The sequence below is a fragment of the Cannabis sativa genome, chromosome 2 (assembly GCF_029168945.1).
Source record: "Cannabis sativa cultivar Pink pepper isolate KNU-18-1 chromosome 2, ASM2916894v1, whole genome shotgun sequence".
Taxonomy (NCBI): Eukaryota; Viridiplantae; Streptophyta; class Magnoliopsida; order Rosales; family Cannabaceae; genus Cannabis; species Cannabis sativa.
This window is the reverse complement of record NC_083602.1, coordinates 42,683,764-42,755,852: the sequence shown is the minus strand read 5'-3', so window position 1 is coordinate 42,755,852 and position 72,089 is coordinate 42,683,764. Positions and strand designations below refer to the sequence as shown.

The 72,089-nt window shown below is 37.2% G+C and overlaps 2 protein-coding genes across 2 annotated transcripts; one reads left to right on the top strand and one right to left on the bottom strand.

Annotated features, from left to right (window-relative positions):
* The first annotated feature begins 45,104 nt into the window (after nucleotides 1-45,104).
* On the top strand, nucleotides 45,105-49,480 carry LOC115718972 (probable protein phosphatase 2C 33). Its single transcript, XM_030647806.2, has 6 exons — nucleotides 45,105-45,693; nucleotides 46,368-46,680; nucleotides 47,315-47,707; nucleotides 47,860-47,977; nucleotides 48,299-48,522; nucleotides 48,618-49,480. The coding sequence occupies exons 2-6, from the start codon at nucleotides 46,426-46,428 to the stop codon at nucleotides 49,062-49,064; spliced, it is 1,437 nt and encodes a 478-aa protein (XP_030503666.1). The 5' UTR covers nucleotides 45,105-45,693; nucleotides 46,368-46,425; the 3' UTR covers nucleotides 49,065-49,480.
* Nucleotides 49,481-50,176: 696 nt separating this feature from the next.
* LOC115718473 (serine carboxypeptidase-like 20) lies at nucleotides 50,177-55,795 on the bottom strand. Its single transcript, XM_030647258.2, has 14 exons — nucleotides 55,071-55,795; nucleotides 54,821-54,969; nucleotides 54,055-54,131; nucleotides 53,834-53,956; nucleotides 53,629-53,731; nucleotides 53,510-53,547; nucleotides 53,314-53,415; nucleotides 52,854-52,937; nucleotides 52,483-52,746; nucleotides 51,355-51,420; nucleotides 51,137-51,258; nucleotides 50,898-51,011; nucleotides 50,656-50,701; nucleotides 50,177-50,523 (listed from the first exon to the last, which is right to left on the bottom strand). The coding sequence occupies exons 1-14, from the start codon at nucleotides 55,217-55,219 to the stop codon at nucleotides 50,440-50,442; spliced, it is 1,521 nt and encodes a 506-aa protein (XP_030503118.2). The 5' UTR covers nucleotides 55,220-55,795; the 3' UTR covers nucleotides 50,177-50,439.
* Nucleotides 55,796-72,089: the final 16,294 nt, after the last annotated feature.

The following is a 72,089-nucleotide window of genomic DNA, read 5'->3' as shown; positions in this document are numbered from 1 at the left end:
TAGTACAATTGAGTGGGAGCGCTAATCATAGATATGGAATCTATAGCTTCTATCTGGACATAGAAGTGAAACGATGATCTTCTTTGAGCGTGGCTGAATAGAGATAAATGATTGTGGCCTCATTTCAATAATTATATTAGTTTACTGAAGTATCATTTATAGGTAGCTAAATGTTTTAAGGATAAAATACATGGATGGGTAGAACAGTAAATTTGTCTCTATTTAGTGTAGATCATCTATAGAGGATCCTTGACTATGAAGATTTAACAATGGATAATCATCATATATCTATATCGTGGTACATATAGAGCGTTCTATATAACTGAGAGTGTATTCAATTCCAAGTTCTATAGTGGTTCAATGAGGAATTAATAAGTTGAGAATTTACTTGGTGAATTTTAGATCTACTTATTGAAAGCTTGGTTATATAGGCCCGTCATGGTCCCCTCACTAGTTGAGATAATACTGCTTGCAGACTCAGTTAATTGATTTTAATGAATCAATTATAATTCTAAAATTAGACTATGTCTTATTTATGAATTTTTACTAAGCAATGACTTAATTGTGAAGAAAAGAGGTATTGGAGTCAATATGTTAATTAAGAGACTTTGTATGGTCTAATTAATAAATTACATAAATGACAATTTTATTTAGTAATTAATTATAATTATTAAATAAATAGTTTGGCATTTATAGGATTGAATTGAAAAATATGTTATTATTGAAAAGAAGAATAAGTGGTTCAAATAAAGTGGTAAAATTATAACTAAAGATTGGCTTACGTTAAGTGTACGGCCATAGTTGTTTTTTTGCCCAATTTTTTATTCTTTTTTAATCCATATAATTCAACCCTAAGCCCTAGTTGAAACTATAAAAGGAACATGATGCTCTCATCTCATCCACTTGACTTGACACTTTCCTAAACTTGATGACTTCAATCAAATGATCAAACCTAGTTTTTTATGTGAGACAACTAGTTGATGAGAGAGTTCCTTCTGTAGAGATTTCAAACCTCCTTCATTGCCCTTCACCTATTCGAACCCTTAGTGAATGAGTGTCATGCCCACACATAGCAAGTCAAGTACTCAATAATAGTGAGTAAGACGGTGGTAACCAAACCCGAAGGAGAGAAAGAGATCCAGGTTCAGATCTTGATTATGCTCTACTATAGAAAGGAATCAAGGGCTAGAGATCTTGAACAGAAGGAGTCATTATATTCTGCTGCAATCAATGTAAGGTTTTTTTAAACCCTTATGTGTTTGTTTCATTATTTTAGAGAATTCATATTTAGGATGTTAATCAATATACTTGTTAGTAAATCTAGATCCTGGTAAAATATTCCCAACATCACCCACAAAAATTGGCTAAGTCACGTATTGGTAGGAAAGTGCATCCCAGGGAGTGAGTCCCCGGAGAGGAGCGTGAAGCATGCCTTGACTCTCCGGGAACTAGAAATATAACAACGCATCTCAGGGAGGAGAAGGGCCCTTTCAAACAGTCATTTCACATTTAATGCGACATGGGGGAAATGTATCAGAACCCCCATAAAAGGATTTGACAAATGGCGTAAGCCTCTTTTACGACGATTACACGATAATTAACAAATCCAGTGACTACTCCATTATGAAGAATCACATCAATCAAGGAAGGATAAAGATTACTTTCACCTAATCCCTAAGATACCTACGACATAGGTCATGTATGTCCTATTTTATATCTGCTAGGAATTTGTGCCCCTAAGGGGCTGACACTTAAACACAAGTGAACCCTTTCTAGTGATCCTCCCAAAACTCTATAAATACCTAAAAAAAAAACAGAATGAAAAGGGGGATCACTGGAAGAATTATTGAATCAAAGATAGTAAATAAGAGAGAGAGAGAGAGAGAGAGAGAGAGAGAGATTCACCTACAACATTCTCTGTATAAGAACTCTCATAAATAACAAAGACTCGTGGACTACAACTCATTAATGCCTGAACCACGTAAAAACTACTTCCATTAATGCTTTCGTAGCTCTCCTTATTATATCATTTAATTGGTTGCCAAAAATTTTGGTCAACAGTTTCCACTATGATGACATCACTGTAATTGTGAATTACTATATGTTCTGCATTTATTAGAAAATGTATATTAAACAACAATCATGAAAATAATATTTTAAATTAAATGAGTTCTAATCTTCTATTGATAGCAAATAAGATTATATTGAAATGGGTTTTATTTAGGGCATAAAATCCCAATAGGCGGTGCATCATTTGGGACTGCCCTTGCAGCAGTAGCATCACGTTGCAATTCACTGTTCCTTCAGTTTGACTCTGCTAGTCTCTGTCAAAGTTGACGGTTATCCAGTTCTACATTTGGTATGTATCTAGTGGGGTCATAAGCATCAGAGTTTGTTCTCTCTGGTTTTTCTTCCCCATCTACATTTCCCATTCAGTAGGGCTTCTTCTTACATTATAGCCTTCTTGGGTTGAGTTCCCTGTGGTTCTTTCCCATGGCGATGCACTGTCTCCTCCTTTCTAACATTGTTATTCTGCGAATTATTTTTCGTGGTGGGAAAATGTTGAAGCTTTTTTTCTTTTGGGGAGTTGCATTTTTTTTTTAGAGTTTAATTTTCAAAAAAGAGCTCTCAATGAAAGTACCAAACTGTTAACTGAGATTTTTGTTAACAACAAATGATGCCTTTTTATGTATTAAATAAATAATGAATAAACAAAATATTAAATTAAAAAGTATATATATTAGCAAAGGATATTTTTACAAGATTTTGTAGTTAAATATGCATAGTTCATGAGTCACTCTTATTTATGAGTTTTCAGATTACAAGATACAACTTAGCATAAATTCTCTCCATCATGAAAGAATCGATAACAATAACTGTCTAAATTTGATTGACTCAAATAACCATCACTTTTGATCTCATCTTTCAGCAGTTATTTATCAAACCATCTTTTTGCTCGATATTTATCCTTCTCGCAAATAACGTAGATGATTTAGCGTACATCATTAGGATGCTTCTCACAATTAGAGTGATTCATTTAGCATTCTTCTCAACAACAATTGTCTTAAATGGAGTTTTAGATAATTTTTGTATAATTCTTATAGGCACACTTCTTCAAATTATATCTCTTGTGCTTCTTGTGATGAAAGCATTTCATCTTTCAACTAGCATAACCTTCTTCTTTCTCGTTGAACTTATTTTTATTAATACACTTCTCCATTTATCATGCTCTGTACGTGGATGCAGAAATCTGGACACATATATTTGGCCACACATGCTCGCTAGATTTGCGAGAACGTATCATGAGGTAAGCATAAATAAGATAGACACAACCGTTTATAGTAGTTCACTCTTTGTATCATGCTAGTAATGGAGCTACATCTACTTCGAGTTTTATTTCTAATAGGATGGGTTACAGAAAAATAGCTAAGTGTAGATGCTCTAATTTCTAGAGAGATCAACTAGAGAGAGATGCTTTGACTTTATGGGTACTTTTTCAAACTTGAAAAATAGCTAGTGGAGCTCTCCTTTTATAGGAAAGGAGGTACTATTAACATAATAATAAAATATTCCAAAAAATTTTGAAAATTATATTTAGGCTATTTTTGATTATAGATGACGATCTAACGATAAAAATGACTCCAAAGGTCAGTCGTCAATTTTGGGAGCTTGATTTATGTCTGTGGGACTCACTTTGGGTACGTTGTAGTTACAGTTTATAACTCTCTTGAGGACAAAATTCAGACTTGATATCTTCAGTTTGTGTTTGGAGTGTGAGACATGACATGACTCAATAGAACATTAGAATAACTTCAAAATTCAAGTTGAATTGAGTCAATCTGATCAATATTGAGTGAGTTATGGCTATTTTACTAAAGGTTGCTCTGCTCCCAGTGCGCAGGTTGACGTCGAGTGCCAAGTTAACATTCTAGAACCCAAGTTGACATGTGATGTCAACCTGGATGCTAGGCCAAGAAAAAATAGTGTTTGCAATGTACATTTTGAAGCCTAAGTGATATTTTGACATCACTTAGTCAGTTTCTATATTCTAGTGAAGTTGGTCACCAGTTTTCAGAGATGTTGCTGTTTTGTAGAAACAAGAGACTCAAAACTACCTGGTTTCTGAGTAAATCACTTTGCTGGAAAAGTAAAAATATGAAGTTGTGAATTTGACTATTCTGACTTCATAGCTCTCAGTTACTATGAAAAACTAGATGGATGGTCAAGACGGAATCAGAATTGGATAAACAGAACCCATCACACCAGGCCATATGTCAACCTGGACGATGGGTGCTCTTTTTGGAGCTTTGGGAATGTCATTTTGATACATTCCAGGTTCTAGAAATTGAATACGAGGTCTTCTTCCCTATTTTTGACAATTTTGGAGAGAATACTTAGAGCAGAATTTGCATTTGGGTGATCAAAACAAGCGCATTAAGTTAATTTTCATCTTGGGCGTTGGGCTCAATTTTGATGCCCCTGTGATTGTCATTTTCCCCCCAAGTTAGCTTGCATCTCTGTTATTTCTAATGATCGAAAAAAATGCCTATAACACTTTTTTGGAAACAAGATTGGAAACAACCCAAGTTGGTAATATGTCAACTTGGGCGCTGGGTCCAGTTTTAGCCTCTTAGATAGTTCTATTTTCTCCTTAAATATACTTGAATCTTAATCTTTGACAAAAACATAGAATATGCCTGGAAAACTTTTTAGAAAAACTCCTTAGAATTGGCCTAGGTTGACAAAATGTCAACTTCGGCACTGGGCTAGCACTAAGTGTCAACCTTTGCGCTAGTGCCTTTTTTCAGCCTCTAGGTTAGTCTGTTTCTTCCCCAAAATACTTGTTTCCCCATTTTGATGAAGACAAAAAAGATACTTGAGACAGATTTTTAGTATGATGCTTGGAAGTTGCCCAGGTTGACAAAATGTCAACCTGGGCGCTGGGTGCCTGGGGCACCTAGTACTCCGAGTGCCCAAAAATTAAAGTTCTTCGAATCTGATCTTGATGCCTCAAATATGTTCGTGACATGTCTAGTTTATGTCTTAGTACAAAGTTTGACCCATTAGCACTAAGAAGGTCTCAAAAATTGAAACCCTAGTTGGGTTGTCAACCTAGGCGTTTGGTGAAACCCTAGGCACCTGGATTGATTTTCATGGTGTTCTTTCATGTATTTTTCAGCTTCTGGGCCTTGGGACTTGAATGCTCCATAACTTTATAGTACAAAGTACTGAAAGATAATTAGTTGGAAATAACTTGGCGGGATCCAAATATCCATTCCAAAGCTCTTGAAGTCAATCTAGGCGCAGGACTAGGGGCCCCTCTCAAGTTGACTACTATGACTCGGGACTATTGAACTTCGAAATATTTTTTTTCTCGCCACGGGTCAAACATTGATGTCTATGTTACCAGGATAAGTTTTCAGGTTAACAATATGTACTGTGTTTCCTGAGTGAGACTTTGTTGTAGGTTTTTTGTCTTGTTCGCATATTACTTCATGATCAGTAAATTTGACCTACACTTTTGGTACAAGACGAGACTTATAAATTCTGAGTCATAAGAGTATTATCTGAGACATAATAAACATCTTGTTAATTCTTTTAATACGCAAGCTTACTAAACTTCGGGTTCCAGTACACGTGTCACGATTATATTTATTGCTCAAAATATAGGCATAACGATTTCTTACTAGGCTTTCATTTTTAAAGTTTTAATGAGGTCAATTTTTTATTTATTTTTTTTTAAAAAAGAAAAACTTAAAATTAAAACTAAATCTTTTTTTTTTAAAGCAAATTAAAAGTAGATCTAATTGCATATATGGTGGCAATTTTATTTAAAAGTATATGTATATATGATTATTAAAATTTCACATGTTCACACATTGATCACAATTACTATAGTATTATATATAGACCATCAAAGTCTTTTTTTGGTGGTGTGAAGTAGTAGCTCTATTATGTAACTTAATTATTACTTTTTTTTTTTTGGAAGTAGTAATTGTAACAGCTTGAAGACAAAAAGGAGGGGACAAAGGTACAATTACAACTTGAAACAAGAGAGTCAACAAACCCTCTTGACACGATCCTTATCATAGCGTAGAGCATCCCGAGCTTCGTTATGCGCCAACGTGTTCAAGGTCCTTGGAACATAATGAAGGGATGTACTAGAAAAGACAGATAAGGAATTGATGATGCCATTGATAATGCCTGAAAGGGTTGACCAGTCTGCACTGAAGTGGTTAACCTTTGTGACAAGTTAAAGACAATTTGATGCAATGTGTTTCATAGAGAGTCTTATCATAGAACACCAGGTGAGACAATAAAGTAGAGCTTGACCTTCAACAAAAATGGCAGATGAAGCTCCCGTCCTCGAAGAAGAGAGAGTTGCTACCAGCTTGCCAGTCCAATCTCGGATCATGTAACTTGTTAGTTATTATAATTTAATTGCATGGTAAATATTTTATGTACATATTTGACGATATTATAATTATGTGTTTTAGTTATTTATTTATTTGATTTGTTTTTTATAAAATCATTATTTAGTATTTATTCTTTATTAAAATTCTATCACATGCTTAAAGTTTGGTAGTTAAATATAATATAAATATTACATATTATTTACAAATAAAAAATGTGAAACAAACACATAATTTTCTTTTAATAAAATCACATCAAATATAATATTTATCCCATTATTAAAGCTTTATCATGAGTTAAAAGCTTGAGAATTAATATGTATTTATTATTAAGGGTTTTTTTTTTTTTACATTTTAAATCAATTTTTTTTTTTTTTTTTGTATTTTTACATAATTCTACATAAGAACTCCTATAACAACAAACAAAACTAAATTACAACTAATATCTACATAACAATTCACATAGAAACTATCGAAAAAATTACTGAAACAACCCAAACCATAAATTTAAAAAACAATAAAAAATAATATATAAAATAATTTCCCCTCTTATTATTCAACATAATCTAATGAGGCTATGATTTAGAGCATTGCTATTAGGCACCAGTGGTGCCTAGCACCTTCTCGACATGTCGCGTTACGATTGGTTAGCGATACTCTCTACAAGCTATTAGATTAAATTATATAGGACCCGATACTTAGTTGGACCAATAGTGATATTGACTAGTAAGAGAGTGCTAAGCACTACTGGTGTCTTTTAGCATTTCTTTAGAATTTATTAATAGGAGATGCATGCTAGCGCAGAGTTAATTCTCATGCACCAAATAAGAGCTTAACAGCTGTGTGAATTGTGAAAGGTGCTGTCCAACTGATAAGATATCATTTAATTCTATTTTTATTATTAAATACTACTATACATTTTAATGCAAATATATTAACTGACCAATGCGATTCATGTTTGAAAGAGACATCTACAGTTTTGACCGACAATTTAATTAATTATTTTATGTGATGAACTATATAATGTAATTATATAAGAGATTTTGACGTAAAAATATATTGTTATTATCAAAGACTCTTATTTTATAAAACACATGGTTAACGATTACGATACGAAAAATATAATTTTATGAAATGTCAATTACGCTCATCAATTATCGTGGGACTTGTTTTGACAATGAAACTATGCATTAGCAATGACCAAGTTTATATAAATTAGATGTGCGGTAAAATTACTAAAATTTTTACTTTACTAATAATTCATTTCTAAAATTTATTTTTTTTGGGGGAAAACTTCTAAAATTCGTGTTTTGATAATATTTTACTATTTTTATCAATCTTTTAATGTTAAGTTTCGTGTTCACGTGTACCCAGTATATTGAATTGTTCACGTGTATACAGTATGCACGCGACACAATTTTATTGGCACAGTAATTAAATAATTAATTATAAAATAAAATATAAAAAATAATAATTTAAAATAAAAAAATCCTTTTAAAAAATATTTTTTTATCTATCATTTTTGGTTAACAATTTGTGTTTGTGTTTCTTCTTCATCAAGCTTACCACCACCACCATCCACAGAAACTGCTACCCACTACAATTGGAACCACACAACCTGTCAACATTTCAAATCAAAATCCAAATACAAATAAACCTATAACTAAAACAACAAATTTATATTTGAAATATTCCACACATTTCAGATGAAAAATACCAAAAACAATAACAAAAATTCATAATCAATGTCAATCTCAACTTCTAACACAAAAAAAATAAAATTGAAAAATAATATGGGTACACTACTACAAATATCAGAATTCGCGACGTCTTAAAAATAATTTTTTTGGGGGGACCGTTGCTAAAAAAATTAAGTAACTATTTAAAACCGTCGAGAAAAATTTAGTATTCCCGACAGTTTAAAATTGTAGTAAATAAAATAGAAAATATTTTCTTAATAAAATGTGATTTTTAATGGACCCTTATAGGCGACGGTTAAACCGTCGCCTATAAGGGTCCATTAAAAATTCGTCACATACTTCTCGACATATTTCACACGTGTCCACCTATTTTTTTTTCTATTTCCCACATGCCCACCTATTTCTTCTTCATTTCCCACACCCTAAAACGAAACTCTTAACTCTCCAAAACCCCACCAATGCCTCCGCACCAACGCCCTCCTCTCTTGCCGTCTTCCTCCCTCTCTCGATCTCTCTTTCTTCTCATCTCTCTCGTCCATCGATCTCCACCCACCCCTCCTCCCGTCGGTCTCCCTCTACTCTCTATCGCATACGTCAGACCACCACCACCTCCTGTCGGTGTTCCTCTCATCTTCGTCACATATGTCGGACCACAACCACCTCCCGTCCGTCTCCCTCTCTCCGAGCTCGGTATAAATACATTTATTTATTTATATACTTTTTATTTATCATATATATTTATTTTGTTATTATATAAATTTAATGTGTTTTTAAGTTAGTTGTTGTTGTAACAAAATTAATTAGTTGTTTTATTTTAATTTAGGTAAAATTATAAAACTAATGCAAGAAAAAAATGGGGGAATTAATGGCAAAAAAATCTGTATTTTTTTTCTCTTTTTTTACATTCCCGACGGTTTAAACTGTAACCTATAACAGGATATAGGCGACGGTTTTAAACTGTCGGGAAATCCATATTAGCGACAGTTTTGAACCATCGCCTATTATGCCCGTTTGACGACGGTCGTATAGGCGACGGTTATAGAAACTGACGGGAATACTTTAAATGACTGTTTAAAAACGTCGAGAAAATCCATTTTTGTAGTAGTAACGTATATGGGGAGAGAGACTGAACGAGTAGATAAAATTGCCTCTGCCCAACTCAGCCCAGTTGTACGTCGACATTTGCGAGCCAAACATCGGCCACAAAAGACGCATATCTCGCCACAAACGGTGCATCTTTGGCCACGAACATCTTCAACTACGAAGGATGCATCTCCGACCATGAACAATACATCTTCGACCTTTCTCTGTCGCGTGCGACTGTGAAGGTCACTCAACTACTCGGCCTAGCTCTGTTTAGGCCACCGTTGGTAGGACATGACCTCACCATAAGGTTTTTGAGTTCATGGCCTTCATATTTGAGGTTTTCTAAGTTCTAAATATGTGATTTTCTCTCTTTCTTTTAGATGTGAGATTTTTCTTCTCTAGATTAGATTTGAGTCGTTATTTTTTTGTAAGATCTTAGATTAAGATCTGAGATCGTGACGAGTTGTGATGTGGTGGTGGTTTCGGTTGTGGTGGGTGGTTGTTTCTGTGGGTGGTGGTGGTGGTGATAGGCTTGAAGAAGAAGAAAGAAAGAAAAAAATGTTCAACAAAAATGAAAGGAAAAAAAGTAAAAATTGTTTGTTTAATTAATTAGTTTTATTTTAATTTCTTATTTATATTTATATTTTAAATATTTAATTATTTGGGCCAATAAAATTGTGTCACGTGTATATTATGTACACGTGGATGATCTAGCATGGCACTTAACATTAATAAATTGATGGAAATGAAAAAGTGCTAACAAAATACGAGTTTTTGGGGTTTTGCCGCTAAAAAATAAGTTTTGATGGTTAATTGCTAGTGAATTGAAAATTTTAGGAGTTTTATTGCAATTAACTCAAATTCTATATATTATCTAAGCAAGTAATTTCAGTATTCCATCGTGATAGCCGTATTTATTTATTTGATAAATATTTTGAGATATTTCGTTTCGTTTACTAGGGTGATGTTTGGTAACAGTTCAGATGTGTTGGTAATACTTTTTTAATTATTTTATTTTTTGGTTTTTTAAATTAGAAAAGTAAAAATATTTTTTAAAATCATATTCTAGAAACTTTTTTCACTTTCTAATTTTTTAATTGAGAATAAAAATTTTAAAAATAAATAAATTTTTGCTCCCTAAACTTTAACATATATCAAATCATGCCCCTGAACTTTTCTAGCCGTTAAAAATTTCCCTCGCACTATTGAGATTGTTGGATTTAAAGACTTTTGTCCAATTTCGTTCAATTTTACTTATTCAGTGATTGTCCATGTACTAATATATGCTTCCCAGACTTTGATATGTACCAAATCATATCCTTCAAACTTTGACATGTTCAAAATTATGCCCTTAAAGTTTGATTCATGTTAGACTTTTCTTACTTAAATTAAATAAAAGTCCTTAAATCCAACGATCCCAATAACTTCGGAGAAATTTACAACGACCTTAAGAGTTCAGGGGACATGATTTGGTACATGTCAAAGTTTGGGGGCAAAAATCATAATTAGCCTTTTGAAAACAAAAAAAAAAATTACTTTCAAATTTTTTTAAATAATTTTTTTAATCAATATTTTGGACTTCGACCCCAACTTAGACCTTGGAAACTGGACCCCGGACCCCAACCTAGACCTTAGAACCCAGACCTGACCTAGACCCTAGACTCTGACCCGGACCCGGACCCAAACCTTAGACCGTGACTTAGACCCCAACCCACACCCCGGACCCATAACCTAGACTCGGACCTCGGACCTCGAACACTAAATCTTAAACCCGAGCCCCAACCTCGGCCTTAGACCCAGACCCGGGCCCAGACCCAGACCCCAGCCTTGGACCCGGACTCTAGCCCCAGACCACGGACCTAGACCAGAAACTAGACCCTAAACTTGGCCTCAGACCCAGATCCCAACCTTGGCTCTGGACACAGACCCAGCCTCGACCCTTTGAACACAGACCCCGAACCCGTGTTTTTTGTTTTTTCATAGAACACAATTTTATTTTTTATTTTTCAAAAACAATTTATATTTTAAAAACAAAATTTTTACTTTTGTTTGTGTGATTAAAAATTTTAAAAATAAAAGTGTTACCAAATAGCGCTAAAACTTTAAACAAGCATATAGCAAAATACAACTATATGGATTGTACAAAATTATGAGTTAGAATATGAAAATACAACTAGCGATGAAAAACGGTGTTGTCGTGTCGTATTCGTGCCATATTTTATATGATTTATTTTTATATTTTTTGCTAGAAGTATTGGCCCTTTTTTGGCCTACGTGTAATTTTTGCAACCGTAATCTAATCTATAAAAATTATGTTATGTATGTGTTGACCCACTTTAACTTGTTTAGCCACTATTGAAGTTGGGAAAGATGTAGATTTAGAATTCTATGAAAAAAAAATTGTATATATATGCAGTGACAGAGCCACTTACGACCACAGGTAGTTGTCACCCTCCAAAAAAAATTACACAAATTTTGTATAAAGTATGTTAATGAAGTATACATTTAACTATAAATTTTTCTTTATTATTTTTCCCAAAAAATTATATTCTTACACTTTGGCCCCAACATTTCCTTTCTTTCTCTGCTGATGTATGTATATATAGTTTTTGTTTTAATTATTGATAAAAATTAGAATTTTTAAAATATTTTCATTTTCTTTATTTAAAAAGAAAAATTAAATTTAGAATATTTAACTCAAAAATTACGAAATATAAATTTTACATCCCTACCAAACATATATATTTTTACATAATTATATTATTATTAGTAATTTATGATTTCATTTTATTTAAAAAAAAAAAAGGTATCAAGTTCGGGTTAAGCGGGTTGTGTCATGTTTGATCTTTTTTTTTTTATTATTATTTTGTGTGAGTCATGTCTAACATTTGACTTGCAGCTAATTTTTGTAACCATAGGCCATAAAATTCATGTCGTATTCGTGTGATTGTGATTGTGTTGAAACCCGTTTACCATATAAAATGAAATACATGGACAAAATAATAGTTTGGAAAAATTCTTGCAATCTTAAAATAAGATTTATGGGTGCATAATTTTTCTTTTAACACATAGAAAAACGGTAATTCTAATTTTTTATTATGTGTTATTATTTATGAAATTGCAGAAGGTTTATGAAATTTTAAATAATTGAAGAGAAATTCATAAATTTATATACTTCATATTAATTAATTATATTATATGTTCATAAAGCTTTATTTAAAATTTATTATATATTTTATTAACTATGAAAACATAATCTTAATTTTATATAGAAATTATATATGGTAAAAATAAATAATAAATATATATATATTTGTTATTGGTATTCTCGGCAGGGTAACACGTGTACTTCAATTCCAAGATTTATTCTATTTTAAGGAGGTCCATTCTCAGGCCTAAATGAGTTGGTTAGCCCACTAACAGAGTCAATATGTGACTCTGTATTTAGTATCCTATTAAACTCATCCACTGTAAGGTTAGATCGCACAGATTCAAGAAGGGTTCTTGGCCAAGAGAAGGAGGCGCAATATGGCATAACTGGACACCCTCATGGAGTATTCTTGGAAGAACCGTCTAAGAGATATCCAGAAGCAAAGACTTACATGTGGATACCTTTAATATGAGATCCCACTAAACCATGGATTCACCTTGCACCATATCCTTTGACATTTATTGTATTAGCACACAATAATTGTCAATATTAAATGGACCCCACAATTGTGGATGATTGTTATCTTGTAAATTAAGACTTTTTTAATTTATACAAACTTAATATTAAATGTATTTACCCCATCAGTGGGTCTAGCTTCATAGAGAAACCCTAGTAGTCTAAACCCTAGCTTTTAATTAGGATATGGTATCTTCATGCAAAGGGTTGGAAAATAATTATTCAAACACTAACAAAAAAATTAGGATTCTTAAGCTCGAGCAAGAACCTTATCCTTGTGTAATACATCAAAACTTTTTAGCTAATAATATTTGTGGACTAAGACTCGTTAACGCCCCTATGTAAAAATCTTGGTCTTCTTCTTTTTTATATTATTTACTTCTCAAGCTCTATTTGTTTCATAATCAGTTTCCAAAAAATTCGATAAATATTTTGGTGCAATCATTGGAGCTTGAAGGAATATTTTTTTACCAAATCTGTCATTTACAACAATGGTGGCTACCAGAAAAACCACTACAAAAACTACTACTCGGAAGGGTGAAGAAGATACAGCTATGGATGATGTTAATGGGCCTTCTCCAATACACACTCATGCGGGTACTATAGGAGAAGGAGAAACGTCAAAGGTCAGAGGCTAACACGCTCATAAAGATCCACAAAATGGAAAACATATGTAGGGATCTGCTGGAACCGAGTATAGGTGGTGCCCATGCCTTCCACCATGTAATACTCGTCAACAAAATTCCCAATTTTGCTCACGGCCTTGTCCTCGGTACCTGTCAACCACTTGAAATTTGGCTGGAAAAAATATAAGTATCCCGACCTGCCTTGCTTGGGAGTAGACTTCAAGTCAAAAAACCAGCTAACCTCGTGCGGAGAAGGCATACCCCATCTTTGAGTGGCATAGAGGACGAATAGGGCAGACAGATACTTGATGCCCTTAGGAGTAAACTGGGTCGGACAGAGATGGAAGAAGTTTGCCACCTTCCTAAAGTACGGGTGCGAAGGCAGCATTGCCCTTTGTTTGGAATGAGCACCCGACCAGGCACACATCCCCTTCTTTGGGTTTGTGGCTCGGTGGTTTGAGGCAGGAACATAACATTCCAGTTCGCCCAGATAGCCAGATTGGTCCAAGTCACTTAAGTGTGCCGTAGTGACTTTGGACGGAGGGCTCACCCACCTGGCACCTAAGGCACCTTGCCTCCTGTGAGGGAATGTAGCAGTAAGCTCCTCGGTGACGTAGTCCACTCTTTCAACCAGGACATCGCTGTCTGCATCTACTGGCTCCCCAGCCTCATTGTATCCCCCAAAATTTGGAGGTGTAGCCTCCTCCTCTTCCTCCGCCTCGAAAGGGCTGCCAGGACGGACATCGTCCTGTTCCTCTATCTCCTGGACTTCATCATCCCCTTCATGATCCCCCTCCTCCTGAATGGGCAGATCCTGTTCGGTACTGGGTAAAGTGGCGTGCTGGGCCACATGAGGGTCGGACGCATTAACCTTACACATCGTTTGCTTTGTTCGAGTCATCATTCTATGCCTAGACGAAAAATTTGAAGTGGAGAGCCCGTCACTTGAAGAGGACGGACTGGCACAAAGATGAGGATAATCCTCGTAGAGGAGTTGAATCAAATCCTGGTCAATTTGGTGTTCGCTTCCTCAAAACTCACCAGGGTTCATCTACAAAAGACAACACGCGAGATGAGTGTTTGGTCGGGATATCGAACAATAAACAGGAAAATATGCCAACCAAGAGTACTCAACAGATTAAAAGAATGAAAGTGTTCAAAAATAAGTCAAAACCCAGAAGTTTGAAGTTTTTGGGTTTAGGGCCAAGTTTCAGGAAGCTTTGAACAAGCAAGGTGAAAGGCAGACAATGTGCGATAAAAGGCTAAACGTCATCAATCACGAAGCTTCACAGATCATTACAAAGAAAATCGTAAAGTTTTAAACCTAGATTTTCTACTTATCCTCTACAACAAAGTCAAGAACGCGTGTATGGAACCCATAAATTAAGCATGCAAAATAAAAGAGGAAAGAATTGAAAACTTACTCGCTGTTCGACGTTTGAGTTTGGTCCAAACGAAGCTGCTCGGATACTTTGGGTGGAAATCTCACGACAGACTTAAAACGAAAACTTCCTTTTTTGCTCTGAGATTGCTAAATAGAGAAGTTGGTAAAAGTGAATTTGTGACGGATGTACATCCCTATTTATAAGCAAAAAAATGAAAAAGGGTAATCATTTCAAACACCTTAGAGGCCTAGGTTCCCCCCAAAAGCAAATATCGAGAATCAAACATAATCAAGTGTAACCGTCAAAACATGGTCTTAAAAAACCGAGTTTCGAAGCATTAATTGCGTCAGAGCATTAATTAGCTAAAAACTGAAGAGACGCCTGGTCAGCCTCACATCGAATCGTGAATAGAAGCACCTGACACGTGTCACCCATCCAAACGCAAAGACAGCTCGAATGAAGTCTACACGTAACTTTAAAAGTCCCGTACAGACTTGGGGGGCAAATGTTATCCCAATTTTTGCACTCTGACGTGGCATTGCACGATGGTGACACGTGGAATCAACTTTATGTACCTGCTCACAAGAAATATGCCGAACAAGGCACCACATACATTCACTCGGACGAAGTCCTCTTAGTCGGGCAGGGAGCAATCCGCGCAGCACGCCAACACTTAGCAAATTCAGCTTTTGCATAGTGAGTCACTGAAGAAATCCCTATAACTTTGGGATCAGATCACAGAGATATGGCAAGCTGTTCGAATCCCACGATTAGTGTATTATGAATTTACTATGCAACCTTTCCACTTATATCAATTGTAACCAGAAGGGAAATACTTCCCTCCCAAGCTTATAGCCCTATAAATAGTGATTCATACTCATTTGGCAAAGGGTCGAAAAACTTGTCTAAGAATTTATATTCAGAGATATTATTGTAAGAGCTCTAAGAAAAGGAACCATTCTCCTTATTCTTAAGTCAATACAAACTACGAGGATTAGGCTATTACCGAACTGCTCGGGGCTGAACCTCTATAAAATTCTCATGTCTTTATTTGCTTTATTATATTACACTCGTATAATACTACTTGTCGCTTAAAAATTAGACTCATTGTCGTTGGCTAAAAGTGAGGTCAACAGAAATCAAGATAAAAAAATTATCTCCTCTACTTTGCTACTTTGTTTTCAGACTTACTCATTTTCTTAGAAAATTAGTATTTGTTGAAAAAAAAATACTTTCTTATCTTAATGACCATAGGATGGTCCACCCCTAATCACTTAGAATAGCTATTGTTGACCGAGGTTTTCGGCAACTAATAAAATATGAATATAATAATGAGCTATAAGAAAGCGAGATGAAGACTTTTTACGTGGTTGGGGCGTTAATGAGCCTTAGTCCACGAGCCACTGATATTTATGGATGTCTTTAATACAGATCTTACACTTGGGAGAATGTTTCTCTCTTTAATACAAGGAATGTTCTTGGTGAGTTTTTTCTCTGTTTGCTCTTAAGCAGCCAAGATTCTCCGACCCCATTAAATGAGCTTTGAGGGGGTATTTATAGTGTTTTAGTGGGGCAATCCCTAGAATTGTACTTACACATGTGTTTGTAAGTATCCATAAAGTTGGGCATTTCCGATGAATATACCATGGGTGATGCATGGTCAAATCCCTAGGTGCTGTAGGGTTTTTATGGAGAATGTCCTTTTTGTCTTATGATTGACGTGACTCTTCGCAGAGTAGCCGTCGCTAGACTTAAATGATCATTCTTGTGGCCCGGCTGTTGTTTGGGGGATGTGCCGACAGACTTTATTGCGTGTACAGTCCCGACACGCTTCCTCCCATGCAGCATTAAATGCGACTTGATGTCTCGGGAGAGACGACACATCCGGAGTGCCTTAGAGCTATGCTCGCTTCGGGAGTACCTTGTACTCGGGTGCATCTTCGGGACCCATGCGAATAACGCTTCCTGGTGTCATACAAAGACTTAGCGAGTTCTTCTCAAGTAATTTGATCCACGTGTCCCTTCTACGGCGGGTCCACGTATATTGGGCGATTTTAGGAGCAACATTTACCCCCCAAGCCTTGTTTACTTAGTAAAAATAAACCAAGGCTTGTCTAAGTGTCTCCAGTTGACTCCTCGTTTCCCCAGCTCGAGTCTCGAGCGCGTGGGGGGCACATTAAATGATGGTATTTAATGCGAGAATACGTTTGATCGTAGGAATGTTTCCAGCCGCCTCCTCGGCCTTATGATACGACGTGGGGCGCGTGAAGGTGTGTCTAATAATGGCATTAAATGCAGTGATTCACTTTTGCAGAGGCCGATTCGTTTCACGCCCCATGATTGATGCGGCGCATTGATGGTGTCAGGCGGATACTCAAACGTTTGCACCGCCTTAAATGGTAGATTGATCTAGCCCGTTGATCTCTTGGGAATTCGAATCGTGCGTTTCCCCAGTACGATTGGTAGGTGAAGACGCCTTTGTTCCTCATGCATTTTTGCCTATAAAAGCCACCACCTTTCCTTCATTTTGGTTACTTTCCCTTCCTTACCATTTTTGCTTGAATTTCTCAGGGAGAAAAATTCCTCAAGTAGCATGCCGTCTTAACACTTGAACATTTTACGTAATCTTCCGGTGTTCGATTTCGCCGTCTTCTCGACTCTCGCTCAACCATACCCGGTACCCCCCGGTTCAACAATCAGCGCAAGTTTTTCGCATCTTTAGACTCTAGCATGCTTACATTTATTTTGTTTGTTTTCTGGGTTCGTACTCAGAGGTTTCTGGGGTGTGAGTGTTTGAGCTCTTTGAGTTCTGCTCTTACGTTTTACTGTATTAGTTGTAGTCGTACAGTTTTGTTTGAAGAAGGCCGTGTATCCTTCGTTTAGCATTTGCTTAGGGCATAGGAAGACCTTTTCTTTTCCTTTTTGCAAAACCACTTTTCTTGTGATTTCTTTTGAGCACTTGTTCGGGGATTCTCTTTCGAGTTTCCCGGGTGACACGTGTCGGAGGGGGCCCTCTTTCCGGCGGTTAGGGGACCCCCACTCCCTTTGCAGTTTAGGGTTTGATATGGGGCCTAGCTGTTTGGGTTTTTTTCTTTTCGTTTTTCTCGGAAGCATATCATGTACGCACGGCTCAAAGTCCTCGAAGAAGAAGGGGAAGAGTATTGCCACCATTGGAGGAGGTTTCTACGGGACTGTTGCCCGGGAAGGGTACAAGTCCGCGCCCAGCGGCGGGAGGCGGCGAGCTTCGATCGACACGACACCTGCCCTCTGTTGGAGAACATCATTAACGTAGGCTGGAATCAAACCTCTACCTCGGGGACCTTCCACGGCCTCCCGTGACTCGGAGACACCCAACCTCAACTATGATGGCTTCGGGGCTTGGAGTCGGACCCATCGATGGCGGTGCTATGCTCCGCTCCGGGACTATTTTGTTGATTTTCTTGTATTTGTCGGCCTTGCGCCATACCAACTTATTCCTCGAGCATACGCTTTGCTCTCGGGCTTATTTATTTTATGCCGCACGCGGGCTGGGGGTCTCCCGGCCGGCGGAGATTTTTGTATTTTTACGAACTTGTATCGTCCCCGAAAGGGGACAAACTTAGGACGGTTTTTATGGAGTTCCGGATCCACCACGCTAACGAAGGGGTGGTTCGGTATAATAAGCGAGACTCATGTTAAGGAGTACGCCACCGATTTTCTTCTCCTCGGTTTTAGGGCCGTGGACCATCCGGAGCTGCTCACTGGAGTGGGTGCGGATCCCACCTTACCGGCGGACGCTCACCACTCGGGCGTTCCTTCGAAGGGCCCGAAGCCTTCGCCTCTTTACGACCATGCCGATCTTGACGTCGGGGGCTTGGTCACCACGGAGAATTGTAGAAAGGCCAAACTTATCCTTTCTCACCAATCCGTGGATGACTCCAACCTTTCCAAGGTTATACGCCCTAACGTGAGGCGCCGGTCGCGGAGAAGGCCTTCGGGATGAGAGCTTATTGCTACGGCGAGAGAAGAGGTACCAAGATTATCTCTACGGAAGGCCCGGGGAGAAGGCGTATTCCGGTGCCCCGGGGCGCCTGCGGGAGAGGGCTCGTGTGGGGAGCCGGTGGTGCGGAGGAGCCAAGCCATCGGCGGGAAGTCGAGGCAAAATTTTTTGACAAGATTCTTCAAGAAGAGATTGGAGGTCCTTCGCAGGGGGACACCTTCGTCTTGAAGGTTCTTCGAGAACCGAGACTTCCGGCCTCGGCCTTCGGTCCCGAACCAAACTCGGGCGCTCACTGGTGCTAGCACTTCGAGTGCTGGTGGTAAGTCTCCTTTGATAATTCAATATGTCCCTTCGAGTTGATGAATATACCGGTCGTAGGCCCATAGGGTTCGACGAGCGTCTCCGTAGGTTTAAGATGCGCGTCGACCGGTGGGGAGATCATTTGAAGGAGTTTTATTTTACAAACTTAGGAGATTACCTAGGTCGGTCCGGGATGGGCTCCCGACCCTCCGGAACCTATTCCCTTAGGTCGAGTCGGCTTACATAGCGTCCGAGTGGTTTCGGCCCTCGGACGGTTATCTTGGAGACGATGCTTGCCGACATTAAAGTTCGGGACTTTGCTAGGGCGAACTAGGGAGTCGGGTAGGAGTAGTTTATTTCTTTGCACCTCTTTGTAAGTAGTTTCTCACGGACTTTTAACACTTGCTTGTTTTATTGGAACGAGGTACCTCCATGGATGCCATCTGGAACGGTGGGCAGGGTCCATACTCGGTGGCTCCTCGAACTTTCACCACCTCTCCCCGGCCCCTTCCTTGAAGGTTTCTTCGGCGCTCCTCCAGAAACCATCGACTTGGTGGATGACGAGGAGGTGCTTCGGGAGAAGGCCGAGGGAAAGGGTGGGACTTCTCGGAGGAAGCGCGAAGGGTCTTGGAGACCCTCGAAGCTCTCCCGAGTGGTAGCGAGAGGAGGACGAGGAGGAGTACGAAGTGGCTGCGATCGCAAGCGCAAGGGCAAGATGATCACCCAGACGAGCCAGAAGAGGCCTCGGAGGGCGATACTCCGCTCATGGCCTAGACGGCGGGGTGTCTCGATGGAGGAAAATCCTGCTCCTCCTCGCATTGAGCTTACCCGTTCGGGGGATGAGGCAAGGCGGGAGCTTCGCATAGCTAAGCACGGCTACGCTATGGATGAGTACTCCGGGGATATGCGATGTGGAGGCCCATGGAGAATTGCAACGAGCGGAGGTTGAGGCGAGCATTAACCATCCGGACTATCATGATCGAGTGGAACCTCGCTGGATCCTTTGGCGGTGGTTCGGGTCCCTCCTAGGGCCCACTGCGGCTCCTTTTGCGCGGAAATGGCCAGGTGAGTTCGCTTCTCGGCTTACACGGCTGTGCGCCCGAGCGGTTTGCCACTTGCGCTTCACTGAACTCTATCTTCCAAGTCCGGGACCTCGGCCATTCCCTCACGGTGGTAAGTACTTTGCAATTTCTTGCGTTTCCTTTTGGTGTTTGTATTTTGTTTTCTTTCTTTGAGGAATTTTTCCTTACATCCCGTTATGGTTCGGCTTGCGGCGAGGTGGTCGCCTCTCCAAAGAACATCATAAGCCATGGCTTTGCTGCTGTCCGATTTTGGGGACATGAACGACGTCGAAGGTCCTCCAGAGACCTTCTTGCGGAGAGCGGATCTACCGAGGAGGCCGGCGCCGGGGAAGCGGCCGACGGGCTAAGGAAGAGGGGCCAAGGCCGGGGAGGAGGAGGCCATCCGGAGGGAGGCTCGGGCGGAGGACATGATCCGGGCGGGGCCCGGCGGAGAGAGCGGGGATGGAGGCCCATCATCGGGAGGAGTTAAGGGCTCGGCAGGGGCTGCCCAGAGAAGGCTAGGCGGGACCTTCGGGAGGCCGGGGAGGCTTTGGACGAAATGGCGCCAAGGTGAGGTCTGCAGAGGAGACTCACCGGTCGGATATTGAATCGAGGCGCTCGGCTGCGGAGTTGAAGGAGCTTCGGGACTATAAAGATCGTCCCTATTAGGAAGGCCAAGAGGGGCGAGCTCCTTTCTCCGTCTCACATTGCCGGTGCCCGAAGCGCTTTGATGATGGTGTCTACATGGCTTGGGCCACCAACGATCGAGTATCGAAGCTTTCTTTCTATCCCGAGCAGGGACATGATTGCCAAATTTCGGGAGAAGAAGAAGAGACTTGATGCGGAGCTTGAGGCACGGATCGGACCTCGTCTTCGTGCGGGCTGGCGGGCGCACTATTATTGACCCAGCTTGTACCCGTTCTTTTCATAACTCTTTTTTTTTTTTTCTTTGCACATACTTGTTGCTGCCTTAGAACAGTTTACTTACAAGCGGCAGCCTTTATTTAAAGGGGAGACAATTTAAGGCCTGTCCCCGGGCCATTTATATGTGTATGACCTAACCTTCGGGTTAGGATATTTTATTATATATATATGTGCGCTCTTTTTTTCCACACTTTATATATTTCAACCTGTCCTTTGGCTCAGGATTTCATACTTACGCCTTTTATTTTTTGCGCATGTTTTTGACCTGCCCTTTGGGTCAGGATATTTTACTTAGCTTAACTTTTGCCCTTTGGGTCGGGATGTTTTACTTAGCTTGACTGCCCTTTGGGTCGGGATATTTTACTTAGCTTGTTTTTGTTTGTCCGTGCGGTATACCCTTTAGTACTTGACGGTGGCATAGAAACTTTGTTTTTAAGGCACTCGAGTTTTATTTAATATAGAGGAGGCATACATTTGGACGGTACAAACCCTTTGAACAAAAGCTAAGTTTAATTCGCTCTTGGTAGTATTTTACGAGGTGATCGGCATTCCGGGCTCTTGGGACGGTAGTTCGAGTCCATTCTTTTCGGTTTGTAAGTGCCGGGCCCGATCTCGTCCTCGATTTCATATGGTCCTTCCCAATTTGGTCCAAGTACTCCCACTCGGGTTCTTGGGTGGGCAGGAAGACCCTTCTTAGGACCATGTCATAGATAGCGAATTTTACGTTTTTAACCTTGGAGTTAAAATATTTGGTCACCTTCTTTTGATAAGCGGCCATCCGTATTTGGGACTCATCCGGAGTTCTTCGACTTGATCCGAGCTTCTTGGAGCGGGGCACGATTGGTGGCGGATCATAAGTCGTTCTCTGTGGGATGGGAATAATGTTTCCACGGGACCATTGCTTCACAAGTATGCCATTGAGAACGGCGAGTGACGGTTGTGGTTACGGGGGTCGTCCGGTAGGCCACATACCCTTGGCAATTCTTCGGGCCGATTATTTTTACAAGCCGGCGGCTTCTTTTCAAGGTGACCTTTAGGATTTTATTTGCCTCCTTTGGCCGTTTGTTTGAGGCGGGCTACCGCGGAGAAGCTTTTCACTACTCGTGTCGGTTGCGAAGTCGGTAAATTCCTCGCAATCAAATTGCTTTCCATTGTACGAGACTATTTTGTGAGGTAAGCGAGTATCGACACACTATGTTTTTGACAACAAAGTCCAACGCCTTCTTAGCGGTTATCGTCTTCATAGGCTCGGCCTGTCCATTTGGTGAAGTAGTCTACTTTGCTACTATTGCATACTTTACTCCTCCTTTTCCGTAGGTAGAGACTAGATGAGATCTATGCCACACAGACGCGAAGGGCCGGGGGCTTGTCATCGGCGTGATCTCATTTGGAGGAGCTCTCGGTATGTTCGCGTACCTTTGGCACGAGTCACACTTTTGGACATAGTCTATACAATCTTTTTTCATTGTTGGCCCGAAGTATCCACTGCCTCAATATTTTCTTTGAGAGGTAGGTCCTCGTATGATCTCCACGAGAACCTTCGTGGACCTCCGGCATGATTTGTCTAGCTTCGGGGTCAGATACACACCTTAAATAAGGCATGCGAGTCCTCTCTCGGTAGAGAATTTGGTCCATCATTACATAACGATGAGCTTGATGTTGAATCTTTCGAGACGGTGCCCTCTCTTGGGGCAACTCACTGTGGTTATGTATTTTATGATGGGGACCATCCGGCTGGGTTCTTGCCCTAGTTTGTGTGGTCTCTTTTATTTTGATGCTTGGCTACGCAAGCGTTCCAGTACTACCCCACGGCTCTTCGATCTCAGCTTGTCCAGAGGCTAACTTAGCCGGACGACGGTCCGCATGACGTTCTTTTCTCGGGGGATTCTTTCTATTTTATAGTCGAAGTGAACTCGTGGAGCGATTCTCGGACTATTGCTACATACGCGGCCATTCTTTCGCGCGGGTTTGGTATTCTGGGATACTTGGTTTACGACCGGTGAGAATCGGCTGTAGACTTCTACCCTTTTGGCTCCTACGGCTTTAGCCAATTTTAGCCACCTGCTATTAGGGCCTCATATTCGGCTTCATTGTTCGAAGGCAGTGAAGTTGAATCGGAGTCTTTTGGAGCGACCCGATGGGTGATATCATAGCTACTCGGCTCCGGCCGTTTTCGTTTGAAGCTCCATCCACGAATACTCTCCAAGTGGGAATGGGTGGCTCGGGGTATTGGCTGTTGCCTCGGCTTCATTACATTCGGTGATGAAGTACGCAAGGCTTGGCCTTTTACGAAATCGGGGCACGTAATGTAAGTCAAGCGGCTCGGTTCCATTGCCCATTTGAGGAGTCTTGGGAGGCTTCGGGTTTACGGAGGACTTGCGGAGTGGATGATTGGTCAAAACTGCGATTGGATGGGCTTGGATGTATGGTCTCGACTTAGTGATGCCATCGGGAGGCGAGAATACTAGCTTTTCGATGACGGGTACCTTGTCTCGGCCTATCATGCGTTTACTAACATAGTACACGGGATCTTTGGATCTTTTCTTCCTCCGGACCAATGCGGCAACGACCGCATGTTCGGAGACCGCCAAGTAAAGGAACAAGTCTTCTCCAAGGACGGGCTTTGATAGGATAGGAGGTTTTGCCATATGGTCTTTTAACCTTTTGAATGCCTCCTCGCATTCGTCGAGTCCATTCGAACTTTTGGCATTTCTTCGGTATGTTGAAGAAGGGTATGCACTTGTCGAGTGGATCGTGAGATAAAACGGCTCAACGCGGCTTCTTTACCTTCGTCAAACTTTGCACGTCCTTATGTTTCTGGGGGATGGCATGTCCAAGAGAGCTTGAATTTTCTCCGGGTTCGCCTCGATCCTGCTGCGGTGACTATGAAGCCCGGGGAATTTTCCTTGGGCTTGACTCAGAAGGTACACTTCTTCGGATTGAGCTTCATGCGTATCTCGGACGACTTCGAAACATTCTTCTAAGTCGTTTGCATGGCTATTGCATGCTTTGGATTTGACGAGCATGTCGTACACATATACTTCCATGTTTCGTCCCGGGAGGCTTTTAAACATCCAGGTTAACCATTCTTTGATAGGTTGCTTTCGGCGTTTTTCGGTCGAAAGGCATGACTAGGTAACTTGATATACCCCCTTATCGGTCACGAAGCTAGTGCACTCACTGGTGCTGTAGTATGCATCTTTATTTGATTGTACCCGGCATAGGCATCCATGAAAGATAACGAGTTTAAATCGGAGGTGGCGTCCACCATACGGTCAATCTGGGCGGCGGAAAGCGATCCTTTGGGCGAGCTTTGTTTAGATCTGTGAAATCTATGCAAACTCGCCAAGTCCGTTCGGCTTGGGCACCGGGACCGGATTGGCTAGCCATTCGGATAGTATACGTCGCGGATCATCTTTGTTGGACAAAAGTTTATCCACCTCTTTCTCTAAGGCCTCGGCTTTCGGCAGAGTCGAGCGGCGTCTCTTTTGTTGTACGGGGGGCATGTCCGGGTTGACGTTGAGGACATGGGTGATGACATGAGGGGCGATGCGGTCATGTCCTCTTGGCGCCATGCAAAAACATCAATGGCGCCCTTCGGTGTTTTTATTATTTTATCCTTTTCCTCGGGATCTAGGCCTCTCCTGTCCCAGGAGTACTTTGGTAGAGTCGTCGTCGCACAACGGTATCTCTTCGACGTCCTCCATTGGTTACTACCCTTTCGGATCCTATACGAGGGATCCAACTCGTCTTCTTCGGCCTTCTCTACTTCGGGGGCCCCGGACCATGAGCAACGGCAAGTGGGCGGCAACGTTGTAACATTGCACGGCCTCTCCTTGGTTTCCCCTCACGGGTCGGAGCTAAAACTTCTTGGGTAGGAAATTTTAGGCATAAGTGTCGGATACAAGTTATTGCACCAAAGTCGACGAGGGCGGTCGGCCTAAGATTGCGTTGTAAGGGTTTGTTGGACGGTCTACCACCACGAAAAGGTGCAATACTTAAACGTGCTACGTAGATTAATCGGGCACGGGAGTAGCTGGAGAACGACTTTTCCCATCGGGATTAGAGTTGTCCGTTAAACCTGTGACGATCACGTAGGAGAGAGGTCCGGTCGGTCAGCCCTATCGCGATGAAGGCCTCTTTGAAGAGCAAGTTCACGGAACTTCCATTATCAATCGGGACCACGGCCACCACTTTATTTGCAATGGGAGGTCTCTGTGACCCGGCGGGTCGTGATGAGGAAAACGCACGCCTTGGCGTCTTCTTCGTGAACGTTATGGGTTGGTCCATTAAGGGCCTTTAATTTGGGAGTTGAGTGACCTCCCACCTTCTTGTGCCTTGTGGCCTCGGCATATCTCTTTCGCTCCTTCAGGAGTGTTTCCTCAGATATGGGGACCTCCCGGAGATCATGGCTACCGTCCATTAGGCGAGGCGGCGGTCAGGGTATATCTTGGGTGTCACTGCGGGGAGCGGTGGAGGCAATACTCTGCTTGTACCCACAGTGTCCCAGAAGGCATGCCCCGGCCACACCCGGGTTAAGGTGGGGTAACCTATTTTTGATCCACTCGTAGAGGTGGCCCAAGCGGATCGGATTCTCGATCTCATCCTTGAGATTTTTACACTCGTTGGTCTTGTGGCGATGTCGTTATGATATTCGCACCTCTTGCTTGGATCTCTCCCGGGGCTGTCCATACAATGGGGGGTCTCAGTGTAGTGCGTGTCTGCCTCGTGGCAAAATAGACACGTTCTGAGAGTGCGTGAGCTCGTTAATGTCTTGGGTGTATTGGGGTGTGTACCCCTTCTTTTGGCGCTTCTCTCTGTTCGGGTGCTTGCCCTTGGAAGACCTCTTGCTTAGACCCTTGAGTAGGGCTGTTAAGCTAGCGGTTGGGGCAGCTGTGTGAAGGAGCCCGATCCATTCGCCCGGACGGATTGCCATAATGGGAAGATGCGGGGGCGAGCTTGTCCTTGGTTGTACCGGGAGTGGCGAAGCGCTGTATGCCACTTGGGAGGGTCGCGGTCGGGACGATGCCGGGCGATACTCTGGCATGTATCCTGCTATCCGGTTGGATAATAGCCTCGAAGTAAGCCACGATGCGGGCTTCTTCGAGGTTAATATATTTTTGGACTCGCTTCGGGAAGTCACGAAGGCTAGCGGCGCCTTCTTGCTGTAATTCGTTCCAGAAGGGAGTCCCAGTACGGATTCCTGCTTGGAGAAGCGCAAGCTGTTGTCCGTCGTCAACCTTCTTGGTCTTCGAGGCTTCCTCTCGGAACCTCTTGATGTAATTTTTCAAGGTCTCGGTGGGTAGTTGCTTGATGTTAGTCAAGGCACTAACCTCCAAATTGACCTTCCTGGCGGCGACAAATTGTCTCCGGAAGTTGGTTTGGAGTTTGTTCCAACATCCCACCGATCCTGGTTCTAGTTTCTTGAACCACTCCTCCGCCGAACCGCTCAGAGTGAGGGGGAAGCATAGGCACTTGGCGTCATTGCTGACCCGCATGACTGTCATGACTCGGTTGAATCGTGACAGGTGATCACTGGGGTCGGAGTTCCCAGTATATGCCGCCATTTCGGGCATTTTGAAGTTTTTAGGGAGCTCCGCCTCCAGGATATGCTTGGCGCAGGGCTCCCGGTCCTCACTGTCTGAGTCGGAGTCATCTCCCTTTTGCCTCCGGGAGACTCGGGCAATATCTTTTCGAAGGATGGCAAGCTCTGCCATAATCCCTTCGTTTACAGTACCCGAGGAGACTTCGGGTCTGTATCTTTTTTGATCAAGGTGATCCCGGAGGTCACCTTGATTCCCATTGATTTGATTTCTCAAATCAACGGGTGGACATCTCTGTCCCCCTCTGCCTCTACCCCCCGGTTCTTGGTGCACGGAAACGCTTTTCCGGTCCCCTCGATCCTGAGGGCCAAGACTCCCTCTTTGGGGCTTGCCCCTCTGCGGACCTTTCCCTTTAGGGAAATCTGAGCGGACCTTACGCGGATCCTGCGCCTTTTTCTTTCGACCAGGGGCAGAAGTAGGGTTTTTTGTTTGGTTTTCCTCAGCAGGGTGCCTTATAGGGCTAGGTTCCCTAGGCCTTTCTTCGGGAATTGGGCGAAGACGTGGCGGCTCCCCATCGAGTCCGGCGGCCATTGCCTTGGGATGCACGTGAATGCCGAGTTTGCCTCCATGGCTTTTTGCATGGCTAGCATCACCTCGTGCATCTTTTGATTTTGCACTTTCTGAGCTTCGATCTCAGCTTCGTGATCGATGGCTTTTTGTCTGAGGAGCACCAGCTCTTGGTAGCTTCCATCATCGTAAGCGTATTCGTCGAGGTGTTCCTCGTGGTTTTCATCTGGAACTTCTTCCTCGGACTCCTCTGCTGCCCTTGAGGCTACATCCTCTTCATTGGGATCTTGAGCGTTTCCTAGAGGGCGAGGGTGACGTGTAGCTCTTGTCTCCACCATTGTTATGAAGTTAAATGCTTGTCGTGAAGCAGCTTTCCTCAGCTCTCAATGAAAGCACCAAAATGTTGACCGAGGTTTTCGGCAACTAATAAAATATGAATATAATAATGAGCTATAAGAAAGCGAGATGAAGACTTTTTACGTGGTTGGGGCGTTAATGAGCCTTAGTCCACGAGCCACTGATATTTATGGATGTCTTTAATACAGATCTTACACTTGGGAGAATGTTTCTCTCTTTAATACAAGGAATGTTCTTGGTGAGTTTTTTCTCTGTTTGCTCTTAAGCAGCCAAGATTCTCCGACCCCATTAAATGAGCTTTGAGGGGGTATTTATAGTGTTTTAGTGGGGCAATCCCTAGAATTGTACTTACACATGTGTCTGTAAGTATCCATAAAGTTGGGCATTTCCGATGAATATACCATGGGTGATGCATGGTCAAATCCCTAGGTGCTGTAGGGTTTTTATGGAGAATGTCCTTTTTGTCTTATGATTGACGTGACTCTTCGCAGAGTAGCCGTCGCTAGACTTAAATGATCATTACTGTAGCGCTGCTGTTTGGGGGATGTGCCGTCAGACTTTATTGCGTGTACAGTCCCAACACGCTTCCTCCCATGCAGCATTAAATGCGACTTGATGTCTCGGGAGAGACCTGACACATCCCGGAGTGCCTTAGAGCTATGCTCGCTTCCGGGAGTACCTTGTACTCCGGGTGCATCTTCCGGGACCCATGCGAATAACGCTTCCTGGTGTCATACAAAGACTTAGCAGTTCTTCTCAAGTAATTTGATCCACGTGTCCCTTCCTGACTGGTCCACGTATATTGGGCGATTTTAGGAGCAACAGCTATCAAACATGCAAACGTTAGTTAACAGTTCTAGCTTTCTTAAGATCAAGATTAGGTCATCCATGAATCTAGTAATGGTTTACACTAAGTACACAACCATTCTATCATTTTGAAATTTTCCTATCACTAGAGTATTTCCCTAGAAGGACTTAGGCAACTGCTAATAACTAATAACAAACCTTATACTGTCATCAATATGCGAACTGAATTTCTAAGGAGGTAAGTTTGACTACAATTCAAAAAATCAACTTAATGATCTTTGAACTGCATATCCACCAAATATTTCTCCACCCCTATCAGTTTGCAAGATCTTTAACCACTTACCTTAATGTTTTTCAACATTGTTAGAAATTCATGAAATTTCTTAAACATTTCAAATTTCTTTGCATAAGGTAAAATCTAGAGTGATCGTTTTAAGAATTTAACGAAAACTCATATCTACCCTTGAATATACATCCATATATAATATAGATGATCTTACTTCAAGTGGATATTGACATATTTACTCTTTTTAGAGAACGATCTTGTCAAAACCACTACGAACAAGATGCAAATGCCATAGATATAAAGAATGTGGTGGGGGTCTTTTGATGACTTAGGTCTATTTACAATAAAGAGTTCTTAGAATAGTCCAAGTGGATCCTGGTCATAGAATACTAAAACTCATATTCCATACATTAACATACAGTTTTAATCCATTGATAGATTCTGGATATTAAAACTTGTGAAAGTTGAACTGTATTGTATTTTGGAAACTGAAATTTAAAATGTCAATTTGGAATCTAAAATTTCAAGTCAAAGACTTAAATTTATACCAAATATACAATGAGTGATATTCTCTCTTGGACCACCACTACTAATCTAACTTTAAGTCTAATTTGCCTAAAGTAAGCATAGATAAGTAGGAGATTCTATAAGATTGAGGATTAATATTATTTTAGGATAGAATGTAAGGAATATAGTACTATGCGTCATTCAATTTTATAAGAGAAATTAGAGTGACATCATAAGCAGATGATTTATAAACCATTCATCTAATGATATACTATGTAAGCAAATTCGAAATGAATAAGCTAATAGGAAAAATTAGGATAATTTCGATTAAAATAAGAATCCAACAATGTCTCGGTAGGCGAGAGTCAAAGTTATTCTTATTTTACACGAAATTTACAACTACAATTAATAACAGAAAAAAAAACACGGTTCAATATAAATTCACACACAATTCAGAAATAATTAAGCATTTAAAAAATAACAAAGACATGTGAAAATACAAAATTATCATATCTTAAATAATTTCTAAGGTTTCCAACAAACTCATACAGTGTCCCGGTAGGCGAGAGTCAAAGATATCATTCATTGAATAGAGTTGTCAACTCATCTAAAATGGACACCATTCTAGCAACCTTTTATTCGATCAAAATAAGAATCCAACGTTGTCCCGGTAGGCGAGAGTCAAGGTTATTCTTATTTTATGAGCTTCCACCATTGTTTCATACTTCGTAAATTTATCTCTAAGTAGTCACCGTAGGGGAGAGTCTGTTGAAAGTTATTTTACCAGGATCTTAGATCTACTCACAAGTATGTTGATTTAACAACCTAAATATGAACTTCTAAAACGATATGAAATTAAACACATAAGAGTATCAGAAATCTTACAGTGATTGCAGCGGAATATATATGTCTCCTCCCACTCAGATCTCTAACCCTTGATTCCTTTACGTAGCGAGTATAATCAAGATCTGAGCCCGAAAGTCCTTCTTTGTTGTCTCTGAAATCTACACAGCCTTCCTCACTATGATTGAGGTATTACTTGATGTGTGTGGGCACTACTCTAGCACTCATACATTTCGAAACAGTGAAGGTATAGAGAGAGAGAGGATGGCGGCTCAGAGAGAATTTTCTGAGAGAAAATTCTTTCAGAATAATGCTTGTGAAAAGCTTGTACAGAGATGTTAAACTCTGAGGCCTTTGCCTTCTATTTATAGAAGACCACCAAGGGCTATGATTGACATTTTGAACTGAGAAAATCAAGGGAAAAGGAAGGTAAAGGGGCCGGCCTAGGCAATGTGGAAACAAGGCTTGCCTCTTTTCCAACTTTCCTTTTCCTACACTTGATAGTTTCCCTTTTTTTTGTGAAATGTTGCCAATTCCACTGTTCAACCATATTAATGATAAATCTAATTACTTGATAATTAAAAATAATTATCAAATAATATATTATCATTTATTTTATTAATAATGAAACTAATTAAAGTTTCCTAATTAATAAATATGCCCTTCAAAATCTCTATTTACTGTTTTGCCCTTAATGAGTGCCAAATTCTCAAACTGACAAGTTTATCTTGAGAATTTTTAATTGATTAATTAAAATCAATTAAATGAGTCCTACAAGTAATATCATCTCAACTAGTGAGGGGACCATGGGTCTATATATCCGAGCTTCCAATAAGCAGATCTTGAATTTACCACTTAAATTCACTGACTTATTAATTCTTCGTTGAATCCACACATAGAACTCAGAATTGCACTCTCAGTATATAGAATGCTCTATATGTTCCACCATATAGACACATTATTAGTTATCCATTGTTATAATCCTAATGTGATCAATGATCCTCTATATGGATGATCTACACTGTAAAGGGACTTAGATTACCGTAACACCCTACAATGTATTTTATCCTTAAAACACTTAACCCTGTATAAATGATATTTCAACTAAGTGAAATGAGTACTCAATCATTTATCTCGTTTGGTTAAGCTCGAAGGAGATCACCCTTTGCTTACTATTCGCCAGATAGAAGCTATAGATTCCATATTTATGTTAGCGCTCCCACTCAATCGCACTACCGTGTTCCCAAAATGTATGTATTGCCCAGACTACAGTTTTAGGCTTAACTAACAAATCAAAGAACACGAATAACACTCTTGAAATTAAGCCTAACCATATCAGGATTTAGATCATGTGATCTAGGATCAACTTCTGATATTGAATTGAATAGATGTTTACGGTAAGTTTCAAAATCTAATTCAAAGTTCAATATCGGTCCATTCCAATGCATACTCCATGCATCCAACCTGAGCTTTACTTTAACCTATGTTCTGGAAAGAACATAACATTTCTCCAAATGTAAGTAAACTCTGTTGTAGATTGTCATATCAGTGAAACCCAGTGTTCTGATAAATCTAGGAATACTTTATTCACATAGTCATGTTTATTTTCCACTGTGTTGACAACACAATAAACATGTTCAAGTATGTGAAAGGGGTTTGGATGAATTTATAAATCAAATAGACAAGTAATTGATTAAGTGAACCAAAACATACACAAGTGAATGAAAAATTACTTCTGTTACTTTATTGATATAGAATAATTGTGATTACATTGAAACAGAGTTTTATTTAGGGCATAAAACCCAACAGAGTCTAATATAGACAAAAACTTACAAAATACTTATCATAAGAGATCGTTACGGTGTTAAATACTTCAACGAATAACCATCCATAAGGGAGACGAAGTCTAGCGTCTCGAGATTATATTGAAAACATTTAACCATGTAGGACCTACAATGGAGATCAAATATCCTTATAACTAAAGCTCATTATTTTAAAGAGTTGTATTTTCATTTGATACTTATTTTAATATATTTAGTTTAATATATATTTATTTGATTAAAATTACTAATTTAGATAACTCTAAATATAAATTTTAATTTAATATCTATAAAATTATACCCTACGAAGATCTAAACAATAAAAAAAATATTTTCCATCCTTAGTATTAATTTTCCAATAAATATTTTGAAAATTACTTAATTTAAGTTGGTCCAAAATTAATTAAATTAATTTTCAACTCAAATTTAATTTTCTATAAATATATATGACTTAATTCGGAATCCAATGTATAAAGATACATTTTCGAAATTCTCTAAAATAAAATAAAATAAAAAACTGAAAAAATTATTCTAATTTATGTTGATCTAAAATTAAATAAACTAACTTTCAACATAAATATAATTTTCCTATTTAATTAAATATCTTAAGAAAAATATCAAATATTTAAGTGTCTTGAACAAAATCAACTTAAATTTAATTTTCTTATTTAATTAAATATATCTAGAAAAATACCAAAAAGTCTACCTAGAAAATATCTATCTAGATAATTCATAAACTAATTACTTATTTTCTAATTAAAATATAATATATTTTAATCTATTTATTTTAATTAAATCATTAATGAAAATTACTTGATTTAAGTTGATCTTAAATTAATTAACAAATTAATTTTCAACTTTAATCTAACTTTCAAAATTGAAAAATTTCGAAATATCTACATTTAAAATAAATGTATTTCGAAATTATGTGAGAAAATAATTATTAAAATAAAATAAAATATACTTTGAAAATTATTCGAATTTAAGTTGATCTGAAATTAAAAAATTTCCAACTTAAATATAATTTTCTATTTAATTAAATTCATTAAAATAGAAATAGTTAAGTATCTTGAATAAAATCAATTTAATTATTAATTCTAATTTAATTTTTAAGAAAATATTCTAATTTAAGTTGGTCTAAATTAATTAATAAACTAATTTTCAACTGAAATATATTTTCTAATTAATTAAATTTCATAAAATAGAAACAAATAATTAAGTATCTTGAATAAAATTAACTTAATTATTAATTCTATTTTTTAAGTTCTAAGAAAAATATCCTAATTTAAGTTGGTCTAAAATTAATTAATAAATTAATTTTCAACTTAAATATATTTTTCTACTTAATTAAATATTAGAAAATATAAATTAGTTACTAGAAATCACTATCTAGAATCTTTTCTTTAAACTAAGTGTGTTTTTCTAAATTAATTTTAAAATAATCCAATGAAAAATTAATTTCATTTATTTCAAAATTAATTATGTTGCTAATTCAATTTTAGTTAGGTTAAACTAGTATAATTAGCCTAATACAGTTATTTAAATAAGGCAAATGGACCTTCACAATTGGGGTTGTTCGTGTGAGGGAGGGTTGGGTTCAGTATGTCGTACCCACTACTAATGGCTCCCTAACTCTCACACAAGGCCCAAAGGAGAGGAATTTAACTTTTCATTAAATAATTGTTATTCATTGAATACGCCCAATACTAATTGGGCCTAAATAAAAGTATCATAAGTGATATTTTATTTTAGCAACCTAGTCCATTTAAATATCTAGAAATAAATGGGCTTCCTATATGCATCTAAGCCCAAAAGCAAACATATAGGCTCACACAGGTCAAATTGATTTGGATGAGCCATATCATGTATCTAGGTTTACACAGATGAAAGAAGTACAAAATTTACCTTCTACAAATTATTTATAAAATCTATTGACAATTGGACTATGATTAAAATCAGATCATTGGATCTGTCAACAAGTTAATCATAGCATTTTAGATCAAATAAATAATAGGTTTGCCAAAAATAACTAAAACGACTTTCTCTCTCTTCGTTCTTGTAGCTCTCTCTGAGCTGGTGACATGGCTAAGACAAGATCCAAGTTGCAGGGGAAGCTCCAATCGACTATGAAATCGAACGTGAAAAAGAAGAAAAAAGGTCCTTCAACCTCTATTGATGCGAAGAAAACCAAGTCGATGGATGAGGTGCTGGGAGTAGAACCAATCGACTTCTCGGATGAGGAAGAGGATCGATCACTGGAAGCTCGGAGAACCAAATCGACTATGCAAGATTGTTTTTAGGAGGCTCTGTCACCTAGAATTTCCCTGAATACAATACTGCAATAAGAAGAGGTTCAGTGTGATTTTAATTTCTTTATGGAGGCAAACAGGTTATGTTCAGAAGAGGCTGCACAAGGAATCCATACTACACCTCTAGTCTTGCGATCTAAGAATGTAGTTAGGAATCTCTCCACCTCATTCGACAACACTAAATCACACAGTCAGGTCAAGATCTCATTGGATGATATCCAAGAGGAAGTAACTTACATGAACTCATCTCCTGTATGCTATATACAGGGTGCTAACCCCCCACTGTCTGTACGGGATGGATTTGTGAGAAGGCTATGGAAGGATAAAATAGACAAGGTAGGATTACTGTCATATGGCATTTTTTTGATCAAATTTCATGAAATTGCTGATAGAGATTCTGTGCTTAATGGTGGCTATATATTCTTCAATAAACTACCGGTTATAATGAAAGCTTGGGATCCAAATGTGGATTCAAAAAGGAAGATGTGAGTAGGGTGCCGGTTTGGATACCAATGGATGATTTGGAATTGAAATATTGGGGGGGGGGGGGAAAGTCTTTATTCAAAATCATAGGGCAGGTTGGGGAGCCAATAATGGTTGATGCTGTCACAAAGGAGCGGGATAAGCTTAACTATCCTCGGGTTCTAATTGAAGTGTCTATTCACCAAGATTTTCCCCGTACCATTTATTTTGAGAATGAACATGGAAGCAATGTACCAGCTAAGGTCACCTATGAATGGAAACCAACTCTTTGCAAGAATTGCAAAGGCATGGGGCATGAGACAGTTGATTGCAGGAAGAGAGAAGGGAAGCAACAAGAATGGGTGATTAAAAAGGACTCAAAGAAAGCAGAAGTGCGTGTTGGTGGAAAAGAACATACAGAAGAATTCCAACCAGCCAAAAATGGTTGGAAAGTAAAAGAGAAAGGGCCTCCTACACAAACAGATACGAATAACTCATTTACAGTTCTTGAACAAGCTGGTGAAACTTTAGAAGTTAAGGCAGCAGGGGGGGAACTAGTAGGTGGAGTTCAAGAGCACAATACAAGAGAGGGGGGAGGTCCCTCTCTTGTTCATGGATAGAATAATCTGTTGGAACGTTCGGGGAATCAATAGCCAGCAAAACAACACAATGTCAAGCAATTTATTGCTCTTCAAAAGGCTGGTCTTGTTGGTCTCCACAAGACGAGGGTTAAGTCTTAAAAACTTGGAGACTTATACCAAAGAATGTTTCAAGGGTGGTGTTTTACATCAAACTTAGCTTGGCACAAAGGTGGAAGAATAATAATGGCATGGAATCATCTTCTTTTCAATATCGCTATCATCAAATGCACTAGTCAACTGATTCATTCTCATATTGAGACTATAAATAACAGGTATAAGTTCTTTATCACCTTTGTGTATGGTTTCAATGATGAAAATGGGAGGAAAGTTCTATGGAATGATTTGCGTAGTATTTCTAATCAGGAGCCGTGGGTTGTATTTGGTGATTTCAAGAATATTCTCTATAAAGAAGAGAGAATTGGAGACAAGGCAAGAATTGGCACTTTTACAGCTTTCTTAGATTGTGTTAATGATTGTCAAATTTCAGATGTGAAAAGCAGTGGGTGCTTCTTCACTTGGAGTAATAAGCAACATTCAAGTGATAGAATCTATTCCAAGATTCATCGGGTACTAACTAATCAATCTTGGATGGATTTATTCAGAAGGGCTGAAGCTCTCTTTCTTAATGGGGGAACTTTTGACCATACTCCAGTAGTTTTGAACATATATCCTGCTTTTCCTAGTGGAAGGAAACCATTCAAATACTTTTGTATGTGGTCCTTGCACCCTAGTTATCATACGGAAGTCAAGAAAATCTGGGAAAAAAAGGTAGTTGGATCCAAAATGTTTCAAGTGGTTTCGAAATTGAAAGCATTGAAGATTTTCTTTAGAGAACTAAATAGAGATCACTACTTTGATATTCAGGCAGTAGAGAGAAAGGCAAAGCAAGACTTAGATGAAATTCAAGGGCTACTTCACCAAAATCTGTTAGACTTAAATCTGTAGAAAAAGGAGCAAGAAGCAAGAGAACTGTATGTGAAAATCCATAAAGACTACTGTTCCTTCTTGCAGCAGAAGTCTAGGATAAAGTGGCTCAAAGATGGGGATGAAAACTCAGCTCTTTTTCACTCAAGCATCCGAGAGAGACGGTTCTGTAATAGCATCCTATCTATTAGTGATACTGCTGGAAATAGAATTGAAGATCCTGATGAGATTACAAAGGTTTTCCTAGCTTTTTATCAGAATCTGTTGGGATCAAAGATAGAGAATAGAAGGGCTGTAATCACTAAACTAGTCACACAAGGTGCTTGTGTTACAGATCAGCATACTCAGATTTTGATGGCAGCATACACCATGGATGAAGTCAAAGAGGCTGTTTTCAGCATTCCAGCAACAAAGGCTCCTGGGCCCGATAGATACAATAGCTCCTTTTACCAAGATAATTGGGAATTGGTCAAAAATGATATATTTGAAGCAGTCACATCTTTCTTACATACAGGCCAGCTGCTCAAGGAACTAAACTCAACAATTATTACACTTGTGCCCAAAAGCAAATGTCCAAATATTGTAAGTGAATATATACCTATAGCTTGCTGCAATGTACTTTACAAAGTAGCAACTAAAATAATTTGTAGTCGCTTGAAGCTGATTCTCCCAGATATTGTAGCTTAAAATCAAGGTGGGTTTATAAAAGGGAGATTCATTGCTCATAACATCATGATCTGTCAAGACTTGATAAGAAACTATGGGAGGAAGAATGCTAAGGCTAACTGTATGATAAAACTTGATCTGCATATATAAGGCTTATGACACACTGGAATGGGACTTTTTAGGATAAATGATGCATGCTCATAAGTTTCCTGCTTTCTTTATCAAACTAATCATGACTTGTGTCTCAACTCCTAGGTTCTCTTTACTCTTCAATGGATCCTTACATGGCTTTTTTGTAGCTAAGAGAGGACTTAGACAAGGGGATCCAATGTCGCCCCTTCTATTTGTACTGGGAATGGAGTACCTCAGTAGAATATTGAAGGCAATTGGAGATAAAGAAGATTTTCACTTCCATGAAAGGTGTGGGAGCTTAAGAATCAACCATTTGAGCTTTGCGAATGATGTTCTTCTTTTTTGCAGGGGTGATTACAAAAGTATATATTTGATGCTCAGAGGCCTCAAGTTATTCTCAATGACCTCAGGCCTTCACCCTAATCAACAGAAGACTGCTCTATACTATAGTGGGATAGCAGATGTTGAAATAAGGAGGATCATTGGAGCCTCTAGTTTCCAAAAGACCAGTGTTCCTTTCAAATATCTTGGAGTCTTAATTTGTGCCAAGAGAATTTCTTGAGCTGAATGTTCAGTTCTAGTTGAAAAGATGACTTCAAGAATTAAAGTGTGGAGTTCCAGGAATCTGTCTTTTGCTAAAAGAGTTGTACTGATAAATTCAGTACTTTTGACAATACATGCTTACTGGAGCCAAGTCCTCATCCTTCCAAAAAAAAAAGTAATAAAGGAGATAGAAACTATATGTAGAAGCTTCTTATGGACATGGAAAAGTAATATGAATGGTCCTGGAAGCATTGCTTGGGAAAAATCTTTGCAAATCAAAGAAAGCAGGTGGACTTGGGTTTCAAGATATAGCAAAATGGAATCAAGCTGCGGTAGCAAAACATGTTTGGGCAATTGCCAATAAGAAAGATAATCTCTGGGTGAAGTGGGTGCATAGTGTGTACATTGATCAAGAAAATTGCTGGGGGTACAAAGCCCCTGACCATAGCAGCTTGTACTGGAGCAGAGTTGTAAATGTAAAAGAGGTAGTGAAGCTGATTTTGCCTCCAGATCAATTTGTTGCATCAAATTTCAAAATAGCTCATATGTACAAGCTTTTAAATCAAGAACAAAGAGGCTTCCATGTTAGCAAGCAAGTTTGGAGCAGATTAAATGTTCCAAAACACAACTTTTTACTCTTGATAGTAGTACAGAACAGGATGAAAACAAGAGACAGACTTCAAAGATTTCAGATCATTGCTGATGCTTCTTGTCTACTGTGTAATAATGCAGTGGAAAATTCTCTGCACTTATTCTTCGATTGCAGGTATGCTCAGTTCTGCTTACAAGAATTAAAAAACTGGCTGAACTGGAGGTCCAAAGATGAATCCCTGTAGAGCGTATTGAGATGGATTGATCGAGCAAAGTTGAGCAAATTCAAAGTAAGCTGTTACACAGCTTGCATTGCTGCTTTGGTTTACAAGATATGGCAATCCAGAAACAAAATGTTATGGACCAAAGAGAGTATTGATCCGAAAGTATTCATTCAAGAAACTAAGTGGCTGGTAAAGAATAGGATTACTTGTGTAATGCCTAAATGTATAGATCAAAAAGAATTATAGTGGTTTAAAGAGTTATAAGAATTTTATTACAAAATGTTGTATAGAAGCATGCTCCATGAAGAGCCATAGATTGTAAACATAAAAAGTTTTTTGTGCAATGAAATTCCTAATTCATAAAAAAAAAAATAGGTTTGTTGAAAAAAGTTTTTGAATAAAAATTAAATATAAACAAACACAATATGCATGTAACAAATGTGAAATAGGATATTAATATAATTAAATTATTATTTTAACTAACTAACTAATTTTGAAAATTTAGGGTTGTTGTTGAAAACAACCTTAAATATCTTTTCAAAATTTAAAATTTAAAAAAATGAAACTAATTTAAAATATCTAGGTTTATTTGAATTATTTTATCAAATTAAATTTAATATCTAATAAGATAAATCATTTGAAAATAACTAAATAGATATTTTCAATAATATTTTCTAATATTATAATTTAATAAAATTAAAATAACAAAATAAACCAATTTTAAAATAGATATGGTTAGACAATTATTATTTTAAGAATAAAATAATAAACAAATAAAATAACAATTTTGCTACTTTATTTCAAGCATTTATTCTTCTTTCAATAATACCATATTTTCCAATTCAATCCTATAAATGTCAAAACTATTTATTTAATAATTATAATTAATTACTAAATAAAATTATCATTTATGTAATTTATTAATTAGACCATACAAAGTCTCTCAATTAACAACTTGACCCCAAAATCTCTTTTCTTCACAATTACGCCCTTACTTAGTGAAAATTTATAAATAAGACATAGTCTAATTTTAGAATTATAATTGATTAATTAAAATTAATTGACTGAGTCTGCAAGCAGTATTATCTCAACTATTGAGGGGACCATGGGCCTATATAACCGAGCTTTCAATAAGTAGATCTAGAATTCACCAAGTAAATTCTCAACTTATTAATTCCGTCTTGCTCCACTATAGATTTGGAATTGAATACACTCTCAGTTATATAAACGATCTATATGTACCACAATATAGATACATTATGATTATCTATTGTTACAATCCTAATAGTCAAGGATCCTTTATAGATGATCTACACTGAACAGGGACAAATTTACCGTTCTACCCTTCAGTGTATTTTATCCTTAAAACACTTAGCAACCTATAAATGATACTTTAGTAAATTAATATAATTACTGAAATGAGGCCTCAATCATTTATCTCTATATAGCCAAGCTCGAAGGAAATCATCGTTTCACTTCTAAAAACTTATAGAAGTTATAGATTCCATATCTATGTTTAGCGCTCCCACTCAATTGAAGTACCATGTTCCCAAGATGTAAGTATCCACCAGAACCAAAAGTTAGCTTCCACGAACAAGTCAAATAGCATAAATAATACAACTAAGTTGAACCTAACTGTAACACCCTAACTAGCATAGGCGTATTACGTGATTTTTAAACATACTGTGCAGCTGGTTGCTAATCAACGAGGTTTATGGAAATCATGATTAATTAAAATTTTTGCTTTTTAATTAAACTTATAAAATATTTATACAAAAATACTCGGGATACCGATTACAAAACACTTTACAAAAGTTTATTGACTAATCAAAATACTTGTCGCCTAGCGACTAATTACAAAAATACCCTTGCTGTCCCGAGGATCGTACGCTCCAGGCCTAACCGCCCCGACATGTACAATCTTCACCGGCTCGCTCTCACGGTCCTTCAGCCTTAGCCTTGCCCTTACCTACACATAAACATAGCACTGTGAGTCGACAGACTCAGTAAGAAAAGCATAAATTATAACATACATAAATCCCAGGCTATGATCAGACGCCCATACCCCTGACCATAACCCTAACTGCCGTGTCCCACACGATACTGAGTCCCGAACGTTCATAAGACGGTACTATTGACAAGTAACAGCCTATACTCGGTACACTGGTCATACTCCAGCTGCTAGTCATACTCTAGCCCGTACCGATGTGTTATAGTATCAGCCCATACTCGGTTCACTGGTCATACTCCAGCTGCTAGTCATACTCTAGCCTAACCGATGTGATACGGTCACATAGTACTGTACCACCAACCCTAGTATCAGCCTATACTCGGTGTACTGGTCATACTCCAGTTGCTAGTCATACTCTAGCCTAACCGATGTGATATGGTCGGATGGTACGAAGCCAACATACATATCTATGTAATCTAACAGGCTTCCTAACATGCACACTAAACATGTAATATATATGCATATTATTATACTAATCTTACCTCACTTCCGAATTCAGGTGTGCTGGTCAACCTGACTGGAACGAACTGCGCGGCGGTTTACAGGCTCCTAAACCATAACAATCACAACACTATAAGTGTTACGCTAAGTCACTTCCCGGGGACTTAAACTAGGAACTAAAAGTTTCCCTATCGATAAAAAGCATGACAATACCCCAAATAACATAAAAACGAGAAAATCTAGGGTTCCAGAAAATCTCCCAACCGGCAGACCGGTTGCACAACCGGAATTTCAGTTCTGGAAATTCCTGAACCCCATCCGGAATTCTGGATGCACAACCGGAATTCCGGTTCCTCGCAGACCACTTTCAAAAATTCACACATTGCTCAAATCAAATCCAATTCACCCCAAACCTTCTAGACCTGTTCTAAATACCCCAAAGAATATTTCTAAAGCATCTACACAGTCCAGAACACACAGATATCAAAAATGCCATTAAAGCTCCAAGCTTTAAGTTCAAAACTCAAACTTGGTTAAACAACCCTATCATGCATCAAACCTTAATTAAAATTACATATTCATGCATTTAGAAACTGCAGAAAGCATACACAAACTCATGCAACAATCACAGCAACCAATTTCTCAACTTTCACTTTGAAAACTAAACCTTTGAGCTAAAAATTCCACAACTCTAAACAACCTAACTATCATGCATCACAAGCAGCTTAATTATCCTCAATTTATCATGCTTTAACTTCAGAAACAACATCAAAAACCCAGCAGCAAGAACAACTTAAACAAGCATGCAAACATCACTTCTTTTTCATCAAAATTTCAAGAAAACTTAAAAGAAAGCTAGAGGGAACATACCAACAACAAGAGATCACAAAACTTGGCTAAAAGAGCTTGAATCACCAAGAAAAATTCCACTTCCTTGCTGCTCAAGGAGGGCCGAATAGAGAGGGAAAGAGAGAGAGCTTTTCTTTTCTAATTTTTTCTAACCTTTAAAATTTTTTGAATAAATGAAAGAAATGCAACTAAACAACCTTTTATTTCAGCCAAAAATAAATCAAATAACATTTAATTCTCCAATTTCTAAGTCCACTAAAGGACAAAACATAAATGGGACAAAACATAAAGAGCACTAAAGGGGTATTTTTGGGAAATTCTAAATTCCCGGCCAATCCCGACATTCCCAATGTCTAAAAAAAACGTCCCACAATACTAACATACTAAGTTGTGATTTTACTGAGCCAAATACCGAGTTCCATGCTACCGGGCACCGAAAATGCAAAATTATGAAAATCACTAAATGACATAAAATGCATTTCAGAATTCAACAATAACCGTATAAATAATTTTCCGTAATTAAACATGATTAACTGCTAATTTCCAAATTAAAGTAAGCGGTCTTTACACTAACCATATCAGGATTAAGATCCATAGACCTAAGATCAACCATTGATATTGACTTAGAAAGATATAACGGTAAGTTTATGATATCTTATCTAAGATCAATATCGGTCCCTTCCAATGTATACTCCATACATCCGATATTGGTAAACTTTGCCAATGCCCTAGAAAGGACATAACACTTATCCAAGGTGTAAGTATACCTTATCGCTGATTATCATGCCAGTCTAAATCTAGTGAACTAACAAATCATAGGAATTAATTTTTTGAACATATAATCATGATTATATTCCACTGTGCTGACGACAATTTAATCATGAATAAATCTAAACATATGTTCTAGACTTAATAAAATTTATACATTAAATATAATCATGAAATAAATCATGTGAACCATGCAATATAAAATGCGATTTCTGATCTTTATTATTAATCAATAAATCTGATTATATTGAAATGGGTTTTATTTAGGGCACAAAACCCAACAATAGAGCAGTGGATGCTGGTACAAAATTTTTATACTGGTTTATGACTTACTACTAGAACCATTATCGATGCTGCATCTGAAGGCACATTCATGAGCAAAAGTGAAACTATAGCTTATGAATTACTCGAAGACATGGCTATGAACAATCATCAATGGTTTGATGAAAGAGCATCTAGGAAGAAGATGACAGCCGGTATTCATAAATTGGATGCTATTACTACTTTGACAACTCAGGTTGCTACACTCACTATACAATTATAGAAGACAACTAAAGCTGCTAAAGCTGTACAAGCTTTAACTAGGTGTGAGATTTGTGGAAGATCACACACCTTTGACAAACGTGAATCAAATAAAGATGTTGTAATGAATCCATCTCAAGTGCAAGAAATTGCTAACTTTCAGAGGCAATTCAACAAATCCTTCTTCATCTACTTTTAATAATGGATGGTCAAATAATCAAGGACAACAAACTCAATTTCAGCACAAAGCTTCAACTTCTTAGCAAAAAAAAAAAAAAAAAAATCCACAAGCTCCACCTTCTCCAACAATTTATCTACAAGTTGCTTTGCTTACTCTCACCAATATAAAAACTCAGTTTATGATTGAGACAACAACATCCATTAGAAATCTTGAGATACAAGTTGGGCAATTGGCTAATATGCTTCATACAGACCTCAAGGAAATTTTCTAAGAAATACAAAGGTAAATCCTAAAGAAAACTATAGTGAAAACACTCTAATTAAGGAGTGGTAAAAAATTAGAAGAGTCAATCAAAAGTCTATTCATGCACCAAAGATTGAGGTTGAGAATGATGGTTTAGTGGAAGACAAGAACCTTGAGAAAAAGCAGCCACCAATTAATTATGACCACCACATCAAGATTCTATATCGTCGGCGACTTCAAAAGAAGACACTTGACAAGCAGTTTTCAAAGTTTCTTGATATCTTCCTGAAGTTTCACATTTACATACCTTTTGCAAAGCCACTTGAACAAATGCTAAGTTATGTGAAGTTTATGAAAAAAAAATTTATTAAAGAAAAGGAGACTGTAGCATTTATTGAGGAATGTAGTGCTATCTTGCAAAAGAAACTACCTCCAAAGCTTAAAGATTCGGGTAGTTTTAATATTCTATGCTCTACAGGAGGCTCAGTTGAAACAAAAGCTTTATATGATTTGGGGGCTATTGTGAATTTAATGCCTTTATCAGTCTTTCGAAAGCTGAAATTAGGAGATGCTCATCCTACTACGGTCTCGTTACAAATGGCGGATCGCTTTGTTACGCATCCTAGGGAATTGATTGAGGATGTCCTGGTAAAGGTTGGTAAAATTTTCTTTTCTAATGATTTTATTATTCTTGGTAAGGGTGTTCATCAAACCGTTTTTACACTGCACAAATCGCTCGCACCATACCACACTGCATAAAAAAAATATGGTTTGAAATTTGCAGTGCGATTGTAGTTTGCATTTTTGCCAAATCGTGCAGTGCGATGCAGTTTGCGGTTTTAAATACAATAATTACTATTCAAATCGCATTGATATATTATAAAGCTACTACTTTTTATAATATGATTTTTATTTTATTTTTATATAAGGATAAATGTATGTAATATATCTGTATATTATATTATTTTTTTGAAGGCAATTCAAATAATGACTTGATAATTAGTGTATATGTTATGATGTTAAAATTTTAATAAGATTTTTTATTTTGTATTGTTAAAATTTTATTAGATTAATTTTAAATTTTTATTATAATTAATGATAATAGTGTAAACTGTTCAAATCACCGCATTACACCATTTTGTTAGCTAAAGAGAACCATGATTGATGTACAAAATGGTTGAAATTTGGAAACATACCAATGCATTTACGCAGGGCCGGCGCTGGGCATAGGCGGGCTAGGCCTGTGCCTAGGGCCCACCTAGTCCAGGGGCCCAAAAAAAAAATTTTGCCATTTTAAAATTACACAATTTTTTTGCTGATTTTGAAAAATATCATTTTTTTTCTAAATAAGGGCCCAAAAAATAATTTTTACCCTATAGCCCACTACATTTCAGGGCCGAGCCTGCATTTACGTCAAAACCACGAGCTTTGATCATAAAAAATAACCATTAAAACCTCTCTAAACAATAAAGATGAACTAGTAAAAAACCTCCAACAATAATTTGCTTTGTTTTTTTTTGGTCAAAAACCTCCAACAATAATTTGCTTTGGTTATAACTTAATAAAATTATTAAACTATTTCCACGTATAATAAAAACAAAATAATTGATTTTTTAATCCATTTATCTGCTTATTATCTTAATAAATCTCTTCCTACCGAAATAAATCTCCTCTAATCGTAGAATTTTTTTAAAGTTAACAGAAAAAGAAAAGGAACCTATTCTATTATTATTTTTCATATTCCAAAACCAAAAACACTCTCTTTCTTTCTCTAAGAAAACACTTCTTTCTCTCTCAATCTCTCTCTCTTCCCATAGAGAAAGTCATGACCTTTTATTTATTGTTATAATAATAGAGCGGGTATTTTGCAATCTTGTATCTCTTTTCTTCTATTTTTCTGGTGCTTGGTGGTTGCCCCTATAATTTCTCTTTGTAGTAACTCTCTCTCTCATTGTCCATTTTCCCAACCCCATCTCTATCTACTCCCACTAAACACATTTTTTCTCCATTTGGGAGCTGGGTTTTATTTTTTTTCTGTTCTTTTTCTTTCCACCACTGGTATTGTGTTAGCTTTCACCAGAGAAAAGAGAGAGTCAGAGGAAGGGTGTCTTTTTCTGTATGCCAAGTTGCCGAATGAGCTGTTCTGAATTCTCTGCACATTTTCTCTGTCTTCGTTTGGCTATTTTCGCATGAGTTTCTTCGGTTCATTGGGTTGATCCAAGAAGAGTTATTTCGTTTGAGGCGCTCTGGTTTTTGACTCAAGATCACAACTTTGAGACACTCTTTTGAGAACAACTTTGAGACACTCTTTTGAGGTTTGAATTAGTAGTATTTGGAATTGAATGGTGTTCTTTCTTTCTTTATTTTCTTTGAATTTTTGTATACCTTGTTCAGATATCAAGTTGGGTTTTTGGTGAAAAAAAAAAGTGATATTTTGTACCATAGATCTGCTCTCTTTATCCATATTCTGGCCTTATACTTTTCTATACTATTTTCATGATTAAATATAAATAAATAAAGGCAAGAGCTTGTACTTCTCTATATATAATTATTATATTAAACAAAGCGAAAGAAAGCTGTTTTTCTTTACCATTCAAGGAAAGCAGCTGAAAAGGGTCTGGTATTGAATTTCGGATTGGTTCCTGGTTGGGGAAGAATTTTATTCTTGTAATTTTAGCATAATTCAAGTGGTTTCAAGGCGAATTTGTTGGTTATTCTGACAAGTGACACCTGAAAGCAAAAGGGTATCTGGATTTGGACAATTTCTTGCGGTTACTGATCGGAATACAACAGCTTGACGATCAAAAGGCCTATTAATTTAAATCTCAAGCTTTGAGCTCAAAAGGGTTCTCTCATAGTTGTGATTGAAGAGTCCAAAGCTGCAATTTTGTAAAGATTTTTAGCTCTTAGAAAAGAGAAAAAAGAGAGCTTTTTTTTTTTTTAAGGATCATCACCAAGCTTTTCTGACGGATCCTTCAATTGAAAATAGGGGTTGTGATTGTTTGGCTGGTCTGGAGTGCATATTAAATATAATCAGGGCCCTGAGAATGGGGTCCTGCTTATCTGCAGAAAGCAGGAGCCCTCGTGGCAGTTCACCGTTGTCTCCCTCACTTGGGGTCAGGAAAAGGAAGAACTCCAAAAAGAAACCTGGGTCTCGAAACTCTTCCTTCGACTATCGGAGAGAAGAGCCACTGCACAGGATTCCTGGGAGGATGTTCTTAAATGGGTCAAGTGAAGTTGCATCACTTTTTACTCAACAGGGCAAGAAAGGGACCAATCAGGATGCCATGCTTGTTTGGGAGGTAATTATCTTTTTCTAAAAAAAATGGTCATTTCTACTCAGATTATTATTAATTTATATGTTTTTAGATATTCATTTCATGATATGCTTGAATATATTGAATTTACTTTGGTATGCTTACAGAATAGTATGCAAAACAGTGGGCTACTAATAAACCCTCATCTTTCCTGAATTATAGAGTTTGCACTTGAATTTTCGTCTGCAATTTTTAGGTTAATTGGATATTAAAGGGATCCGCTAGTTTTGTTTTTTTTTTCTTTGTCTGCATCTTGTAATTAGTACCTTACTCTTTAGCCTTTTTTTTGAATATAGATGTATTCTAGTACTGAATAGAGGGGGGAAAAAAGGACTACTAATTTGTAATAATTGACTGCAGTTTGTTCCAGGAAACCATGCTTTCATGGTAGCAAAGTGAACTCTTCTTTTCTTTTTATAGTTTGGAACCATTGAAGTCTTTTTATATTTAAGTACTTACCCCCCTTTGTTGTATTAATGATAGGTTTTGTGTTACTAACTAAAGTTCACGTTCATTGTTTAAAAAAAACTAAAGTTCATGTTTGTGAATAGTAGCATCCATTTTTGTTTTTGCTTCTTTGTCTTTCATAATCAGTAACTCTTTTCAATTTGCATTTCAGAACTTTGGTTCCAGAACAGATACAATTTTCTGTGGTGTTTTCGATGGTCATGGTCCTTATGGTCATATGGTTGCGAAAAGAGTGAGGGATTCTCTTCCTCTAAAATTGAGTGCACACTGGGAAGTGAACATAACTAGTGGGGATGTTCTTAAAGAGATCAGCCTCAATACTGCAGGAAGCATGAATCCAGAAGATACGACAACTCTAGCATCTGTTGATGAAGAACCGAGGACCCCTATTGATATGGGGGAAGCAGAAAAGCACCCTGAGATCTTTCAGACGCTGAAAGAGTCATTTTTGAAGGCTTTCAAAGTCATGGACAGGGAACTGAGAACACAAGCAAGTATAGATTGCTTCTGTAGCGGAACTACAGCTGTAACTCTTGTTAAGCAGGTGAGCTAATAGCCATTAGAAAATCATTTTTTGCTACTTTGTTGACCTTTTGGAAGATTCCTCTTGATCACCATTTAGAATCACATTTTTGGTTACTTTGTTGACCTTTTGGAAGATTCCTCTTGATCGTGAGCTGATTTTCTCCTTTGTAGGGCCGGGATATTGTCATTGGAAATGTAGGGGACTCGAGAGCAATACTCGCTACGAGAGACATTGACAATTCCTTGATTCCAGTTCAGTTGACTGTGGATCTCAAACCAAATCTCCCAGGTGATTCTCACCCTGATTTCTGGACATAGAAATGAATGTTGTTCCTTGACTAACATCAGGAGCAGCTACTAACACAGATTTCACAATTATGATGCTAAAGTATTAACAATATTAATAGTTATTTGCTCTGGTGCTTTCTTGCTTGAAAAAACTCAATGGTGCGGCATTTTTTTTAAAATAATTAGTATTAACCGTTAAATGCCAATGATGGATCAGAAAGTGTCTTTGGTTATTATTAGCATACTTGCCTTTTTGTTTTTTGAATTGTAATACTTTCCACTTAAAAATCATTTCAGTTTTGTTCTTTTCTTTGCTTTGCAGCGGAAGCTGAGAGGATTCGTAAGTGTAGAGGGCGTGTATTTGCTCTTCAAGATGAACCTGAAGTTGCTCGAGTTTGGCTGCCAAACAACAATTCACCTGGCCTTGCCATGGCTCGTGCTTTTGGTGATTTCTGCCTAAAGGATTTTGGTCTAATCTCTGTGCCTGAAATATCCTATAGGAGAACCACTGAGAAAGATGAGTTTATTGTCTTGGCTACAGATGGGGTATGCCATTTTTTTTTAAAGAAAAACTTGCTTCACTGGATGCCATTTCCTATGCTTCCAATCTTATCCCTACAAACTTACTTTTCTGTTGTTAGATATGGGATGTCCTGACAAACAAAGAAGTTGTAGACATAATAGCTTCAGCTCCATCTCGTTCCACAGCAGCTCGAGCATTAGTTGAGACAGCAGTGCGAGCTTGGAGACATAAATACCCTACATCAAAAGTAGACGACTGTGCTGTAGTTTGCCTCTTCCTTGACTCAGACACCAACAATTTGTCTGTTGCTGCAAATACTAGGCCTAAGGAAGATGGGGTTAACTGTGCAGCTGAGAAAGAAGAAGATATCTCATGTACTACTGGTTTGGACCGGTCAGGTACTGTCCGAACATGTGAAGAGATTCATCCAGAAGATGGGTCAGATGTAATGAATTCAGAGCCAGGTAAGGATTGGTCTGCTTTGGAAGGAGTTTCTCGTGTCAATACATTATTGACTCTGCCAAGGTTTGTGCCTGGTGAAGATGAAACCAAACCCCAAAAATAATAATACAAGGGAAGAAGAAGAAGAACAAGTCAGTTTTACCTTCTTCCCTGGATTATTTTTTTCCTTAAAATTTTTGTTTCCTTTTTCACATTTTCTTTTTCAATTTTTATTATTTTCTATAGATGGGAATTCAGAAAAATATTTGTAGTGCCTTCAATGTTAGAACTTGGACAGGAGAAGTTGGCCCGGCTATATTAGCAATGTCTGGGGAAAGTGTCCTCTCTCTTGTGTGGGTAGGATTGGAATTTTTGTAAAACCAACTCTCCTTTTTTTTTTTATTATTTCAAATTAATTTATGTTTCAAAGTGTCATATGTGATATTTGTTATTCTGTAATGATGTTAATAATAATGTTGTGATTATACATTGTCTTTATTTTTTGGCTGGAAGTTTAATGAATATTCTTCTTCATCTTAATCTCTCTTCTTTGACTTTTTTGAGTGGTCAGATTCTCCATCTTCTGTTATGTCTTTCCAATACAGAAAAAAAAAAATGTTGAAGCTTTCTTCTGTGGTTTGAATTGTTTCAATGAAACATCTTTTTCTCATAGGTGCTATCCAAGTTGCCAATTGGTTATGACTTCATTGAATAAACCAACTTCAAACACTTGTAGAATGTGAAAGGTTTTTTTTTTTTTTTTTTTTTTGATTTTGTAGAATGTGAAAGGTTACTTTGAATAATTGGCTGAGAGAACCCAAGTATTGCAATCCCCACATTCTGACTTCTTTGTTCAACTCAAAGTTGCCTCCCTCCATAATATATATAAATAAAAACATATTATATTTATAACAAGGACCGAAGACGTTGAGAAAGACTATTCCTTGGTTGATGATATGCTTAAGCAAAAGGGGACAAAAAACAATATTGCTTTGGGTAATGGGGTATCTCAACTTTTGACATAATTCATCTTATTCTTATCTTACATTTCTCAAAAAGAAATGAAAATTTTAAGTATTAAGAATTAGAAAAAGTATAGAAGAGGGAAGCAGACAGGTCAATTGCTTCATGTACCTCATGGCAATGATGCAAGGAATAGATTTATGAATAAAAATCCAAATTAGTGGTTGAAGAGGGGACCTATTATTATAGAGGTAAACAGTGTTAGTGTGTATATTTGTATATAAAATAGCAAAACATTATCATTAATCCATGGGCCATGGCAGCTTAAACAAGGTCAACAAAAAATTACAACTTACAACTTTGAAGATAAAGACTCTTTCTATTTGGCCTATAAATTGAAGCACTTTATTGCATTAGTTGCCTTTAATTTCTTTCACGGGAAAAATAAGATAAATTACATAAAAAGAAAAAATGTACTTGGAAAAATAAAATAAGCTTATTCAATTCTGTCATCTTTTTTGGGACAAATAATTCTGTCATATGGGTTTCCCTTCCAGCCAACGGCTAATGAAGTCCAAAGCCTCGTGGGGCTTGTATTCAGGAACAGTATGCCCTGCACCCTGTCCCCATCAAATAAATTTCTATTAATTTCAATCCTTAGTTAGAAGGGTATTTGAGTTTTTATCATATGAATTCAGAACTTGATGAAAAAATAAAACTTGTGTAAAGCATTTTAAGGGATAAATACAAACCTTGATGGTGAGATAGGTGAGGTTGTGGTCATACCCTTGTACGTATCTGCAACCAACCAATAAGAACATTCATTTTAAAGTAGCACATAGTGTTGTCCATATTGTCTTACTATATATATAAATGCATATATGTCAATTTTATGATTGAGTGAAGGTGAGTAATAGTATAAAAGGAGTAATAAGTAAGTGGCTAGAGGAGATTGCTGAATATGAAAAGAGAAAGAAACGGAAAAAAAAGTTACCCTGCAACTTGAGAATTGGAAATCCAAGGCCTCCACTCGTCTATAATCTTATATCCAATTGATCTTGTCCATGACTGGCTTCCAGTAAATGGCACACACATATCATGGTCTCCACTGCCATCGAAAAGCACAATAGTTAAAAAAAAAAAAAAACACTAATAATATTTTCAATTTGGATAAAAAAATCTCTTCATATATATACATGGATAGACTACAAAAGGAAGCACTTATATAAGCACCTGAAAATGAGGGCTTGGTAACCTTGCATTGTGAGGTTTTTGTGGTAAGGAATCATACTTCCAGAATCATGATTATAACTTATTCTGCTTGTACATAAATCCCAAGGACCACTCACACTTTCCTAATAACATTGGCAAAATTATCAAAAAGTTAAAACTTCAAACTTACAGTATGTAAAACCAGTTACTTAAAAGTAGCAGATAAGTGAAGCTCTTACTGGTGCTGCATGTATAGCTTTCCTTACTGCTTTGTTATTCAACCATGATGTTGCAACTTCATCATCCTACAGTTCGAAAAATTGTAATAAAAATATATATTAATGTATACATTTTTAAAGGGATGATACCCTTTAAAGGCCACAACTTGTAAGTGATTTTGTTTCGTTTTTTTTTTCTGCTGACATTTCTTTGGCATGGGACAGAAAATGCATGACCTGAAACTTGGCACATCGAAACATCCAAAAACAACAGTAATAGTATTATAGAGTCATTAGTCTCTAAAGTACCACTCTTGACTAATCAAAACACAGCAATACAGAAGAAAAACAAAACTTGGACAAAGACAAAAAAGAAAGAAAAAACTACAAAATGATACATGCATTTTTGGTGGTTTGATGAGAAAATAAGAGGAGTTTGAGAATACATAAAAAAAGAAGGAAAAAAAAAACAATTTGAGCTTAGCTAATCAAGATTCAAGTGGTCATTCATGTGAAAAAGAGAGAATAGTAGAATAGTATGTAGTAATGGGTAGGGGGTTAATTCGTGTTCGTGATTCGTGTAGAAGCTTAAGTATTACAAGCAACTATCAAACCCAAACCCCATCCATTTATTAGTATCTACAAAAACTATAAAGCAAACCCAACCGTCCCGACCCGTTTATAAATGGGTTGAACCTATTGACCTGTTTAACTTATCAACTCATTAACATGTTTATAACAACAAGTTTAACATGTTTAAAATCTCGCTATGACACATTTATGAGTAATTTAACATGATTATGTCATATTTAACTAAGAATATAATTTACATGCCATAAATATAATAAATTTAAGAGTGTATACTCTTATATAAGTAATTATTGTGTCATTTTCGGGTTAAGTGTGTAAACCCGATCCGTTTAATAAACGAATTATCCGTGTCAACTCGAAAAATGATCCAAACCTATTTAAGGCAAACCCAAACTAGTTTATTTTATGCGGGTTTCGAATCGTGTTAGCGTGTTTGACCCGTTGAACTTGTACAGTAACTTTGTTTTGATAATGTACATTAAAATATGGTCTATTTTTACAGTTACTGATAGTGTTGTAAGCTAAAGTAAGTAGGTAGAAGTAAGTAAATAAACTTACAAAACAGGGAACAGTGATTCTTGAAGTAGTAGCAGAAGAGGCAGCAAGTGTATGCCACAAAGGGACAATGCCATCTCTTACTGGTGCCTCGAAAGGCCAAGCACGTCCAAATATCCTTTTTCTGACTGGGAGAGGCTTATCAGTCATTCCCAGTTGCTGGAAACTCAGTGGTAAGCTTGAGTTTCCTTTGGCCTTTTGTTTGGCAGTATCTGGACTGTGGTAACATGGCTCCAATACGTCGTATATGTTTAGTCCATCAATAGCCTATTAGTCCCTCAAATCAAAAAACAAAAAGACAACCCATTACAATGATGTACATATTAGCATCTTTTTCCTTTCATTTCATCACATATATATATGTTTGTATATACCTGGCTTACTCTCTGAAGTTTCTGGTTGCAATTGGCTTCATCATAGTTAGCATAGTAATTTCCTTTACAAGCAACTCTGGCTGCCTATTTGTCACAAGGTTTTAAAAACAGTCAATTCCAAAAATATAAACATGAGAAAGTATCTAACTTTTGAAGTGAAATACAATCAAAATTTTCAAATTTCAATTTCCCATGACACCAAAACACAGAAGATTAACAAAAAAAAATCAATAATTTCATACCTCATAGATATGAAAGCATGCAACTTTTGAAGTGAAAAATATAATTAAACCATGTGACCAAAAAAATAGAAAATAACAAATAATTTCATACCTCATAGATATGGAAACATGAAACTTTTGAAGTGCTAAAATCAGTCTAATTCCAGAAACATGTAACTTTTGATGTGAAATACAATCGAAATTTTGCCCATGTGACCAAAAAACCAAAAAAGTCATACCTCATAGATTTCATCTGAGATGAGGGCCATACCATGGGCAAATGGGACAAGAGCATTGCCATCAAAATATGGGTCAGTCACTCCATTTCCCACCATGTAACCCTACTCACAACAATTAATGAAGTAGCTCAATTTAATTAGTTCTATTTTTTTTTTCTTTAATTCGATTGATTGCCCTCAATTTATAGATATGTACCTTAAGATTGATGACAGGTTTGTCTCCATTTTTAATTCCTATACATAAGAGAAACAAACTTAAATTTAAAATCCCACAAATTACAAATTACAAACTTAAGAAATGTATTTAATTAATACCTTTTGCAATTTCAGAAGCAAGTGTGGGCACATATATTCCAGCATATGATTCTCCAGCAATGTAAAATGGGTTTGAAATGAACTCTGGGAATTGCTCAAACCACTGGTAGTAAAAATAGCATGTAAAAGTTGATTGATCTATTAAAATTATTTTTAATTACAGTTTAATTATTCTTTCTAAATTCTTAAGTAACTAATTAACTACCTTGAGGAGAAAAGTGTGTGTATCAGAAGCAGTTTGTAGATCTCCAGTTGTGTATTTGGTTGGATCTTTAGAATAAGAAAAGCCAACACCAGTTGGAGAATCCAAATATATAATATTTGAAACCTGGAATAATTAAATTGTGTGGTTTGTTTATATAAAGAATAAACTAAAATAAGAAAAATATTAATAATTTCCGTGCATATATTCTTAATAATTTTGACCTTCGACCAACTAAATGGATTTAGATGTAACTTGGGCAGGCTTCCTTTTGCCTTTCCAACTTCAAAACTGAATGGTCCTGCATTATTAATTATTGATAATGTTAATGAAATAAGATCATTAATCTCTACTCAAAATGATATTTAGGAATGAAAAATAGTAAAATAATGACAAACAAAGCATAGATTAGATGATGTGGCATGATGTGGCACACATATAAGATGAGTGCACTATTAAATAGATGAATATGAAAAGTGAAGAATCATTCCTTTTCATCGCACTTTACTTATATATAGACAATTTTATTCAAAACAAGAAAAAAATGAAAACAAAAAAACAGCCTTTGTCTAGTGCACATAAAACAAATGGAAAAGACAGGAGCTTTTCTATGAAATTAATAAAAAAATTAAACCAATTTTTTTGAAAAAAGAAGAGCCTAGCTATCTTCATGTTCTATCTATATCTAAACTAACCCCAACCCAACCCATCTAAAAAGAAACTTCTTTTCTCTTCTTTTCTTTCTTCCCTTGTTCTACTCTAATAATTGACAAACCTCATAGTAATAAAATATACCATTTTAATTAATTAATTAATTAAACAATGAAAAACGCATAAAGTAAAAAGTAGACTTTTCGAAAGTATGTCTTGTGAACAGAACAATGCAACATTGAAATAGTACAGTCATATCTGAATTTGAAACAGAAAACAGAGCTAAAAAGATTAATGGCTGAGATACCAAAGCTACAAACTGTACCAAAATGACCGTACCATGTTCATAGACAAAACCATCAAAACTAGAGCAACCAGGTCCTCCATTTAACCACAAAACGACTGCATCACTTGTTGGGTTTCTCTCAGAAGAAACAAAGTAATAGAAAATGTTTTTACCACTTGGATTCCCATCTATGTTTATGTATCTGCAAAACCCACATACCAAAACTTATCTATTTACATATATTGTTGTAAAAATGCAATCTTTTGTTGATATATATACATATACATATGTAAAGAAACTTACCCTGAGTAATGTTTTGATGGAAAAGTACCAGCAAAGCCAGGAAGTTTTGTGACAAGAGAGCCTGAAGGAGCAGCTTCAGAAGATAAAAGAATGTAATAAACATAGAATATGATGAGAAAGAAGAATTTGGTATAATAATGTTCTGCCATGGGAATAGGAAGACTGTTATAGTACAACAAGTAAAGAGGTTTGAACAGTGTATATATAGCTATATTTGGCTATTTAGCTCAAGGCTTATTGTGCTGTGTAAATATGCATATATTTGTTTTGAGAGAGAGAGAGAGAGAGAGAGAGAGAGAGAGAGAGAGAGAGAGAGAGAGAGAGAGAGAGAGAGAGTAGTGAGTGGGGAATGAAGGTGATAGACAATGAAAGGAAATAACATTATTATTGGTGTTATTTATTTATGAGAAGAGAATTAAGGGATGAGCTATGTATGTTGACAAGAAACAAAAAGTGAGAAACTAATTGAACAAGAGAATCAGAAAAAAAGTTTTCAGTTTCTCAATCTCTCAATCTCTCTCAGGTCAGAAAAGGAGGAAAACAGTTGGCATGAAAAGGTATCGAAAGAAAAAATTGGAGGGAAAAGGACTCAGCTTGAAGACAAGTGAGTAGGGAGTAGTGAGTAGTGAGATACACCAAATTTAGAAGGAGATGAATAATGAATTGTTGTGGACCATATCCTTCTCCCTTCTCATGCCAAGAAGCAACACCAAGTGCTTTGTCCAATCATGAATTTATGTACCTTAACCATATGCAATATTAAGAGAGGTTTCATATGGAATTTTATTTATTTCTATATACAGTAGAACCTCTATTTAAGAATACTCTATTCAAGAATAACCTCTAATTTGTTATAAAAAAAATTAAGTCCCAATTTAGGTCAGTTATAAATAAGAATAACCTCTAAATTGTAATTAGTTATACATTTTCTAAGTCCCGTATTAACAAAGTATACTTCTATATAAGAATAATTACATCTTAATAAAATATATACATATGTTTTGTAAATTTATTTACATAAAATTAATAATTTTATTCCAAATTGTAACATATGTATTACCATTATATTTACTCTAAAATAATTCTATTATAATATAGTATTAATAAGTATTTATTGTTATTATTGTTACATTGATATTTTTTAGTATTTTAATTTTTTTTTCTAGTATAACTCTATTTAGTTATAACCTCTCAATTAGAATATAATTTGCTTGGTCCCAAGTCTATTCTTGAATAGAGGTTCTACTGTATTTATCAATTTGTATTTCTAAAAAATATAAATATATATTTATCAAGTTAATATTAAGTGCAACAGATATATATTTAGTTTTTATCTTGATTATATTTATATTTTTTAGTTGAATAATTTTTTTTTTAATTTAATTGTAAAATAAATTTTTTTTATGAAATATCTACAATAAGTTTAAATTTGAATCATAAGTTAAAAAAATATTTTATGTTATGTAGTCATATTTAATATAAGAGAAATATAATGGAAATATGTGTAATAAATTTAAATTTAAATTATAATATTTTTTTAAAAAAAAATACTATTACATAATCACATTTAATATGACATAAAATATAATTGCGCACTTTTAAAAAAATACCGGATTGCATCCTCACTCTCTTTTCAAATAATTACAAATGAACAATTTTATTGCATAAACATAAACTAAAAAAATATTTTTGATTTGAAAAATAAAATAAGAAGTAAGTCCAAATTGTTGAGCTGGAGGTGCTATTAGGGTGGTGATTGTAATTGTTTAAGCAGAATTCTTATTTTTGAAAAATTCCTTGTCTCCGTAGAGCCATCGAAAACACAGATACAATCACAATGTAATGATACAAACTATGCTTAGTACTTGGTTTGAAAATTGATGATGATGTTACATTAATTATTTTGATTTGAACGTTTGGAAATAATTCACGTGTTTGGTTTATTATAATAGGTCTTTATGGTACTACCAAACATATGTTGAATTATATTTAGAATCATGTCATGCATGAAATGGAAAGTCTGTCTTGCTAAAAAAAAAATAGAGCAGGGGTTTCTGATTTTATTTATTAATTTGGTAATAAGTAGGGTCACAATGAAACAATAATTTGTGAAGTATATACTTAAGGGTTAATTATAGGAAAATTCTTGTATTTTAGGAAACGAGTTAGGGTTGATCGTTTTTAGCAACATGATTATAAATTGTATAGCATTATACAATATTGTATTGACTTCTAGAAACTTCAAATGTTGCAAAAGTTAACCAATAGCATAAAGAAAAGCATTTGTTATTTTTCTTTTCTTAGTGGCTATATATATTGTTATAAATTTTTAATTTACTTATTTTTTGCCTAGAGACAAAAAAAGAAACAAAGAAAAAAAAAAAAGAATGCATAATATAGAAAAGTTGGAGAATAAAACAGTGACATTAAAAGCTAAAAAAGGAAGGAAGAAAGAAAGAAAGAAAATGGTGAGCTGAGGCTGTAGAAAGTGACTAGCTAGTTAGGGGCGAAAACTCCAAAGAAGGCTGGCCATGGCCAGTGCTCAGCCGCCAATTGGGGCTAAGAAAATTAAGTTACTTTTAGTGATGAAAACATATTTAATTAAAAATTGGATTTTGTGGAGTTGTTAGTTGCGGGATCTGTTGACGAGAAAAAAGTCTTCTCCACCTAACCAAGAGACTATACTCAAACAAATGAGTTTTTTTTCCCTAGAAAACTCAACAAATAAGTCATATTATTTCATAACATTTGAGGAGGTGAGGAACAATGCCTACCAAAATATGTAGCATAAAGAAATATACATAAAAAATACAAAGTCAACTTTTATTATCAAGTAATGGATAAAAATAAAGCATGTGTGTGTTTCTAAAAAAATAAATAAAGCATGTGTGACCATCTCTTTTCCTCTCTACGGCGAAGAAGAAAAGAACGGTTCGAAACGCAAGCTCCAACAATGCAGTGGTGGTGGAAGATCTCCCTTCCATCCAAGATGAGGGTTCTGAGTTTCCTATAGAAGAGTTTCACGATCCCTATGAAGATTTGGAGATTGAACAAGGTTCAACAAGGCATTGCGTCGAAGATTTTGGGAATAGACACTCACCTAAATCGGTGAGTTGGGCTGAGGAAGTGGAGAAAATGAATTTCCAATCCAATGCTAAGGATGTTTGGAGCAAATTCAAGTCTAATTAGGTATTGGCTCCTTCTACTTGATTGAAATGTATAGAACCATTAAAAATTGGGGAAAAAATTATTGCTAGGTTGGATTTGGAAGAAGTGGAATTAGAAGCTTCAATTTGAAAGAATATTATATATAGTGTTGGGTGCTAATCCCCCCTTTAGGGTGTTTGAAGGGTTTATTAAGAGGGTTTGGAGTAATCTGGGTACTCATAAGATAGTGACGATGCATTCTGGATTTACATTGGTAAATTTTAGAGATGAAGCTACAAGAGATTTGATTTTGGAGACTAGTGTCATTCATTTTGATAAGAAACCAGTGGTTCTACGGCCATGGACTACAGATTTAGACTCGGTTTGTATGGTGAAATCATTCCAAACTGGATCTAGTTGAATGGTCTAGGATTGCAGTATTGGGGGAAGAACAATCTTAGTGCTCTTGTGAGTATAATCGGCAAGCCTATTGTTATCCCAAATTTTGTCTTCGTGACGTGGGATGTCCATGTAAGCCAAGACAGAGTACATGTGGAACACAGCCTTGCTAATAGGACAAGGTCTCCATGCAAGGTATGGAAAAACTGTCAAGCAGCAACTGAAAGGAGTGAAGCAAGCCTTCAATGAGCTATACCAACATGTCTTGCCGGCCAAGAGAAGCCTATAGGTCGACCAAGGTGAGCTTGTATGGCTTGCCAGGATTTGGGCACAAGCTGGCCGGCCAAAATGTGATTTTCAGACCAAGGGAGCTTCCGTTCGACCAAGGGAACCTAACCTCTACAAGAGAAAGGTGTACAAAGCTGGCCTCCACTTGCCAAAGGCTGGCCTCCACCTCCAAAGGCTAGCCTCCTCATGGTAAGGCTGACAGGAACATGACATGACCTGCCAGATCCTGGCAAGAGCATGGCCGACCAGACCTCAACCTGCAGAACCTGTATGGCCGGCCAACCTCATCCTGTAGGTGCATGGCTGGCCAGCCTCTCCCTGACAAGGCATTGATACGCATCCTTCACCTGTGAACAATAAGCCAAGCTACGAATTGGGCCTTGACAACCCACTAAGATGCTACGAAAATATCTACTTTCAAGGGGCAATTGGGTCATTTGTATTCATTAATTTAACATGTAAATCTAAGATTTTATCTACTAATAGGATTTATGCTCTCCTATATAAAGGGCCTTAACTCAACCTTAGAGACCTAAGTCACTCTAAGTCTCACTGAAGCCTCTAAGTATGAAACCCTAGTCTCTCTCCCTCTCTCTCTCTTGTACACGCCCAAGTGGCTCTCTATTCTTCTCTTTTTCTCACATGCCTCCAAGGCTTCATCTCTCTCCGATTAGAGATCTTCCTACTAATTCATACTTTGTAACCTTAAAGAGAGCTATATCAGATCCCACCTATAGTGATCTGAATAGTATTATCTCTCGGTATCAATATAACTAAAAGGGGAGTAGGTCATTACCCGCTAACTAAGGGGGCCGAACCTCTATAAAAATCCTTGTGTTCTTTTACTTTCTACTTCTAATTGTGTAACACATGGAAAGAATCAGTTTAATACGACTCCGCTGTCAGTTGGCCACTTTTTGAGGTCAACAGTTTGGTGCTTTCATTGAGAGCGAGTTGAAATCATATCTGATCAAAGGCCATGGATAACACAAGGAGAACTGTGGCTGCACCATCTACATTATTAGGTCTTCCTCAAGATCCTCTGACTGTAGATCCTGATGTCCATGATCCAGCAACGATTGGAATTCCCATGAACACTACGGATGTGGTCAATCCTGCCATCTCAGCAGGCATCACAAATCTGGCCACTACAGCTGGTCAGGATGGCATAAACATCCCAGTGGATCTGAACAATCGGTCCCGGCCTCCAAGGGAGGACCCTCCACAGGCGCCTCCCATAGAAGGAAGGACCCTTAGGGAGCAACCCCCAAGAACAACAACCAGATCTCGTCCCTGATACTATGCAGGAGAGACATGACCAGGAATTGGCGAGCCCCATGTGAACTGGGGAGAAGATCTCGAGTTAGCCAGATTGAGAGAGGTTGTCTATTAGGCCAGACTTACTGAAGAACCACACACTGAGGATTACGATGTATTCCCTCAACAGAGACGCAAATTCCTGAGAGGGATGGATAACCAGGAGTACATCCTTCGATCTCACCAGGTAGAGCTGGATCACCACAACAGAGAGGTCAACGACCTAATAAGGAGGTTCAATCATAGAACAAATGGAAGAGGCCAGGATCTCATCAGAGATCCACTCTAAGGAAGACTAGTTGATAGATCAGGGAGGGTCTATCGACAAGCTGACCAACGAGATGCTTTAGGAACCAGGATAGATCTTCCCTTGTTAGAGGGAGGACATACCTCTCCACAAAAGGTCTAATGACGAGAACAACCAAATTCTAGCAGCCATTGGCCTATGGGGCCGGCTAGGAATTTTTGGCACTACAATGCCCACAATTGTCATACTCATGGCCCACTAGCACCCTTGAAGTGCACCTCTAGCCAGCCAACAAGGTGAATTCATGTCTCAGGACATTCGGGAGCAAGTCACTAAAAGGCTAATCTTTAGCCGGTGAGGATTGGCAACGGGTGGAAACACCCAAGACAACAACAACTCGAGAAGTGAATACAATCACTTCAACTAGTTAGATCCACCAAACTTTAGCAATTGGTGGGATCTACCCCATGTCAACGCACAAGCTCCACCAACCAACCAAGGAGGAGTGGACGGCCAGGCCCTACCTAGCACAAGGCTGGCCGACCATGATCAATTGCCAGGTATAGGGCTGGTCGGCTTCACACATACCCTCTCCCAGAGTAGGGACGACCAGACTCTAGCCAATTCAGGACTACAACTCATTAAAGGAGGGCCAATCAACTAGGCCCTACAGCAACAGGTCCTTCTGTGCGAGAAAAGTTGGATCAAATACGAGACATGCTAAAGGGTTTGAATGACCCAAAACCATAAGAATTTGAGCTAGACAGGTCAAGGGGCTCACCTTTCTCGACATACATCAGTGCCTTGCCCTTGGCCAAATTCAAGATGCCGACTTAGAAAATGTACACGAGGAAAGAAGATCCCCTAGTAGACCTGAAGTACTTTGAGATCCAAATTAATAGATCTTCAACAAGTATCTGGAGATGTACGATATCGAAAATTTTCGGCAACTCTAGCTGAAATAGCCCAAAATTGTATTTCAACCTGGCCCCAAGAAGATTTAATTCTTGGGAAGAATTCTTCTAAGAGTTCTATATTCAGTTCTCTGCTTCAAGACAAATACCTTCACAATTGGAGGATCTTGTCAAAAAAAAGCAAAGATAAGATAAACTTCTGAAGGACTACATTCAATAGTTCATGGGCAAGGCCACCAAGGTTAAAGGCCTGACAGAAAAAGGCCGATATACAGCCATACCGAGAGGCATACTACTGTTGAGTGACTTCTAGAAAGATATCAGAAAGATCTCAATGAGAAACATGAAGGAGTTCCTTGAGCGAGCTGATGGCTTCATAAAGTTAGAAGATGCTGTCTGGGAAGCCCAAACAAGAGGGCAAATTAGAGTCAAACAGGCACAGGGCTTCATAGTGCCCCAAGCATTATCTGACATACTGACCAGCACAAATAATCTCTGCCAATTCTCTAACAATGAGAATGGTGGAGGCAAGCGCAACAATGATGGCTCTGACCAACATAATGGTAAAGAGGGAAGTTCAATGATTCCCTTACGCCATGAAGTCTAAGGGAGAAGGAGGAGCAGTGTGCATGCTTCACTCTCCTTCTAAAACTCCCAAAGCAATGCATGCCAATCGACCACTATGATTGGTGTTACCAAAACCTATAGCACCTTGCCAACCACTCAAATGGAACACCAAAACTCAGCCAATACAAGGCCACCTGTCAACTAAGCATGGCCAATAAAGGCTAAGCTCTTGCAAAATTCATGGCTAAACTTAGAAGAATATCTCCCCAAATCTCTCAATATTTGAGAGAAAAGAAGGAGCCAGAGAAGAAGCGAGAGCAAGAGCAGAATTGCTAAACCTAGGAGGTGCATTGACCAGTTGCCCAATGCAGGCGTGGCCCTCAGGATACCTGGGGGAATGACTGTACGAGGCAACAAAGGTTAGTTTCAAATCTTCTAATAATGAGGCTGAACATGAAGCTCTAAATTCTGGCCTCAGGCTACCACACGAAGCGCGGGCTGAATATCTAAACATACACCACGACTCTCAACTAGTCGTAGGTCATATCCTAGGTAAATATACAACTCAATACAAGAGGATGACGACCTATTTAAGCTAATTTTAAGACTTGATAAGTCAACTCAAAGACTATAAGGTATGTCCACAAAGACAACACAACAACTGACGCACTCACTCGACTAGCCAGCTGTGCCTTGACAACCAAGGAAAACTTGGTACATGCTCAGTTCTTCAAAGAACTAAGCCTCCCTATTTCAAAAGAAATAGACTTGTAGGACAGCCAACATGGGTACACCTATGACAACATACGTCTAAACAAAAACTTTGCCAGAAAGTAGGGATTAGGGGGATGGCTGCATGGTGTCCAATTTTGCACAACATAATGCACGGACCAGTACCACCTCCAAGAAGTGTTACCAAGAAAGAAGTTGAATAGCTATTGATAGGAGTGCACAAAGGCTTTACGACAATCATGCCATGGGGCAAAGGCAACCGAGTGCAGAAGGGACCAAACTGTAGCATCGATTGGGCCTCTAGAGGGCTGGCCAACCATGACCACAGCAGGCAGGCTAGCCATAGAATTAACAATCTGGCCAATCGCTACCTCCACAGGCTGGCCGACCATAGCTTCCTTCAACCAGCCAGGCAATGCTCCCTCAATATGGCTGGCCACCTAGTCTATACCCTGGCTGGCCCGATCTGCCAATAGTCTGCTCTCATACTTCTTGTGTATGGTGATAAAGAGGTAAACTACATCCTACTAGTAGGATCCCTTGATAACGTGAAAGAAGAGAAGACCAGGCCAACTCAAAGTAGAATGGCTGCCCACAAAGAGTTATCAGGCCCTTCAACAAACAGATTGAGGAAAGAAGTTCTTCGTAAGAGACTTACTCCCTGAAGAATATTCCTTGACAAAAAAGATCTTACAGCAAGCGTGTTTGGACAAAACTGAAAAGGTTCGCACCATGTTATAAAATAACAATAAAGGTGCATACAACTTTGGTGAGTACAATGAGAACTTGGAGTTGGTACTTCTACCGAAACACTGAAATAGAGAACATCTCGGTAAGTAATCTCACTATCCAACTTGTCAAATAGTTCCTCTAACGTTTCACCGTGCAGGGACCTATAAAAGAGCTAGTATCCATTGCTTTTCAACATGGCCTCCCATCACCTTTTAGTGATGGCCGTTGCGAGGTAAGCCACATAGGGGTAGCCACTATGTGATATTACAAAAGTGGACACTAAGCTGCAAGATTTTGTTACACGTAAGACCAACTGTATCTAAACTACTTAGTAAGAAAGATAACTTCTTAAAGTTATTCATTTCCAGTTTTGCATGCGTACACCCAGTAGCACCCCAAGAAAATTCACAAGAAACGTCTATAAAACTTGGTGAATTGTAAGTGACCAAGAGACTGTAAGTCTGGGTGCTCACTTGGGGGGCAATTACATTGTACAAAGCATAAAACTAGCATGTAGAACTTATACAGAGAAATTTTAAGGCTTAGAATAAGCTACTAAACCTGCCTCTAAGTCAAGTGCATGCATACTTTGGCTTGACATAAAGAAAAGTAAAGCCGTATACTTACATGTCAAGGCCATAAAAAGATAGCCAGGACGATCATATGTCCATGATAAAAGGCTTTAAGGCTAAATAATAGTAGTGTTCGAAAACAGAGGGTCGATAGGCCAAAGGCAAGAATATGAATGCTATAAGGCCGAATATGAAATTGGTTCACATGCATAGGGCCAAGGCCTTGCAAGAACCGTATAGCCAAAAAAGTACCAGATATAGTTCATATAGGAACCACACACCAGGATAAGGCTAAGGTAGAGTTCTTGGTAGGTTTCAAGCAAAAAGGGAAAGTTCCTTGCAGGTTCCAAGCCATAGAAAAAATTTTGGATAGCCGTACTCAAGGGTGCTTGCCAGATAATGTTATTGTACAAGGCTGGGTAATAGCGAAGTACAAGTATCAAGTGTAACAACTTGGACAAATGTTGAGTCTTAAGTTGAGTATTTGACAATAATATAGACTCACCATTAAATTTCATACAGAGTTTCTAAGGGAACCACGTATGAGACTAAAGTTGTATATGCCTACAATGCTGTAAAAAGATTGTTGCCAAAGCCAAATTGGACAGAAAGTTGGCCACCCGCTTGGAATCAAGGCCTGGGCCAGCCAGGGTTCCCAAGCCTTCAAAGGGTCGACCAAGGTCCCATGACTTAGCCAAGAACTGGCTAGGGTCACCAAACCCAGGCATGAACATGCTAGCTTTATAGGGTGAAACCTTAGAGCTGGCCAAGTCCCATGATTAAATCCTAGGGCTGGCCAGGTCTCAAGACAGACTTCCCAGGCCGGCCAAGGATCGTTTTGATTCTAAATGTGTGTTTTTCTTTCAAAACTCAAATATGTGCCTCAAATTCTTTATGGCTCAAAGAGTCAAGAATCCCAACAAAGGCCAAAATCAAATTTGTTCCATCAAAAAGTCACACATTATACATTCCAAAAATGTCATGTGGATCAAAATACCAAAAAGATTAAAAGCGAACATGAGAATCATAAAGTTTCCAACAACTTGAAACTTGTCAATGGTAGGTACAAAGGAGAGATATCCAAGAAGAGAAGATGAGACGTATATATAGAGAGAGAAAAGATCAAAGATCTAAAATCAAACCATGCAAAAAGCCAACACTTGGCTAGACAAGGCTACTCAACGAAGACTACTTCAAACAAGACAAGAGCTAGAAAGTCCCTATCCGACAAGATGTTTGAATAAGGACTTGAAGGGAAAATGTTATCCCAAATTTTGTCCACCTGAGGTGGCATGTCCACGTAAGTCAAGATAGAGTACATGTGGAACACAACCTTACCAATAGCAAGATAAGGTCTCCATGTAAGGTATGATAAAATCGTAAAGCAGCAACCGAAAGGAGTGAAGCAAGCCGTCAAAGAGCTATACCAACATGTCTGGCCATCCAAGAGAATCCTATAGGACGACTAGGGTGAGCTTGCATGGCTGGCTAGGATTTGGGCACAAGCTGGCTGACCAAAAGGTGACTTTCAGACCAAGGGAGCTTCCATTCGACCAAGGGAACCTGACCTCTACAAGGAAAAGGTGTACAAAGCTGACTTCCATTTGCCAAAGGCTGGCCTCCACCTCCAAAGGCTGACCTTATCTTGGTAAGGCTAACAGGAACATGACCCACATGATTCTGGTAGGCATATGACCTGCTAGATTCTGGCAAGAGCATGGCCGGTAAGACCTCAACCTGTAGAACCTGTATAGCCAGCCAGCCTCATGCTGTAGGTGCATGGTTGGCCAGCTTCTCCGTGGCAGGACATTGATGCCCAGTCTTCACCCGTGAACAGCAAGCCAAGCTATGAATTAGGCCTTGACAGCCCATTAACATGCGACGAAAATATCTACTTTTGAGGAAATATTGGGTTATTTGTATTATTAATTTAATATGTAAATATCTAAGATTTTATTTGCTAATTAGGGTTTATGCTCTCCTATATAAAGGGCATTAACTCAACCCTAGAACCTAATGTTGGAATTATTTTACCAGGATCTAGATTTACTAACAAATATGTTGTTAACATCCTAAATATGAACTTCTAAAATGATATGAAATAAACACATATAAAGTATAAGAAACCTTACAGTGGTTTCAGCGGAATATAATGTCTCCTTACAATCTGATCTCTAACCCTTGTATCCTTTCTGTAGCAGAGTATCACCAAGATCTGAGTCCGAATCTCCTTCTCTTGAAATTGGATTCTTCACAGCCTTACACACTATGATTGAGTACTACTTGATGTGTGTGGGCTCTCACTCTTTCACTATAGGCTCGGTTTAGAAGAGAGGAAGAGAGAGAGAGTGTGTGTGGTTTCGGCTAGGTTAGGAAGAAAGGCTAAAATTTTATCTGAAGGAATGAGATGCATCATCTTTTCCCTCAAGCCATCACTACCTATTTATAGGAAACCACCTAGGGTTAGGTTAGATTTAATTAGCATTAAAGTAATGAAAATATAAATAGTAAATTGCTATTAGAGTGGTCGGCCATGGGTTGGATATTGGGCCCCACTTTGCAATTTTACCATTTTCTCATTTTTCCATCTTATTTTCTCAAAAACGCCAATTTTTTAATTTAACCACTTAAATGCCAAATCTAATTATTTAATAACTAAAAAAATAATTATTAAATAAAACTGTCATTTAATATATTTATTAATTAGACTTAGCAAAGTCTCTTAATTAACAAATTAACCCTAGAATCTCTTTCTTCACAATTAAGCCCTTGCTTAGTGAAAATTCATAAACTAGACATAGTCTAATTTTAGAATTATAATTGATTAAATAAACTCAATTAACTGAGTCTTACAAGCAGTATTGTCTCAACTAGTATGGGGACCATGAGCCTATATATCTGAGCTTCCAATAAGCAGCTCTAGAATTTACCAAGTAAATTCACTAACTTATTAATTCCTTGTTGCATCCACCATATAACTTGGAATTGCACTCTCAGTTATATAGAATGCTCTATATGTTCCACGATATAGATACGCTATCAGTAATCCATTGTTATAATCCCAATAGTCAATGATCCTCTATAGATGATTTACATTGTATAGGGGTTAATTTACCGTTACACCCTTCAATGTATTTTATCCTTAAAACACTTAGCCACCTATAAATGATATTTCAGTGAACTAAACATAATCACTGAATTGAGTACTCAACCATTTATCTCTGTTTAGCCAAGCTCGAAGAAAATCATCATTTCACTTCTATGCCCTGATAGAAGCTATAGATTACATATCTATGTTTAGCGCTCCCACTCAATTGCACTACCATATTCCCAAAATGTACGTATCACCCTGACCAAAAAGTAGGCTTAACTAACAAATCAAAGAACATGTGTAATACTCTTGAGATTGAACCTAACCATGTCAGGATTAAGATCATTTGATCTAGGATCAACTAGGTGATATTGAATTGGATAGATATTACGGTAAGTTTAACATATCTGACTCAAAGTTAAATATCGGTCCTTTCCGATGCATACTCCATGCATCCAACCCAAGCCTTACTTTAACCAATGCCCTAGAAAGGACATAGCACTTATCCAAGGTGCAAGTAAACTATGTTGTAGATTATCATTTCAGTTAAAACCAGTGTACTGATAAATCTAGGAATATATGTTTAATCACACAATATTGATTACTTTCCATTGAGTTGACGACACAATAAACAAGAGCACAAATGTGATAAGGATTTGGATGAATTTATAAATCAAATAAACAAAAAAATGATAATGTGAACCAAATGACACATTAAATAAGTGATGAAAATACTTCAATCTCTTTATTGATATTTAAACGATAGAGATTACATTGAAATAGAGTTTTATTTAGGGCATAAAACCCAACAGTTAAGGTCTGTTATTTAATATTTTTTTGAATTATTTTTTTTTAATAAATTGATCTTATTTAAATTTAAAATAAGATTAGTTTAATCATGATATTTTGAATAGAAATAGGATATTATGCTAACTTTTAAATTTTGTTATTTTTTTATTTAAATTAAATTATAAAATCAGAAAAATGATATTGAATTATCATTTTATTTTATTGAATATTTAATAGTTTAAAATAACATGAAATTTGAAAGGTAGTTAGCATTTTTTTTTAAAAAGATTCTTAGGTTAGTTGAAACCTAATTTTTCAAAATTATAGGTTTAATTTTACTTTTTTATTTATTTATTTATTTTTTATTTTTTTTAGATAAAATAAAATTAAATAAACCCTATATCCAACTATCCAACTTGTTGCAGGTGTATGCATTTTATATTGTTTGATTCTCAAAACAAGTTTTATAAAACCTATTATTGCTTAATCTAAATTGCCATGGTTAACTTGTTGACAGATCCAATGATCTGATTTTAACCCATGGTTCAATTGTCAATAGGTCAAGCCAATAATTTGTAACAGGTAAATTTTACATTCTTCTTTCATCTGTGTATGACCTAGTAACATGATAGGGTCCATCCAAATCTGTGTGCCTGTGTGAGCCTATATGTTTACTTTCGGTTTAGATGCATATAGGTAGCCCATTTAATTTTTTAATTAAAATGGACTAGGTTGCTAAATAAAATGTCACACCATGATAGATTTTATTTAGGCCCATTTAGGTTTTGAGCCTATTCAATTAATAACTGTAACACCCCAATGCTAAGCCACGCTACAGTGCTTTTTCGATTACTGTACAATCTTTGCTAATAAAAGAATTTTCTCGAAAAACATGTCAAATTAAAACTTTTGCATTATATATTAAACTTTGTAATATAATAAAATATTTACAAGTGCCGGGATCCCGTTTTTAAACTTTGCAAAATTAACATTTCAAAATATACATTTTTTCCTAGGTCGCACAGCGACTAACAAAATACAATCCCCAGATGTCCCGAGACGGAACACTCCAGGTCGTGCCGCTTCAACATGTACAATCTCATCCGAGCTCAGGTTCACTCCTGTTCAGCCTTCGCCTTTCCTTTACCTACACATGAAAGTAGAACTGTGAGTCAACAGACTCAGTAAGAAATGCATACAAGATATCATATAATTTTCTGACTTGTACTTAGGCGCCCATACACCTATTTACAAGGCTTAACAGATGAGTACGAACGTTCCATACTAGGGTATAACCACTATACCACATGCACTACGTACCTCGATGTACGAGTGTTGGTAGGGTTTGCTCATACCCTAGGTACCCTTGAGTGATATACCACGCACTCCCAGTACCTCACCGTACTTATGCTGGTATCACAGTACTCTCAGATAACATTCACTATACCAATGCACTCTATACCATAATCGTATAAGTGTTCGTAGTGCAAATAACATTTTAAGCATGCATATACACATAACATATATATACACTCAGATATTAATATAACATATTATATACAGTTCTTACCTGTTTTTTGAATTCAAGTGTGCTGACCGACCTGAACGGAAATGCTCGCGCTAGATGGATGCCCTAATCACATTAATTGTAACACAGATGAGTGACTCGCTAAATCACTTTCCCAGGACTTAAACTTGAAACTAAAAGTTCCCCTATCGATAAATCACATGGCAATACCCTAAATATCTCAAAATTGGGAAAAACTAGGGTTCCAAAAATTCCCCCAACCGGAAGTCCAAAAATTGGGACACCAACCGGTCGCCCGGTTCTGTGTTGGGAACACAAAAACCAACCCCCTTAACTCAATCAATCCCAAACTTTTGTAAAACTTCCAGGGTACCTATACAATGCATAAACAACCGTTTCCAACCAGAATTTAACAGAACAAACCATCAATACTCAAGTTGCCATTAAAGCTCAAAGCTTGAAACTCAAAGTTCAAAGTTGCATAAAATCAACATCAAACACTAAAACCAGCTGCTAAGAGTTAAAATCAACTGAAAGGAACCCCAAAATTCGAATCCTAAGCCTATCTTAACCTAACAGCCCTCATTATTCAAAATCACCATTTCAACCTAACTCAAAACTTGAAAACTAAAGAAGGGTTTCATTAGAGCTTACCTTAGGTTGATTCCCCCTTGAATTCCTTGATGAAAACACCACAAATCAACAGCAAAACCCCCTGGTTTGCTTCAGCCGAAATAGAGAAAGAGAGAAAGAGCTTGTTCTTGATTTTTTAACTTTTCCCTTATTTTTCCAAAAATGAGAAAATAATTTTCTCAATCAAGGCTTGGGCTGAACTTAGTGGCCAAGTGTCACACACCTAGGTAGCCACCCAATCCCCTACTTAAAATTACTATTTTGCCCTTTAAGTTATAACTTAGGTGTTTCTAAAGCTAGGGGTAAAATGGTCAAATTCCATAACCCCGCTCAATCCCGATATTTTAATTCCTCAAAAATATTTCCCACTAAGAAATAAGGTTCTAAACTTACCCATGTGATCAAACTAGCCATCCATCGCATTTTCCGTTGTCGCCGAGCAAAAATTACAAAAATTGCATATTTCACATATAAGCTAAATAATACCCCTAGAGTTTAATAAAATCTCCGGAATTGAGAAATTATAACTCTAATATTTATTTCTAAATATTGGGGTCCATAATTAAATAAATTCATAAATAATAATAAAATGACAGAAATTAGTGCTAATTGCCCTTACTAATCCAAATTACTAAAGCGGTCATTACAATAACAGTTGTTCATTTTAAGGTTAAATTCTTCTCTTTTGGGCCTTGTGTGAGAGTTAGGGGGTCAATAGCAGTGGGTACGACATACTGAACCTAGCCCTCCCTCACAGGAATAACCCCAACTGTGAAGGCCCATTTGCCTTATTTGAATAACTGTACTAGGTTAATTAAATTAGTTTAACCTAATAAAAATTGATTAGCAACATAATTAATTTCAAAATAAATGATTTTTTTTTCATTCGAATATTTTGAAATTAATTTAAGAAAAACACACTTAGTTTAATGAAATTAATTCAAAGATAAACTATATGTATTTTTCTTGTATTTAATTAAATATAGAATTATAACTAATTAGATTCCTTCTGAAGCTTATTTTTTTTTAACATTTCATTAAATATTCCTATTTAAGTTGTAAATTAGTTATTTCTAACCAATTTTTTTATCAACTTAAATTTGAATATCTTTTGAATTTCAAAATTAAGTTGAGGAATTCTAAGAATTAGTTATTGAAGATTCTTGGAATATTTTTTAAGTTGAAAGTTAGTGAAATTTTGGATCAACTTAAAATGGAATATTTTTTTTAAATTAGGTGGTTACAACTTAATTTGTTATTTAATTAAATTTTTGTTTGAAAATAATCTAAGTTGAAAATTTAGTTATTTTAGAACAACTTAAATTATATATTTTTCAAAATATTTATTTTATTATATTTTATAATTTTCGAAAGTTTATATTTTATTATATAATGATTTTCGGTAATTAAATATTGAAAATTAAATTAAAGTTGAAAACATAATTTTGGACCAACTTTAAATTAATTAATTTTCATTATTAAAATAAATGATTAATTAAAAATACATTATTTAAATAATGAGCTTTAATCAAGAGACATTCGATCTCCATTGTTAGTCTTACAATAGTTAAATATTTTCAATATAACCTCAAGACGCTAGACTTCGTCCCCCTTATGGATGGTTATTCGTTGAAAGCATTTAACACCGTAAGATCTCATTTGATAAGTGTTTTGTAAGTTTTCGTCTCTATTAGACTCTCCCCTATGGTGACTACTTAGAGATAAACTTACAGAACATGAAACAATGGTTGAAGCTCATAAAATGAGAATAACATTGACTCTCACCTACCGGGACAACGTTGGATTCTCATTTTGATCGAATAAATAGTTGCTAAAATGGTATCCATTTTAGATGAGCTGACTACTCTATTCAACTAATGTTATCTTTGACTCTCGTCTATCGGGACACTGTATTTCATTATGTTGAAAACCTTGGAAAATAATAAATATGTTTAATTTTTTGTATTTTTGCAAACATATCTGATTACTTGTTATTTTCTGAACTTGTGTATGAATTTATTGAACCAAATTATTTACTTCTGTTTATTGATATTTTGTAGTGC

What these genes read in the sequence shown, in the direction of transcription:
- LOC115718473 (XM_030647258.2), bottom strand. Translation starts at nt 55,219, where the DNA reads ATGGCAGAACATTATTATACCAAATTCTTCTTTCTCATCATATTCTAT. An exon ending in AACTTCAGAGAGTAAGCCAG is followed by an intron (nt 52,747 to 52,853) that starts GTATATACAAAC and finishes AGGGACTAATAG; the next exon opens with GCTATTGATGGACTAAACAT. An exon ending in AAGCTATACATGCAGCACCA is followed by an intron (nt 51,259 to 51,354) that starts GTAAGAGCTTCA and finishes CAATGTTATTAG; the next exon opens with GAAAGTGTGAGTGGTCCTTG.
- LOC115718972 (XM_030647806.2), top strand. Translation starts at nt 46,426, where the DNA reads ATGGGGTCCTGCTTATCTGCAGAAAGCAGGAGCCCTCGTGGCAGTTCA. An exon ending in CTGTAACTCTTGTTAAGCAG is followed by an intron (nt 47,708 to 47,859) that starts GTGAGCTAATAG and finishes TCTCCTTTGTAG; the next exon opens with GGCCGGGATATTGTCATTGG. An exon ending in TTGTCTTGGCTACAGATGGG is followed by an intron (nt 48,523 to 48,617) that starts GTATGCCATTTT and finishes TTCTGTTGTTAG; the next exon opens with ATATGGGATGTCCTGACAAA.